The sequence below is a fragment of the Oryza glaberrima genome, chromosome 10 (assembly GCF_000147395.1).
Source record: "Oryza glaberrima chromosome 10, OglaRS2, whole genome shotgun sequence".
NCBI classification, from domain to species: domain Eukaryota; kingdom Viridiplantae; phylum Streptophyta; class Magnoliopsida; order Poales; family Poaceae; genus Oryza; species Oryza glaberrima.
Window position 1 is genome coordinate 6,435,128 of NC_068335.1, and position 72,089 is coordinate 6,507,216.

General features: G+C 43.1%; 2 protein-coding genes and 1 long non-coding RNA gene across 5 annotated transcripts; 1 reads left to right on the forward strand and 2 right to left on the reverse strand.

The window, feature by feature from the left end:
• Positions 1 to 6,947: 6,947 nt before the first annotated feature.
• LOC127753162 (uncharacterized) lies at positions 6,948 to 7,828 on the reverse strand. The gene is made up of 2 exons (XM_052278632.1): positions 7,546 to 7,828; positions 6,948 to 7,313 (listed from the first exon to the last, which is right to left on the reverse strand). Exons 1-2 carry the CDS (start codon positions 7,742 to 7,744, stop codon positions 7,255 to 7,257), a joined length of 258 nt encoding a protein of 85 aa, XP_052134592.1. The 5' UTR covers positions 7,745 to 7,828; the 3' UTR covers positions 6,948 to 7,254.
• Positions 7,829 to 18,288: 10,460 nt separating this feature from the next.
• LOC127785701 (uncharacterized) lies at positions 18,289 to 33,232 on the forward strand. Its single transcript, XM_052313101.1, has 3 exons — positions 18,289 to 18,382; positions 32,406 to 32,531; positions 33,177 to 33,232. Exons 1-3 carry the CDS (start codon positions 18,289 to 18,291, stop codon positions 33,230 to 33,232), a joined length of 276 nt encoding a protein of 91 aa, XP_052169061.1.
• A 352-nt stretch (positions 33,233 to 33,584) lies between these two features.
• Positions 33,585 to 37,554, reverse strand: LOC127753200 (uncharacterized). Of its 3 annotated transcripts, none has more exons than XR_008012512.1 (4): positions 37,078 to 37,554; positions 36,468 to 36,504; positions 34,756 to 35,800; positions 33,585 to 34,110 (listed from the first exon to the last, which is right to left on the reverse strand). It is a non-coding gene; the product is annotated as an uncharacterized LOC127753200 (long non-coding RNA). The 3 variants fall into 3 exon arrangements; XR_008012513.1 differs by having other exon boundaries at positions 36,468 to 36,521; XR_008012511.1 differs by having other exon boundaries at positions 36,468 to 37,554.
• Positions 37,555 to 72,089: the final 34,535 nt, after the last annotated feature.

Sequence of the window (72,089 nt, forward strand, 5' to 3'; positions counted from 1 at the left end):
ACAGCTGGGGACGGTCGGGCGGCGCGGCCTGGCCAGCGGGCACACAAGGCCGGCGGCGGCGGCGGCTGGGACAAAAGCAGCGGCGGCACACGGGCCGGGCGGCCACCGGCGGCGGCGGCACGACGCGCGCAAGCACGGGAGGCTACCGGCGAAGGGGCGGAAGAGGGGAGGGGAGGGGAGGGGAGGGGAGGCGGTTCTCACCGTGGGCTGACGACGGAAGAGGGCAGCCGGCGGCGACTGGAATGACTCCCCGGCGGCAGGCGGCACTTGGGAAATGGCGGACGGGCTTCGCCTCGACCTAAGGAAGTAGAAGGCGGGATTAGGCGAGGAAGGGGAGGCATGAGGCGGTGGGGAAAAGCGGCCGGATGAGGAGGATGAGGTGGGGCTTACCGGCACGCGAGAGGAGTGAGACTCCGACGGATTTCCGGCGAAGAGGGGCGGCGACTAAGGAGCGGCGAAGCTGGGGACAGCCACGGCGCGGCCCGGAGTGGTTAGGAGCGGAGGTGGCAAAACGGCGGCGACCTCGGGTTCGCGGTGGAGAGGTGGTTGCGGCGACGGGTTGGGGAATTGGAGCGGGGGCCGGTGTGTGGCGTGATGCGGCGGAGCTGATGGTGGTGGCGGCGCGGCTTGAGGTGGACGGGAACATCGGCAAGCGGCGGCCGGAGGCGGCAAAACAGTGGCGGCCTCGAGCTTGATGGTTGGATGGTGGTTCGGTGGTGGTTTGGGGGAAACGGAGCGGAGGTCGAGGTAGAGCTTGGCACGGTGTTGCCGATGGTGCAAGTGGCGCGGTGCGGCGGTGACTAGGGCGGCGGCAAGGTGCGGCTGGAGAGCTCCGGTGGGCGGCGGCGCACGGCTCGGCGTGGGGAGAGCGATAGGGTGTGCGGTGAGCTCGAGGATTTGGGGAAAATGGGAGAGGGGAGCCCGGGGATCCCTTTTATAGGCTCGCGAAGGCAGGATCGAGCCCGGGAGAGGCGGCAACCGGCGAGGGAGTGGGCTCCGGCGACGTGAGGTCGTGGGGGTTGGTTTTTGCGAGGATAGAGGGGTGGGAGAGTGGGGCGGTTGCGGCGCGAGGAGGGGGGATGGGCGGCGACGTGGCCTGCGCGAGGGAGGTGCGAGGTCGCCGGAGAAAACAGCGACGTGGGCGGCAATGGCGGCATGGCGGCGGTTTCGCCTCAGGAAACCAGAGGTAGGAGGAGGTCCTGACAAGTGGGTCCGACGGCCCCGCTTGTCGGCCTGAGAGAGAGGGAGGAGACACGCGGGGAGGCAAAGCAGACTTCGCGCGAGAGAGGAGAAACGGGCCGACAGCCCAAAGGAGGGAGGAGGCCGCGTGGAGGGGAAAGGGGGATTGGGCCGGGCCCAAGGGGGAGAGGAGGGGGAGTTTGGGCCGAGCCCAAAAAGGGAGGAAGGGGATTTAGTTTGCTTTTCTTTTTATTTCAATTGATTAAATGAACTTTGTAACTTTAAAATTATTTCTTGAGCTCCGAAAATTCACGGGAAAATCCGGAGAGTATTTTATGGCACCAAGAATATTGCAAAATATTCTCAGCCAATGATTTTTAAGGGAAACTTTTTAGTTTCCCCAATAATTCACTTGATTAAATTTCTTTAACTTTTCTTTATTTTCTGGAAAATACATTGTTTAATGATTTTTAATCCCGACCGAAAATCGGGGCGTTACAACTAATTCATCCCAGCTTCGTTTAAGTCCATTCAAGTCTCAGTAATTTCATACAAATCACTAGAATCCATTAAAAATGGTTTTGTTTCCTGTTTCAGTAGACTTATAGCATGTTTTGCTTGTGTGCTTTGTTTGTCGCATAGATTTTGGCCGTTTCGTCGATCCGCGGTTCCTCGAAGGCGTTGCTGAGGTCTTATCAGTGCGAGAGCAATGCAAATCATGCATTACAATTGATCATATTGTACCCAATTTACAAATGTCCCGTATTTCTATTAAGTGTTGCATTATTTTACAATGTCATGTGGGATGGGTCCTGTTACGCTATATGTTGTTTCCCTTACGCCATTGAACAAGGGAGCATATCCCGGAGTTCATATTTCTTCGGTCTCAATGGGCGATAGCTCAGGAAGAGGGTCTCGAGTCGAATCGGGAGAAGTACAAACTTCAAGCTCGGATTCGAGAACCAGAGGCTCCTCTACTCTAGACACTGATGCCTTGGGGAGGGGCTCATTAAAATGACCCATGAAGGAGGTGTTTTCCAGAATTTGATCTAGAATCACCTTTGCTTCAGGTGGAGTTTTGTGCATGAATGATCCTCTGGCAGTGACGTCTAGATATAATGTAGATTCTTTATCTAAACCCGAATGGAAATGCTGCAATAGCATCTGATCGGGTATAGACAAAGTTGGGCCCGATTGCACTAGATTAGTGTTGACGGTCATTAGCAATCATTTTCGCCCATCAATACTATCCAAATAAAAGAGAACTAGTTATGCTTGCAATGCATATTTATGGTTGAATAATAAATACTTCAGTAGCACTAGGATTACTAACCTCTTGCAGAGAATAAATATAAAATGGAGGAGAATCGACATTAGAACATGCGATCAATCAATCAGACGATGTCGAGAATCAGACTTATCAATGAATGGGCCAAGAACTCAGAAATGACATGACCAATTGGGCCAAAATTCACAAGTCTGCGAAGAGAAGAAGTCTAGGAGGCCACCTGCCAAGTTGTGCGCTGGTTGGGCCGGCCGAACCAGTTCCTGCTCCGTTGGATCTAGGGCTTTGAGGGAACAGTGGAGATTCACTCCCTATGGCGGTTGGAGGGTATTACCAACCTTTCCAACCACCATAACCGTCATTACCTGCCTATTTAAGGCCATAACTCTCTCCATTTTAAGACACACCTCAAGCAAGAAGCTTCATTCATCTCTCAAGTTTAGTATAGTCTTTAGAGTATAGTGGAATAGAAATAGAATAGAATCTTTAGTCCTCGGAGTCTTCGAAAGAATTCAGGTATGGGTCTAGTAGCTTTTTCTTCTTTTGTAAGACTTGTACTTTATTTAGAATATTCTTCTTTATACTACTTTGCTATTGTATTACTTTCCAAGTATCTGAATATCAACTTTATTATATATCCGAGTTATATTTATTATGATGCTAGCTTATGTGGGAGATGCAATGGTGTGGGTATAATGATCGTATTTACGATGACTCTATGTCATGACGATGATATTAGAGTAGTATTTGGTAGTTTAAGCGTGGTGTTTAGATTACTGGATATCATTATTTTGGGTTATATGCTGCGGAAGCAAGGTGGGCCATTGATGGTGACAGCTCAGTACGGGTATTCCTCCGCGCGTGTATATAGTCCTAAGTTACTTTCCTGGGGAGGGTACTCCTCCATATTTAGCCTCGGTTGGATGGTCATGATGGATTGTTGTAAGGAACTCGGCAATCAGGGGTGCCTTCTCGAAGCACAAGGAGGGCATCAGAAAGAGGGTAGGATGCATGTATAACATGGATACTAGAAGTATAGGAATATGATTTTTCTATATTATTTCCACTAGCTCACATAATCATGAATGAGAGTATAAATGCTTCTGCTTAGTGTCACTCTACCCTTTGAATTATATTAACCCCTGCCTGAACTTTGGTTATTACAAGTAATATATAAATTATTAGTACGGTTCTCTCTATTATAATCTTCCCACGGGATTAAACAAATAAGATACCCGTGGAATACTCTCGGGTAAAATGCTACAATGGTATATCCATGCACTTGTGGATGAACTCTGTATCCAAAATATACCGGAAATATTTCTACGCCATTGCTGGGAATTATATTTCTAGTACTGTTGTTAAGAAATACCAACAATTACTGAACCTGGACTAGGCTGCACTGATTGATTCTTTTTCCACCTGCTGGAAACTTAGGATTTCTACCCGCAGAGTGGTGATACGGGTTACCGGAAAGAAGGCAACAATTAGTGAACCTGGACTAGGCTGCACTGATTGATTCTTTTTCCTTCTGCTGGAAACTCAGGATTTCTACCCGCAGAGTGGTGATACGGGTTACCGGAAAGAAGGCAAGACAGAATCTGTGTCGCAAGTTTTCGCAGTCACCGTTCACACATCCGATGTTAGATGTGTACCATTGGTTCGCTCTTTCTTCAAGAGAGTGCGGAAACAATTCCCACCGAACAGTATTTTACTTCATGCCTCGAATCTTAAGGCATGAACAGAGCTGTTCAAATTCTCGCAGATGATGGTAAGGATTTTCTCGGTCAAAACCCGAAAAAGGATTCTCCTTAACCATGATTATTAGTTCGGGACGAATCTCGCAGCCAGTTGTAAAAATTGTCTCCGATGAAGGTGGTGGCTCGTAAGATTCGCCCCGTGGAGCAGATAGTTGGAAAATAGTTTGTGGCTCCATCGCTTGCGAAGGTTTTACTGGAATGCTTCTCGGGGATAGCAGAGGTAGAGGTAGAAGAAAGAAAAATAAAAGGATACGAGGATGAACAAGGTTCGGAGATAACAGCGACTCGTTCCTCGGCAACGGCGCCAGAAATGCTTGTTGGTACTTCTTAACCTTACAGATAAAATCCGCAAACGCACGGAAAATACCGATGTAGGACTTCACCACGGAGTATTCTCATGTATCAATTTCCACAGGGAATGTGTGTGTCAACTCCGGTTCAGATTCGTCCAAGGATACAAAGCTATAGATAGGCAAAGGATAGAGGGAATTCACCGGTGGAGACAATATCTACGGAAAGCTTAACTTTAATCCTAATGAGGTACTTTGGGCACTGGTCAGCTCGCTGGTCCCAGATATTGCTCTATTGCGCACCCGGACAGGGAGGACTTTAGTGTCTTGAGGGCTGTCACCACCTCTACACCCACCTCACAACTATTGTGGGATGCGGAGTAAACACCGGAAATTAACTACCTAGACACCGTGTCTAAGCAGATTAATTACTTACTTTAATGTTAGCTACACACCAAAGTAAATCACTATATTTTTGTTGATTATAGTGAATGATGCTCCCATACTCTGAATAGGAACTAACCAAGAAATAATTCTCACCGAACAAAACTAAATTACTCAAAAGATAATTCTATTATGATCAGAGTAATTAACAGAGTAGAAAAAAAATAGGGATAGGATTACCGACAACTCCAGAATTCCTCCGACTTCTTATACTCTACTCTCTTCCTATTCTTGTATACTCCCTCTGTGCTCGTAAAGGAAGTCGTTTAGGACAATGTTTAAGTCAAACCTTGGGATTATAAATCATAAATAACTCTCAAGTCGTTGAGTTTGAAAATGTAAAAATTATATGAATAAATTTGTCTTGAAAAATACTTCCATAAAAGTATACATATATCACTTTTCAATAAATATTTTTATAGAAACAAGAAGTTAAAGTTGTGTTTTGGAGATCGTGTCCTTGTCCAAAACGACTTCCTTTACGAGTACGGAGGGAGTACAATATAGTACAATAGAGCCTCTATTAATTCAGCTCAAGCTTGGAGTGTGTGAGTGAAGTGAAGAAGTAAAGTCTTTATATAGAGGCAGGTATGACGGTTATAGAACGTGAAAAGTCCGTTTTGCCCTTCATCCGCCATTCAGGAGCTCATCTGGACCGTCCACGCAAAGCCCCAGATCGAACGGCCGTGGGAATGGTTGGCCCAACAGGCCCAGGTTTTGGCCTATTGTCCCTCCTCCTCTTCTATCCATTATTGGGCGGTCGACCAGCTCGTCGTGATTAGTCTCACTTTATTAATAATTTGACCTAATAAACTGGTGTAGTTCAGGTGGATTGGTTGGGCCTGTTGCAACATGGATTTACCATTAGGCAGCGATATTTAATCTTGCTTAATTATATATATATTGTTTTACTTTATTCAAATTATGATTTATAAATGTTGCTTTTATGCAAATATCATATAGCCATTCATTTGTGAAATCTTTGCATCATACCTTTCCCTTGGAATGACATCTTGAGTACGGTGGTTGGTACTCAGTTTTGCTTTATTTTTCCACACCCTAGAAGCAGAGAATTTTTCAGATGGTGAGTTCTACGAGGATTAGGCTTGTTCTGACGTTGAGGATTGTCTGTGGTTATGGAGGATGCTACGCTACCATGAAGATCATAGTTTAGCTTATTTTATCTATTTTTCCGCTGTGTTTGTAAGACTTATTTTATTATTTTTGTAAGACGTGGATCTATGTATCAATTTGTCGTTTGTGTAGTATGGCTGGTCCTAGACATAGGTAATAATACACATTCAGCTTGAAATTTAGGTTGTCGAATTTCTGGGCGTGAGACGGCAGAGACAAGACAATTGACATGACGGATTCAAGGGTAGTTTGGTAATATTGTGAGCCCATCCTTACACTGTAAAAGGAGGGGCTAGTAACTGTTTAAGGGTCTTGAGGTCGATCTTTGAGAAGGCATGGGACATCGCCATACATTGCCTGTAACTCCTCCCTTAGGCTAGAAAATCCATCTTGTACTCCGTCGACCGGCCTTCCCTCCGGTCGTCGGCCTAGGGGAGTTAGTGAAAGCCAAAACACAGGAGTAGGGTATTACACCTCCGGGTGGCCTGCACCTGTATAAACCTCTTTGCCACCCACCGCGAGGCCAACTCGGGCCCTGCGCAAACTCGTGCTCTCGTCCTCCACCACACCTCGTGCCACCTACCATGCCGCCTCGGCACGGCCACCGTCCAGGCGCCAACAAAACACCTGGCCCAATCTCCATTCTCACGGGGAGGGGTCTCCACTCCTTGCTGACCGTGGTGTCGCCCCCACGACAATAGCAGCCGAGAAGTTGACCAAGTTTCCTTCCCCCTTTTGAATTCCTACTAGGATTCGGAATATTGTTCATCATGAAAATCTTAATTATCTCCCATAGTCTAAAACTCACAAAAACATCAGAAATTCGCTGAGAATAAAATATGTAAAGAACATGCATACACAAATAATAATAATCATGTTGCAATCAACTGCTAAGGTCAGAGACCAACAGATGACACAGTGGACAGTGCTATGGCCTTATTAAAAGTAGCAAGAGGAATTACATATGCTTGTGAGTGCACACACGTGCACACATGCACGACATACATATAGTTGAGACCAACAGATGGATTGACTATAGGTCGTCCCATATGGTCAACAATTTATTGGAGACAAACATTAACATAACTTGGCCATAACTTTAAGCAAAACAACATATGCTTATGAATGGCATTCAGGCTGGTAGCAATGCGAGCATGTTGTTTTAGGCTTGTCCTTCTTCCATCTGAGCAAGAACTCCCATTTCGTCCATCTTAGCAACAACTGTCAAATTAAAATATGGAAATCCCATTAACGCATGAGTTAATTTTTTAGTGGAAGTAGAGTATAAGTTGTCTTCAATATGCCTGAAGTTGTGAGATGGGGAGTGAAGTCAACAAAGTACAGTGACGAAAATGCATGGAAGGCCACACATATGTATTAGTCCATGATATGCTGCAAAGTTTGTATGTACATATAAAAAATGGATTGAATAGAGTGAGTTTAGTGAATTTACCAGAATCGGCCAGAATACATGGGAAACAACAAGTGTTCTTGCAGATTGTGTCGGAGCCACCAGCAGCAATACAACCAAAACAGCATGCTTTTGCCCGGGCGGATATGCAGCAGTCACATTCTGCTGCGGAGTTGACAGTGAGGCTCAAGATGACCAGGCACATGATCACCATCAAAGTGGTAGTCCTCTTTCCCTCCATTGCCTCCTGCTACTGCTGCTACCTTCCTTGGTTACCTAGCTATGTTTCTTAGTTTTTTGTGTTGAGAGGTGATTCTTGAATGGAAGTTGTTGCTGCTATTTATAGGCAGATGCGTTATGTTATGATGTGGATAAGGTGCAAATGGGTCGTCCTGGTATGGATAAAGGTCCGAATGGTTGCCTACTTGTATAATATACCTCCATTGTATATATGTATCCTATGCATGTATACAGTAGATGGATGTACATGTTTGTTGCACAATATCTAAAGAAACTCTTGATATCTAGTCTTGCTTACCAAGTAATTTTACATTTGCACATTTTCGCCGATGGGCAGAAGTGAAGAATTTTGGATACACTTGGCTTGTACCCGTCAGATCAAGGTAAAAGGAAACGAGTAACATTGTTTTAAGCGTACTATGGAGTAGTCCTACATAAGATAACTTAGTTGAATTTGTAGCACACTATGGAGTAGTAGACGTGTTAGTACCATGGCTGGCTTGCATGCCATGTGAGTCTATGTTAGTTTAGTTAGTCTCCCAACGTGGGTTAGTGACTGAATAGGTTTAGAAGTAGTATTTTTCTAGGTCTTGCTAGCTTGCCCATCCAGGTTGATGTGTGTATATTATCGCACAAGGTCGGGAGCTTTTTGACAATTTGGTACTGTACTTCCTACAAATACTATCTCTGTTTCTATAATTAACATGCATGCACGTTTTTGACCGAAAGAATTTTGAAAGAAAGAATAAATCTTATATTTAGTAATTGGAGGCAACAATAAAGCTTCCACATTAGTTAATTGATGTCACATAATTTTTCTAGCCCGCGCAAGTGCACGGGTTGATGACTGGTAATACATAATTAGAATTGTTGTATTCGGATTGAAACACACTTTGTAATGATGCTAATTTTCTATGAATTATATTTGTAAATTTAAACTAATTCTTGGTCAAAGATAAATCTTAAAATACATGCGTACCGTATTTATTGGAATGGATGGGGGTATGTTGGTGCCAATGAATCTTATTGTTATCGAACTACCGCTTGATGCCCTTGTTTAACTACAGCTGCAAGAAGCGTGTAGCATGAGAGCCTTTAATGTATTAGTTTTCCACACTACTACAAAGAAGGCCTTCAGTGCCGTTTGGGGAACCCCCTTAGGTGCCGGTTTTCCTAACCGGCACCACCAAGGCGGCACTGATGTGTAAAGATTATAGGTGCCGGTTCCTAAACCAGCACCTTTGAGGTTCACGAATAAAAAAAAAAATCCACGGCACGAGCCGATGCGTCGAGCCAAACAATCCCTCCTCCCACATCCACATCCATCCACACCACAGCAAGAAATGAACAAGAACAACCAAATCATCATCCATCCATCTCATATCATTCATCCAACATTCATCCACAACACAACGCAACATTCATCCCAGATGCAATAAAAAAATTCCACACCTCGCCAGATCATAGGTATGTCGTTGTCCCGCCATCGTCGCCGTTGCACGGTCGCGTAGCTGCCGCCTCCCTTCCGGATCTAGAGGAGGGGAACTCGCTGCCGCTGCTTGTGGGGCGCCACCCGTCGCTGCCGTCTCCCGCTGCCGCAGCCGCCGCCTCCCTCCCGCCGCCGCCTCCCCTCCCGCCGAATCTGGCGGAGGAAAGGGCGCCGCCGCCGCCGCCCATGGGAGACCGCCGCCGCCGCTACCCGCGGGTCACGAGAGAGAAGAGAGAGAGAGAGGCGTGCAAGGGGATGAGACCGAGAGAGAGAGGCACCAATCTTATCTCCTTGGCCAATCTCCTCGGCTCAGGCTCAGTTTTTAAAAGGTGTCGGTTTTTTCTACAAACCATACAGTATAGGTGTTGGTTTTTGTAAAAAAACCAACACCTATAACCACTTAAAGGTGCCGGTTTTTTGTGTTTTCAATCATGGAGGTGGAAAAAAGCCTATAGGTGCTGGTTTTAGCACTTCCGGCACATATAGTGCCAACATCTATTTGATGTTTTGTAGCAGTGCCGGTCCCGATCCTGAGATGATGTCTATTTGGGAGGAGCAATATGTACATATGCATGCATCACACTTCAGCATTTTTGTCTTTTTTTCCTTGGAGTTTTAAGAATGCTTATAATTAGGGCATGCAAGTTGATCCATTGGTATATTCGCAACGCCATGACGAAGGCTATGAAAATGACAATGACACATGGTTGGTAAGAGTCCTTTAGGTGCCGGTCCGGAATTGGCTTTAGGTGCCAGTTCCGAGAGAAGGGGCACAAATGCTCCTTGACTTTTGGTGTGCTGATTATATATCCATGTAGTACTAAAAGAAGTTAATTGCCATGATCCTGATCCCATACAACCGCAGGACATCTATGGAGTATGAACCAATTATTGCTTCTGACGTACTCCTCCGGTTTCATTTTAATTGACGCTTTGGACAATGACACGCTCTACAAGATATACCTTTGACCTTATTTTTCTATTATAATATATACAATAAATAAATGCATGTTTACTTTTATTATAGTGTTTTGAAAGACAAATATATATATATATATATATATTTCTAGTTTCTTTAAACTAAATATTTTTAAAGTTATTGATGGTCAAAGTTATAAAAGTTTAACCTCAACCTTATCCAAAACGTCAATTAATATAGAACCAGAGGGAGTACGCACTACTACAAACGTACGCACTCTTGCTCGTCGTTGTACAGAGAACACTTGCATGCATATAATAGGTCAGGAGGAACTGGCCAATATGCAATTAATCTCTCCTTTGATTAATAGTCTCCATAATTTGATTGATGCTTTTGTACTAATTAACTACCACTAGTAATGCTCTTATACCAATTAAGTATATGTGTATCAACATAGTTAATTAATTCCTAGCAGTCAGGAGTACGAGGACAATGATCGACTGGCCTAGCAGACTCTTGCTTATGGGTGGTTTATATATATATATGTGTCTCATGAGATGATCAAAACTGTGATGGCAGATTAATGTTTATTTATGCTTCTGGCTAATATGTTATGGCTGGTTGAGGGGCACAGTTGGAGAAGATAACCTACCACAATCCTCCCATCTTGCCATTTTTGTCGCTTCTGGTAGGCCAATTAGGGCTGCAATGAACCGTGGACTTAATCTAATTAAATAATGAAATCACAGGACAGTAGTAGACCCTTGCTAATCCCGGCCCTCTGGCCAATTATTCATTGATAATTTTGATAATGACACAATCCCTAAAATTTATTTTGACCTGATCGAATGCCATGATCATATGAGTGTCATGAAATATATAAGTACACACGAAATAATGGTCACCACTATAATGACCCTATCTATATTTTACTAGAATATTTAAATTAATATTTACAACACTTTATCTAGTCACTCATGACATAAAATAAATTGTCATGTAAATAAATTGAGCTTTATATATATAATAGGTTTATGTGAGTGTTTTAGATCAATATTACACCAAGTCTCAAGAATACCTACCCCCACCCAAAAAAAATGTCTCAAGAATACCTACAGGGAATAGAATTAAATAGATTAATCCTATCCTTGTAAATTATACTGCTATACAAATAAACTCGATCATGCCATTGTATTAATAAGGCCACACATTAGAATATTTTAATTAAAATTATAAATATCAAAGCCTCCAAGCTATATAGGAGAATTTTTGGATGATCTAAGGTAAAGTAAATTCATTTGGGGAGTAATGAATAATCAAATAAATAAATATTCAAATAAAATATTTGAATTCTTAAACCCAAAATGTATAGAGCTATATTTCGTTCAATTTCACGAAAGGGCCTGTGGCCTAGTGGTTACAAGAGCCTCAGTAGCACCTAAGGTCCTGGGTTCGACTCCCTATGGGAGCGAATTTTTTAAGATTTAACAGCGTTGTGCTTTCAGTGGTAGGCGACGTACCCGTCGACAGCGAGGCGCCTGTGGTGACTTCGTCAATCTCTCCAGAATTTGCCGGCCCAGTTTTCAAAGATGCTCATAGGGGTAGGGTTTGCGTGCTTGTGTTCATAGGGGTGAGTGCGCGTGCGTTGTGAGTGTCTGCATTGTACTGTGTAATTCTCAAAAAAAAAATATTTCGTTCAATTTCCAATCACAGCCATATTTGCAGATTAACCCCTCCATCGTTCCCTTTTTCCTTTCCTTCTTCTCTTTTCTTTTCCCGGGCCACTATTCCTTGCCCACTACCTGTTCAATCTGGGCCCAAGCTGCGCCTCTCTTCCGTGCACCGCATTGCACCTGTGCCGTGTACACCGCACACGCCCAACCGAGACATCGCACCGGTTCCTCACCCGCGCCCGTGCCCGTACGACGCTCCAAGCCCCGTGCACCGCATCAAGCTCGGCCGTGCGACACATCCGTCCGGCCTGTGCCACGTCCGCATCACGCCACTCCTGTGCGCTGCACCGTGACCTTCTGTGTGCCGCGTCATGCCAAAATCGTGCCATGCAAAGTCCGCCCTTCCACCATGAATCCCGACCTCCAACTGCTCTCCTGTTTCCCTCCAGGAAACACGGTGCCACGCATCTCATCGCGCCGTCACCATCCCATCACCCATTGCCTCGCCATCAATGGATAACGGCCGTTGCCTCGCCCCTCGTCACCCCTAGACGCCCTAGCACCGAGCTGGCAGCCCTACACCCGTGTCTCCGCGCCTAGCCATGAGGCCTACAACCCTAGCGCCACCATTGAAGTATGGTTTGTTGTTTGTTTGATTTAGTACTCATAATGCTGCTTGTATTTAAATGTATGTTTGGTGAACTGAAACGAGATATGGTTAGTGTTGTCGTAGTTTTAATAGCGACTCTTTGTCCTTGTGAGTTAGGTTGTCTTTCCTCAGCTATACTGCCTTTGGTGTGGCTATAAGTCTCCAAAGCCTGAGAAAATAAGGAAAGTGATAGCAGCCGAGAAATTGACAAAGTTTCCTTCCCCCTTTTGCTTTCCTACTAGGATTCGGAATACTATTTGGCATGACAATCTTAGTTATCTCCCATAGTCTAAAACATGCATACACAAATAATAATAATCATGTTGCAATAAATTGCTAAGGTCAGAGACCAACAGATGACATAGTGGATAATGCTATAGCCTTATTAAAAGCAGCAAGAGGAATTAAATATGCGTGTGAGCGCACACACGTGCAGACATGCACGACATAAATATAGTTGAGACCAACAAATGGATAGACTATAGGTCGCCCCATATGATCGACAATTTATTGGAGATAAACATTAACATAACTTGGCCATAACTTGAAACAAAACAACATATGCTTCTGAATGGCATCCACGCTGGTAGCAATGCGAGCATGTTGTTTTAGGCTTGTCCTTCTTCCATCTTAGCAGCAACTGTCAAATTAAAATATGGAAATCCTATTAGCGCATGAGTTAATTTTGTAGTGAACAATGATTGGCCTAGGAGAGTACTCTTGCTTATGGGTGGTTTATATATGTGTGTCTCTTGAGATGATCAAATCTGTGATGGCAGATTAATGTTTATTTATGATTCTGCTAATATGTTATTGCTGCTTGAGGGGCACAGTTGGAGAAGATAACCTATCACAATCCTCCCATCTTGCCATTTTTGTCGCTTCTCGTAGGTCAATTACGGATGCAAGGAACCGTGGACTTAATCTAATGGCAGGACAGTAGTAGAACCTTGTTAATCCTAGCCCTCTGGCCAATTATTCATTGATAATTTTGATAATGATACAATCCCTAAAATTTATCTTTGACCTGATCGAATGCCATGATCATAGTATTATGGAGAAGTGTTTTAGACAAATCTACCAGCACCATTATATTTACACAGATTTCTATGTTTACATGCATGCATGCTCATGTGTGTGTCTATATATATATATATATATATATATATATATATATATATATATATATATATATATATAATTAAAATGACTATTAGCTTGTGGTTAATTAGCACCTCAACTCTCATGTTTCATTTGCTCGCTTGAGATAAAAATCCAGGATAAATTAACCGATATTTTCCATACCAAATTAAGCTAATATCGTCAACAATTTTTAAAATGGAAAAATCATCAAATATTGTGAATATACCAATGGATCAACTTGCATGCCCTAATTATATTATGAGCATTCTTAAAACTCCCATGAAAAAAAAGACAAAAATGCTGAAGTGTGATGCATGCATATGTACATATATATTGCTCCTCCCAAATGGCTGGGAGTCTTAATGAAGAATCAGAAGAAATCATTTTTGTCTGTCTTGCATTTTTCATGTAAATCCAGCGTGTGATTTCAGTTGGTGAATTGAACTTGGTCACCTGGAGCACCTTTCCAAAACGTTTCATCTCTGTACAGACTCTAAAGAAACTAGTTGGCAAGTTATTGTTCTCTACCCCAGAAAATATCAAGACAAGCAGCTAGCAACTTATGAATATTTTTTAACTAATTATCCCCATTGATCAAGAGCCGATTTAAATTAGGAAAAACACGAATTACCCCCAGAACTATCGACGTCGACCGAATTACACCTCCGAACTCGAAAACTAGACATTCTACACCCTCAAGTATTGAAACCGGACAAATAACCCCCCAGCTCAATCCACGGTAGTTTTGGTCCTACGTGGCAGTCAGCAATTCTTTCAATAAAAAATGGTGGGCCCCACAGGTCAGCAATTCTCTCTGTACTCTATTTCTATCCCAATCTCTCCCTCAATCTCTCTTCTCCCTCCCGTCACAAAGTCACCAGCACGTATGGCACGCGGGCGAGGGTGGGCCGCCGACGGAGGAGGCAGAGCTCACCGGGCGGTGGGCAGATGTGGCGGGGGCGCAGCTCGCCCGGCCTCTTGGTCATCCTCATTGACCGACGACGTGGCCACCGCGGGTGGGAGGCGATGCCAACTTCCTCCCCTCCCACCGCAACCGTCGTGCCCCACACACCACCCTCCTACTCATCGTCGTTGTCCATGCCTGGACCACGCCACCACGCTCCAGGCCTAGCGACACCACGCGCGCACGAGGGGACACTCGGCGGCGGCGACAGTGACCGACGACGCCGTGGAGGAGGGCATTGGCGGCGGCGACGTGGAAGCAAGCGTGTGTGGCTGGCGACGGCGATGTGACGACCGTCTGGCTCCGGCCCTCCTCATGCTCCCCCATTGCTCTCTTCCCGCACTCTAGGCCTAGCGGCACCGCGCGCACATGAAGGGGCACTCGATCGGCGGCGGTGACAGCGACCGACGACGCCGTGGAGGAGGCATCGGCGGCGACAATGTGGGAGCAAGCGTGTGTGGCCGGTGGCGGCGAGTTGACGACGGTCCAGCTCTGGCCCTTCCCATGCTCCCCCATCGCTCTCTTCCCGTGCTCCCTTACCTCGGCTCATGCGGCACCGCACGGAGAGGGAGAAGGCTGGGCAGGTGGCCAACGCGCGTCTCCCTTTGATACTGCCCGAGACCGGCGGCCATCGCGTGTCTCGTCCCCAACTTCTGCCGCTTTTCCTTGTCCTCCCTAACCTCGGTGGCCTCCGGTGGCCGGTGTCGGCGAGAGAGAGAGAGGACGGGGAGAGGTAGAGAGAGAGGATGGGAAAGATCTTACAGTGGGTCCCACTGATTTTTTTTAAAAGAATTGCTAATTGGACTGCCACGCGTATGATACTTAGGACCAAAACCACTCCGGATCAAGTCGGGGGGGGGGGGTTATTTGTCCGGTTTCAATTGTTGTGGGTGTAGAATGTCTGGTTTTCGAGTTCGGGGGTGTAATTCGGTCGACCTTGATAGTTCAGGGGGTAACTCCTACTTTTTTTTCCTTTTAATTATAACGTGCCAAAAAGTTTCAGCCGCCAATGACACATGCATAGACAAATTGATGTACTACAAAAATGCATCTACTAATTGATTAACAAGTCGGCAACATCCATATGGACTAACCACATATATTTATATATACATGATCCTAGGTTCCATCCATGAAGAAGTAAACATCATCTCATATAAAATGTGTGCACTTTTCATCATCAATCAAAACACTGCTAGCATAACAAGTGTACAACTAAACAAATAATTTGGAGTCCATGAATGCATGAACAGCCAACATGGGCACAAGATCATATCATCAGCTAACCAGGAAAAAACTAGTTTGATTCCAAGACGGAAATCAATTAACAACCGACTAATCCTGTCAAAGCAACGTTTAATTATTTACTAGTATACTCCAAATGGATCCATTGCTCTTGACCAATACTGAATCCACACAGCATGCACATTATGCATGGACTTTGAAACAAGCTGACATATTGCATCGATTTCTCTCTGACAAAGGCATGCGTGCTAGTAGTTTGGAATAAAAAAAACTAAGGATATACTTTTATAGTATTATAGTAAAAAGAGATACTAGCAAAGTAATTAACATACAAATGCTTAATTAGGTACTAGGTGGTAACGAGTAAAAGTACCCGTCAGATTAAGGTAAAAGGCAATGAGTAACGCTGTTTTAAGCGTATATGGAGTAGTCCTACATTAGATAACTTAGTTGTGTTTGTAGCGTACTATAGAGTAGTAGACGAGTTAGTACCATGGGTGGCTTGCATACCATATGAGTCTATGTTAGTTTAGTTAGTCTCGCCAATGTGAGTTAGTGACCGAATAGGTTTAGAAATGGTAGTCTAGCTAGCTTGCCCATCCAGGACGGGAGCTTTTTGACAATTCAGTACTGTACTTCTTACAAATACTACCTCCGTTTCTATGAGTAACACGCATGCACGTTTTTGACCTAAAGAATTGAGAAACAAAGAATAAATCTTATATTTAGTAATTGATATCACATAATTTTTCTAGCCCGTGCAAGTGCACACACGGGTTGATGACTAGAAATTAATACATAATTAGAATTGTTGTATTTGTATTGAAAAACACTTTGTAATGATGCTAATTTTCTATCAATTATCTTTGTAAATTTAAACTAATTCTTGGTCAAAGATAAATCTTAAAATACATACGCGCCGTATTTATTGGAATTGATGGGGGTATGTTGGTGCCAATGAATCTTATTGTTATGAAACTACCAGTCGATGCCCTTGTTTAACTACAGCTGCAAGAAGCGTTTAGCATGAGAGCCTTTAATGTGTTATTTGCCCAGACCCGATCCTGCATGATGTCCATTTGGGAGGAGCAATATGTACATATGCATGCATCACACTTCAGCATTTTTGACTTTGTTTCCTTGGAGTTTTAAGAATACTCATAATTAGGGTATGCAAGTTGATCCATTGGTATATTCGCAACGCCATGAAGAAGCAATAAAAATGACAATGACACATGATTGGTAGTAGTCCTTTAGGTGCCGGTCCGGAATTGGCTTTAGGTGTTGGTTCCGAGACCGGCACCCCATAGGGGACACAAATGCTCCTCGACTTTTGGTGCCGATTATATATCCATCAGTACTAAGAAGTTTTGGTGCAAGACATAATAGCAGTTTTGCAGTTGTAGTTAAACAAGGGCATCAAGTGGTAGTTCGATAACAATAAGATTCATTGGCACCAACATAACCCCATCCATTCCAATAAATACGGCGCGCATGTATTTTAAGATTTTCTTTGACTGAGAATTAGTATAAATTTACAAACATATTTGATAGAAAATTAGCATCATTACAAAGTGTTTTACAATACAAATATAACAATTCTAATTATGCATTAATTACTAGTCATCAACCCATGCGTGCACTTGCACGGGTTAGAAAAATTATGTGACATCAATTAACTGACAGGGAAGCTTTATTGGAGCCTCCATTTACTAAATATAAGATTTATTCTTTGTTTCTCATTTCTTTCGGTCAAAAACATGCATGTGTGTTATTCATAGAAACGGAGGTAGTATTTGTAAGAAGTACAGTAGCGAATTGTCAAAAAGCTCTCGACCTGGTGCGATAATATACACACATCAACCTGGACACGCAACCTAGCTGGACTACCATTTTTAAACCTATTTGGTCACTAAGTCACATTGGGGAGACTAAGTAAACTAGCATAGACTCACATGGCATGAAAGCCAGCCATGGTACTAACTCGTCCACTTCTCCGTAGTACGCTACAAACACAACTAAGTTATCTTATGTAGGACTACTCCATAGTACGCTCAAAACAGTGTTACTCGTTGCCTTTTGCCTTCATCTGACGGGTACGAGCCAAGTGTATCGGAAAATCTTCTCTTATGCCCATCGGCAGAAATGTTCAAATGTAAAATTTCTTGGGAAGCAACACTAGATATGAAGAGTTTGTTCAGATAGGATGCAACAAACATGTACATCCATCAACTGTATACATGCATAGGATACATATATACAATTGAAGTATACTATACAAGCAGGCAGCCATTCGCACCTTGTCCACACCAGGACGACCCATTTGCATCTTATCCACATCATAACATAATGCGTCTGCCTATAAATAGCAGCAGCAACTTCCATTCAAGAATCACCTCTCAATACAAAACTAAGAAACATAGCTAGGTAACCAAGAAAGGGTAGCAGCAGCAGGAGGAGGCAATGGAGGGAAAGAGGACTACTACTTTGACGGTGATCATGTGCCTGGTCATCTTGAGCCTCACTGTTGACTCCACCACCACGGCTGATAAGGGATGTTAGGTCCCGATTTTCCGATAGGTATTGATAAACAGTCGATTTGGGCGGAGTTGCGACACAACTCGGTCCGGCTTCTAAACGAACACGCTACTGAGTCCCGCAACCGCAGCACCACGTCTCCTGTGGTTATCAACCGTGCCGAAACCCAGTTGATCTCGCCGAGAAGGCTAATCCCTGCATGCGAATCAAAGAACACAAGCAAGAATAAGATAGATTGCAACCAAATTGCATATGAATGATTAAGAGTACGAATTTGGGGTTCCACAAACCGATCTAGCGACGAAACTGTTCTTAACAGAATAATCTAAGCAAAACCCAACTCTAAACGATGACGGCTACTGAATAAATGTGATTAGGGACGTCCTAGGGTTCCCCTTTAAAGATCTATGTAGTAGAGTTGCCTTGTAAGGGGAGATTAGAATATCTATGATCCTAAGAGTGTGATGATTGCTTTGGTGATTAATGACAACCCATTGTTGGAACTAACTATTTCCATGAGTTGGTGAGATTAGGTTAAGTTCCGGCATCAAGTTAAAAGATTGAAACTAGAAGATGGACATTATACCTTGATGAGGAGCAAGTGAAGACATTGATGATGTGGGGTATGGAGTGGCTATCTATGGCAAAATGGTGAAGGGCAAGCAAGGCTTGGCTACAGTGGACCATGGGGGGGTGAAGAGCAAGAAAGAGGCTTGGCGCCGATGGACCAAATCCGGTGGTGAAGGGCGAGTCAAGGCTTTGTCGTCATGGACCGTGCGAGGCCATTTGAAGCTATGAGTAATCCGTATCAATTATTAGAAGACCGCAAGATGGAATGCCGAAGATAAAGAGGATGTGGTTCTCCAATGAACATCAAGTCAAAAGCCAAAGTGGGTATTGATCAAGGCAAAGGTATAATTGATTTGGGACTAATATGCTTAATGAGTGTAGGTTGCTTAGGAGTGGGCTAGGATGCTTGGAGACCCCCCAAAACATCAAAATCAAAGCGGCGAGAAGACTCGGAGCCGAGTTAGACTAGTTTACTTTTTCGCTTTGAGTTTAGGAAAAACCGTACTATTAAGAGGTGTTCCAAGTGTGGTTCTGAGATAACACAAGTGCTTGTAGTGGTGTCCAAGTGTTGAAATATTTTTAGGAGCTGTTTTTGAAAATGGCTCTACTCGGGACAGAGAGTCCCACCCGGAGGTTCTGTCCAGAACTTCCTGGCGCCGAGGTGAGGTTGAAAAATTTCTTAAGTGCTGCTCGGAAGTTCCTGGCACTTTTACCTGGATCCTCCTAGCAGGTTTCCAGTTCAAACTTGTGAGTAACGGCTAGATGACGTCACCTAGCTGTTATATATATGGATCTCGTCCCCAAGTCACCCTTTGGCCATTCCACTTTAGTTCTTGTGTTCCCTAGCTTGTTCTAGCCTCTCCCAATGTGATTTTGTTTCCTCCACCCAAATCTTGTGTATTTCTTGAGTGAGAGAGTGATTTTGAGGGTGGTGGTGAGGATTGGAGAAGGTTTTGAAGGCTAGGATGACTTGAGCACTTGGGGTATCTCGTTGGGCTGTCATTTGGAGCTTGTTACTCTTGGAGGGTGACCTCCTAGACGGTTAGGTGTCGCCCTCGAGTTTCCAACAAGGTTGTGGATTGACCCGGGCAAGTTTGTGAGGGCGTTATTCCACCTCCAAAAGGAAACGAAATACACAGTGAGTGAATTCCGAGCTGAGGTTTAGGAGGTCGTCTTGATAGAGCAAGCCTCACTTGTGGTGTTCTCTTGGTGTTCAAGTTGGGATCTTAGTGGTCACTTGAAACCAAAGAGAAGTACCTAGGGGTGTTAGCTTGAATACTGGAGACCTCTTCCTAGGCCTTTGCTTGGTGAGGCAAGGGGTTAATCAAGACCTGGCTCTTTGGAGCTCCTCAACGGAGACGTAGGATTCTCGGTGGAGAATCCGAACTTCGGGAAACAAATCTTTTGTCTCCTCTCACTCTCTTTATCTTTGTGATTGTGATGCTTATCTCCTTATTTGCCTAGTTGTGCTATCATGTCTCCCATTGTATGATCACTTGTGATATCTTGTGTGTTTTCATATGTATTACTCTTGTTTGAGACATGTTGTACCTCTCTATGGTTTAGGCTTCCTTGTGATTTAATTTACTTGTTGTGAGGTGCTTGAAATAGCAATTCACAACTGCCCGGAAGTTCCTAGGAAGAACTCCGGAAGTTCCGGGCAGCTTTCTCTGCTTGTGAGAAAAAGCTGCAGGAAGTTCCGGACCTTTTGCCAGGAAGTTCCGGGCCTTGATTTTAACCGCTGCGATTTGAAGTAAATTTTAGGAACGCCTATTCACCCCCCCTCTAGGCGACATCACGGCCCTTTCATTTGGTATCAGAGTCTAATCTCCGGATTGGCTTAACCGCTTGGAGAGAAGATGTCGGGGAATGGCGAGAAAAGTGTGAAGGGTAACATGGTTGATACTCAAGATGCTACAATGTCAACAAGAGGTGAAAATTTCCTTGAACTTCGCATGCTAAATGGTTCAAATTATATGTCTTGGAGTACTCGCATGCTTTATGTGTTTAGGGCCATGGGTCCTCAAATAGAGCGAGTTGTAGATGTGAGCATTTCTCCTCCTAGTGATCAAATGCTATCATTTGAAGAGGAAGAGAAATGCATACATCTCAATGCTCAAGCTACTAATGTTTTGTTTAGTGCTTTGAGTGAAGATGTGTTTGAATCCATCATGCCACTTGAGGATGCTCATCTCATTTAGAACACACTCAAGGAGAGATATGACAAGTCCGAGTGTGATGAGGTAAAGCTCGCTATAGAAGAACCACTTGTGGAGTGCTCAAATTCATCGACAATTTATAAAGAGTCTCAAGTGATTCTATCCAATGGTCAAGATTGCCTTACCACATTCACCTCCTCACCGACACATGTCTTCATTGAAGGTAATGAAAAGGTGAGTAGCGTCAATGTGGATACTTCTACCTCCTATAGTGCTTGTGAAACTAATCTTTTGAAGGAAGAAGTATGTGGGAAAAAATGGCCAAGTGAAGAATTTACATCTCCAAGATGCTCATCTCCACGCTCCGATGAATATTCTTGCATAATTGAGAAATCATCTTTGGAGAAAGAAAATCTGGAGGTTAAAGCTCAACTAGTGAAGCTCACTAGCAAGCATGTGGACCTACAAGAAAAGTATGATGAGCTTTTGTGCTCTCATGGAAATCTTGTGGATTCACATGCCATGCTAGAAGTAACTCATGAGGTGATCATAACAATGGTAAAATCCTATGTGTCTCATGTTCAAGTTGACTTTACTTGTGCTAACTCTTGTTGCTCTCAAGCAAATATTTTTCCGAGCACTATATGTGACTTGGATTATGTAGAGAAAAAGGATAAGCGCATCGATCATGGACTTATTGGCAATGCTCAACCTTCTCAAGATAACCGTGAGAGCATGGTGAAGAAGCTTGAGAAGGGAACAACCGTAGCTTGCAACAAGTTCTATCAAGAAGATATCAAGTCCAACAACAAGATCAAGGGGCAAGATCAAAGGAAGAACAAAGCTTCCATTACTTGCTTCAAGTGCAAGAAAATGGGACATCATGTGAGAGATTGTCCTTGGAAGAATGAGAAGAAGTTGAACAAGAATGAGGATCTTGCTCACAAGTTCTTCAAGTCCACCAAAGAGGGATCTTTGCCTCAAAAGATCTTTGCCTCAAGTTGTCCTCGCAAGATTGATGATGAAATCACACTTCCAAGAAAGACATCAAGAATCAACAAAAGGAAGTGCTATGGTTGCAATGAGAAAGGGCATGAAATTGGATTTTGTCCTCACAAGAAGGATGATCATTGCAACCGATCAAGCAAGAGGCAAACCGGCAACAAGCAAGTCAAGAAGCAAGATAAAAGCAAAACTCAACTTTGCTACAATTGCCGGGCAAAGGGACATATTGGTAAAAATTGTCCCATTGGTAACATTCCTAAGCCAAACCTCTCATTTCATCACAATTTGCTTAGGAATGCCAAAAATGGCACTTGTGCTACTAGGGTGATTAGTTCACTACATGCTAGCACAAAGGCCATTTGGGTGGCTAAATCTCTTGTGACTAACATCCATGGACCCAACATGATTTGGGTACCAAAATATGCTTAGATTGTCAATTAGGTACTTGGAGGTGCATTGGAGACTCAACTCATCCTTGAAGAACTAAGTGTGTACAATGAGCCAAAAATATAGTCAAGGATGCGAATAATTGCTCTACATCAAGAACCAATGGCATCTCGGTAACAAGTATTTACATTGAAATATCTATGTCCTAACCTTGTGTAGGTTATCACTTGTGTATAATGTCTATCCTTTAATGGTGCTTAATTGATTGGCAAATTTGATCACGAGTAATGTTTTGGTTATCTCATTTAGGGGGAGTGTTATAACTTCTTATATCATTTGCATCCCTTAAATGTGTTTTGACTAAATTGAAGCTATAATAGTCTTCAAAATTCTATTTTGGTTTAAAAGTAAAAAATCTATAAAATTAGTTGTGAAAACTTGGTTTTTTTGTTCAAAAGGGTTCTTACACCTATTTGAGAAGTATTTAAAAAGTTGATTCAAAAAAAAAAGTTTTGGAAAGAAAATGTTTTAGCCTCTAAATGTAGATGCTAGGATCTTGTTTTTGCTTTTAAAATGTGTTTATGTCAAAATATGTCCTAAAAGGTTTTTGCAAATAATCCTTTTGTCAAGCCACTAGAGTTGGTCATTTCAAATCTTTTTGGTATTTAAATATATTTTATATGATAAATGATTTGAAATTATTTGATCTCAAAATTCACATGAAAACTTATATTGACCATATTTGGTCCTATTATGGCATCGAGTGAGTTTAGCGACTAGAACCATATATTGTGATGTATATTGGTTCATGGAGGTATTTCAAACTCATAAAAATCAAATTGTCTCTAAAACATCTCATTTTACTCAAAATTGCATTTGGGTCATTTTGTTGGAACTTCAACTTTTTATCTTTCTTCGAGCAAGGAATTAAACATAAATCCTTTATAGTGATTTTATTGGTGCTAGGACAGGTGTGAACAAACATATGGTGATACCCAAACAAATCCCTCACACGAGCACCATGGATTTTGATGGTTTCCCAAAAACTCGGTTTTTACCTTTGGTTTTCCAAGTTCTTTAAATTTGGTGATGAAATTTCAAATATTTTGGTTATTTCTTGTTTCATCTGATTTCCCATGTTGTTGTGAGCTTGTGGTTCAAATTTCGTGAAATTCCGTGTTTGTTTGGGTGATTTGGATCAAAATCTTGAAAGTTCTCAGGTGCTGATTTTGTCGGCTAGGAAGTTCCGACCAAAATGCTTGGAAGTTCCGGTTAGCACTCTCTGTTGAGACAAAGAGGGCCGGTAGAAAGTTCTGGACAAATTGGTAGGAAGTTCCGGTCCAACTTGCCTCAAAACATAGTTTAAAAATCTTGGTTTAATCGAAAAGTTTGTTTTGACCCAAATACTTTTAGCTCAAGCTTCCAAAATTCAAAAGTTCAAAAGTTTACATGAAATGTTTTCTAAAAGAGTCCCTTAGGTAAAAATTCAAAATTCTTATTTGACGGTCCAAAGTTTGTGAAAAATGTTTCAAAGCGTTTCATCTTTTATTTCAAATGTTCTAAAAAGCTTTTGGAGTGAAATTTTTGTTTTTGGAACAAAATGTCATTTATCCAGCATGTTGTTTTGATCATATTTGGTCTATATTTGCATATGGTGGGTTTAAACAATTTGATTAATGTTCTTTGTGAACATTGGCTTAATTTGGTATTTCTAACCCATCTAAGTCTTTCCAAATGTCAAACTTCATAAAAAATCTTTTGGTTGAAATTCATTGTTTTAAAAGTCATACTCTTGATAGAAAATTCCTTTAGTGAAATTAATTTTGGAGAAGTTTCTCTCAAGTTTAAAGATCATTTTTGCAAGATTGAAATATTTCGGACTTTTTCTCTCTTTTCTCAACTTATAGAAATTTTCAAAAAAACTTGATTTTGATCTAATTTGTAATCTTTATATCTCAAAATGGGTTGTGTCGTTGTGATTTGGAAAGAGCTTACATTGTAACTTTCGATTCTCTATAGTTGGACTTCATTAACAAATTTTGTCTAAATTATCAAAGGTCATTTGAATGTCATTTCAATGCTCTTTCTAAGTTATTTTTTGAGTTTCCAAAATTTGAACATCTTCAAATTTTCAGCTTTCTTAATTCTTGTGATCCTTGTACATGCATGTTGGTTGAGACATGGGCAATGCTCCCACAATGAAATTTGTGCATTATCATGTAATCTATCTCCAAGGTTTGTTGTAGATTTTTCATCCCATGGATTGGATTACCTTCATGTGTGAACCGAAAGTTTCGGTCTACTAAGGACTTGTATGCTCCAATGGTAAATCTTTTACATCATCTCTACATATACAAGCTTCAAGTGTCATGAATATTCTTTCTTATGGTTGATTGCCATGCATTCATCTATTATCTTGTGGCAATTTACATGCATTATTACTACCCAATGTTTAGCACATGTATATTCTTGCAAATCATTTATGTGCAAATTGTTCAAATTATAGGGTGTACTCCTCATTTCTTTTCATTAGACAAGTGCATGCTTCTATCAAGTAATTCAAATGCTTGCATGCACATATTTAGGGGGAGCATGTCCTATGTTTTGTATTTTTGAGACTAACTTCTTGTTAAGTGTATTTTATGTTTAGTCTCATGGGAAGTGAAACATTCTCAAAGGTATGCTATTCACAAGTGGTAATTCAATTACCTTTTCATCTTATATTTTATCTAGCTACCTTTCATAATATAGATTAAATTCCCTTGCTTGATTTAAATGTTAAATAATGCACATAAATTTGCCTTCCACCATATGTGTGCATTACTTTTGGGAGAATTTAGTCTATATTATGAGGTTTCACGAATAAGTGATCCAATTTTCCTCCACATCAAAAGGATCATTATTTGTGAAACTCATGTGCTTTTGATGCTTTCTCTTTTCTATTGATTCAAATAGAGAAAAGAGATAATGATGGATCAAGGAGAGATTGATTTATGATAACCGAAGGAATGGGTGAAGAAGGATGAGATTGGTTAAGCACCATCATCTTGAGATGTGAGGTTTATGAAAGTGTGCTTTACAATTCTAGTCCTTAAATTTATTTCTTTTGGTGATATTTGCCTCCTTGACCCAAAATATAGTGTAAACTCCTCCCCGATTCTCATTTGAGTAAAGTGCATATGTACGCATTAAATTTATCCTTATATGCACATCTTGAGGGGGAGTTTATTCTATACCTTGGAAGACTAATGGTTTAAATTGAGTTTATCTTTTTAGACTCATGTCGGAAGTGGACGACTCCTAAGGTTAGATTTCATTATTGCTTCTATGAATTTTCTTTGCAACCTTGATTTCATAATATAGGATGGATTCTTGTGTTCCCTCATTTCTTTTGTGAAAGTGCATAAGATTTTTTTTTCACTCTTTGGTATGCACGTATTTAGAAGGAGTTCATCCTATGTTGTGATGTTTCATAAGTCTTGATATGTCTCTTCATCATCACTACTTATTGGGTCTTGGCTTATGAGACATTTCTTTCGGGCATACATGACTTGCCTATAACATTATATGCCCGACATACTTTTTGCCCTCCTTTAAGTGAGTTTTGGGAAAAGTATGTGTTAAAGAGAAAATATTTTTTTTGAATCATGCTTTTGTGTCTTTGCTCCAAATTAAGTGAGTTTATCTAATCAATGTATTTGCTATATGTGCATATGGGTTCTTACCAATTGTGATTATAAACTAGGCCTATCTCTTTTGATTGGTATTCTTCTATCAATTGGTGTGGCTCATATGCACGAGACCAAAAAAAGAGCTTGCTTTGGATTGGTGTTTCTTTGGACTCCAACTCTTTCTATTGGAATTTCGATGAGTTCAATTACTTTATTCGGTGTTGGTGCACATGTTTTTCTTGTATATCTTCTTGTGTGTACCTCGAGGCTATTTGTACTTTGCTATTTTGAAACTAACGCTTTTGATAGAGTTTCATCTTGTTGTAGCCTCTTTGGAACACGAAAGGTATGTTAAACCTTTTTTTCCCTTCAAGTGTATAGGACTTGTGTAGTTCTTATGTACTTGATATGATTTCTTTTTCTTTATGCTCCCACCCAAACATTCAATCTTTTGGTGTTTGATGCCAAAGGGGGAGAAGTATAAAGAGAGAGATATAAAGGGGAAAGTGTATACTCGTTTCATATGTTGATGAAACCAACCCTCTAGTATATGTTTCATGCTCATGGTAACATATACTAGAGTATTCTCTTTAAATTCCTATTTTGTGATAGTGTTGTCATCAATCACCAAAAAGTGGGAGATTGAAAGATCTATGTAGTAGAGTTGCCTTGTAAGGGGAGATTGGAATATCTATGATCCTAAGAGTGCGGTGATTGTTTTGGTGATTAATGACAACCCATTGTTGGAACTAACTATTTCCATGAGTTGGTGAGATTAGGTTAAATTCCGGCATTAAGTTAAAAGATTGAAACTAGAAGATGGACATTATACCTTGATGAGAAGCAAGTGAAGACATTGATGATGCGGAGTATGAAGTGGCTATCTATGGCAAAACGGTGAAGGGCAAGCAAGGCTCGGTTACAGTGGACCATGGGGGGTGAAGAGCAAGAAAGAGGCTTAGCGCTGATGGACCAAATCCGGTGGTGAACGGTGAGTGAAGGCTTTGTCGTGATGGACCGTGCGAGGTCATTTGAAGCTATGAGTAATCCGTATCAATTATTAGAAGACCGCAAGATGGAATGCCGAAGATCAAGAGGATGTGGTTCTCCAATGAACATCAAGTCAAAAGCCAAAGTGGGTATTGATCAAGGCAAAGGTATAATTGATTTGGGACTAATATGTTTAATGAGTGTAGGTCGCTTAGGAGTGGGCTAGGATTCTTGGAGACCCCCCCCCCCCCAAAAACATCAAAATCAAAGCGGCGAGAAGACTCGGAGCCGAGTTAGACTAGTGTTTACACCCAAATTTGGCACCTATGAACGAAATAGGGGAAAATTGCCAAAGTTTGGAAAGTGACGGGTTTCCTTCACAGGGCCGGTCAGACCACAGGTATATGGGCAGTCTGACCGGCTAGTAGGGCCGGTCTGACCGCTGGTATGTGGGCGGTCAGACCGTCAAGGTCCGAGTCCGAGTTTGTTTTCGTCGGGTCCCGGGTTTCCTTGCTCGGGAAGGTAGGTTTCGTGTTTCCTTTGGTTTCTATCCCGAGTTGGACGTGGAGAAGGGCCTATAGAGGGCAAGACCAACCCCTATTTAAGGGACAAGGCCGGTTCATTGTAAAACACCCAAATACAATTTACTTGAATCGTTCTTTTACTATGTTTTTCTATTTTACCCTAGTTTAGTCCATCTTTGTCGGTTTGCGCCTTAAACCGTCCGCCGCCGCTGCGAGAGTGCGACACCTCTTTGTAGGTTTGTCCTGAAAACCTTCCGTTTTGCCCACGAGACGGGTAGTTAAACTCATATCGATCTAAATCGGCCTAGAGGCTGATTTTGATCTCTAAATCGGCTTCGCTAGCCGGTTTAGCTTTTCTTTTTGCAAAACTCATCTTGATTTGGCCCTTTGGCTAGATCGAGGTGGTTGTCGACTCCATATCACCGCAAGGCGTTTAGGTGTTGCGATCGTGCTTGTCGACTTGTCAAAAAAGTTGCCAACAACTAGTTTACTTTTTCGCTTTGAGTTTAGGAAAAACCGTACAATTAAGAGGGGTTCCAAGTGTGGTTCTGAGATAACACAAGTGCTCTTAGTGGTGTCCAAGTGTTGAAATATTTTTAGGAGCTGTTTTTGAAAATGGCTCTACTCGGGACAGAGAGTCCCACCCGGAGGTTCTGTCTGGAACTTCCTGACGCCGAGGTGAGGTTGAAAAATTTCCTAAGTGCTGCCTGGAAGTTCCTGGCACTTTTACCCGGAACCTCCTGGCAGGTTTCCAGTTCAAACTTGTGAGTAACGGCAAGATGACGTCACCTAGCCGTTATATATATGGATTTCGTCCCCAGGTCACCCTTTGGCCATTCCACTTTAGTTCTTGTGTTCCTTAGCTTGTTCTAGCCTCTCCCAATGTGATTTTTCTTCCTCCACCCAAATCTTGTGTATTTCTTGAGTGAGAGAGTGATTTTGAGGGTGGTGGTGAGGTTTGGAGAAGGTTTTGAAGGCTAGGATGACTTGAGCACTTGGGGTATCTCGTTGGGCTGTCATTTGGAGGTTGTTACTCTTGGAGGGTGACCTCCTAGACGGTTAGGTGTCGCCCGCAAGTTTCCAACAAGATTGTGGATTGACCCGGGCAAGTTTGTGAGGGCGTTATTCCACCTGCGAAAGGAAACGGAATACACGGTGAGTGAATTCCGAGCTGAGGTTTAGGAGGTCGTCTTGGTAGAGCAAGCCTCACTTGTGGTGTTCTCTTGGTGTTCAAGTTGGGGATCTTAGTGGTCACTTGAAACCAAAGAGAAGTACCTAGGGGTGTTGGCTTGAATACCGGAGACCTCTTCCTAGGGCTTTGCTTGGTGAGGCAAGGGGTTAATCAAGACCTGGCTCTTTGGAGCTCCTCAATGGAGACGTAGGATTCTCGATGGAGAATCCGAACTTCGGGAAACAAATCTTTCGTCTCCTCTCACTCTCTTTATCTTTGTGATTGTGATGCTTATCTCCTTATTTGCCTAGTTGTGCTATCATGTCTCCCATTGTATGATCACTTGTGATATCCTGTGTGTTTTCATGTGTATTACTCTTGTTTGAGACATGTTGTACCTCTCTATGGTTTAGGCTTCCTTGTGATTTAATTTACTTGTTGTGAGGTGCTTGAAATAGCAATTCACAACTGCCCGGAAGTTCCTAGGAAGAGCTCCGGAAGTACTGGGCAGCTTTCTCTGCTTGTGAGAAAAAGCTGCCAGGAAGTTCCGGACCTTTTGCCAGGAAGTTCCGGGCCCTGATTTTAACCGCTGCAATTTGAAGTAAATTTTAGGAACGCCTATTCACCCCCCCCCTCTAGGCGACATTACGGCCCTTTCACCCCTAGGACGCACACCCCCTTTGGCTAAGCCCACGACACAATTACAAGGCCCAAAACCCAAATCAGATTCGGACTGGATGATGTGGCTTTTTTTGCAGATTCCCGGCAGCTCGGTTGGAATTTTGACATGGGACCAAAACCATCTCAAAGTAGACTCCATAAGCTTTCCAACAAGTACTCATGGGCCCTGAAATTCCTTCTAGATCAGCGGCTAGGTCCGTTTGAAGTTGATGCTGTCAGGAGGCCCGAATCCGAATCCAAAACATGTACAACTTTATCTCTTGTCTTCTATGGACCAAAAGTGACATGGTGAGATGAAAGAAGACTTGGAGAAAGTCTTGATTTGGTCCCCAATCAACTTCTTCAATCATCCATCCATTCCTTATGCTCGGTCTCTTTTCTTTCGCCCAAGCAAGTACCTCGGCAAACGAAAACACACAGAACTCATTGTGTAGCAACATTTGTTCAAATATATAGCAAGTAAATCTAATATAGAACATATGCACCTTTGGTTGATAATACATAAGGTAGTCATGGTTATATCCAAGCTAGTTGTGTCCTCATCATCCTCCCCTTCTTGATTGGAAACCGTCCTCGGTTTCACCTTGACATGGTGCATTTTGAACTTATCATTTTCTATCACAACATCCGGTGAGGAACATTTCTTGACAGCCATATGGTTGGATCCTGAAATCTTTTTAGTCGAATAACCACAACAATCCCCTTCTTGCAAACCAACATGTAACTCATTTGAATGACTAGAGGAACTTGATAGAGAATTACGTATGCACATGAGGTCCTCTAGACAATACATTTCATCATGAAAAGGAGGTATAGTCAAATTCGAACAAATATATACTCGATGCACATTATATTCTCTTTTACTATCATAATTGCCATTAATATGAAAAATCACATCAGAAGGGCATGGAAATTCAAATCTAGCAAATAATTTCTTCTCTAAACAGTTGAGTGGACAAAGATCCTCAAATTGAATATAACCCCAAGTATTTAAAGAAGATAGCGATTTAACCTCTTCATTCTCACTAGCAATGTGAATAACATGTTTAAACTCAACACATGGTGGCTCTACTATAGAACTAACATGTTCATTCACTAGTTGTGGCATGGATATAAGTGAAGCATCGCACAACTCTTCTTTATCACAAGAAACATCAAGAAAATTGTTTTGTGACAAAGGTATTTCAGCAATTGTTTCCACTATGGGTTGCTCTAATGTAGCATAAGTAGTGGACATAGTTGGTACATCATAAATATGCATACCTTGTGTAGCTGTAGCACCATTATCATTACCTTTTTTCTCATCTTCAGAAATTATCGGCGCTTGGTCAATTGAACATTCTTCAAGCATGCATGGAGCTATAGATTAGTCTTTTTCCTCTTTGTCTTTCTTCTCCTTCTCATTACCTTGGTTATTCTCAGATGCCTGCAAAATATTAGTATCCAAAACAATAGGCATAACATTACGTTCATTTTGTAATAACTCAGACTTAGTTGAAGGCATCACAATAGTATCTTTCCTGGTATCTCTGAAAATCTCATCGATTCTATTTTTCGTCCTTTTAATACTATCTTTGAAAATTTCCTCGATTCCATTTTTCATCCTTTCAAGATTATCTTCGAAAATTTCAGTAAAACTCATGGGTACCAATTTCATTTTCTGACCATTATGTCTAAATGTGTATGTATTAGCAACAAAATTATGCGATCCATTATTAGCATATACCCATGGTTGACCAAACAACAAAGAACATGCTTGCATAGGGACAAGATCAAAATTGGCAGTATCTTGCAAATTTCCAATAGAAAAGTTTATTCTCACAATTCTATTTACCTTGAACTTACCACAAGAGCTGAACCATTTGATGTAATATGGATGAGGATACGGTTGTGTAGGCAACTCAAGTTTCTCAACCAAATCTGAACTCACCAAGTTATTTTCAACTCTCACTATCGATTATAGTACGACATGCTCTATCCTTAACCACAAACTTTGTTTCAAATAATTTGTGGTACTGCCATTGCTCTGCTTTCTCCATTTGAGAACTTAGCATTGGTTGCACCAAACTACTGTCATCACGTGCATCTATGGAAGGTGATGTAGCAACTATGGTTTGTCTCCCATCCAGCTTTATCTCATGTCCGTAAGAGATGTAACCTGTCATTGTTAGTAGAAAAGAGAGAACAACAGAACAATATTGTTCCTATTAACTACAGAACATGGATTGTAGTGGAGACAAGGAAATGGAAGCGTCTTACCAAGCTCTTACAAGTGTCTTACCAGCAATGCTAAGGACGGTACAACTAGTGGCTGGTTTGTGACACCTTGCAGGACATGATGTGGCGATTGCAAGGATCAAAGCGGTGCTGACCAGAAGAATATATGTGGATGAGATATGTGGCTTGTTTTGAAGATTCCCGGCAGCTCGGTAGGAATTTATACGTGGTACCAAAACCATCTGAAAGTAGACTCCATAATCTTTCCAACAAGTACTCATGGGCCCCGAAATTCCTTCTAGATCAGCGACTAGGTCCGTTTGAAGTTGATGCTGTCAGGAGACCCGAATCCGAATCCAAAACGTGTACAACTTTATCTCTTGTCTTCTATGGACCAAAAGTGACGTGGTGAGATAAAAGAAGACTTGGAGAAGGTCTTGATTTGGTCCCCAATCAACTTCATCAATCATCCATCCATTCCTTACGCTCCATCTCTTTTCTTTCGCCCAAGCAAGTACCTCTGCAAACGAAAACACACAGAACTCGTTGTGTAGCAACGTTTGTTCAAATATATAGCATGTAAATCTAATATAGAACATATGCACCTTTGGTTGATTAATACATAAGGTAATCATGGTTATATCCGAGCTAGTTGTGTCCTCATCAGCGGCAGAGTGCGACTGCTGCATATCCGCCTGGGCAAAAGCATGTTATTTTGCTTGTATTGCTGCTGGTGGCAGCGTCACAGTCTACAAGAACACTTGTTGTTTCCCATGTACTCTGACCGATTCTGGTAAATTCACTAAAGTCACTCTATTCAATGTATTTGTTATATGTACATACAAACTTTGTAGCATATCATGGACTAATAAATATATGTTGTCGGAACATAAAGGGTCTTTCCCGCCCCAAAAGCTAGCTAATGAGGTGAGGGGTCCACCACTTATATCATAGGTCCTTTGCCCTTCCACAACCAATGTGGGACTATTCAACATTCTCCCCCTTCACACATTGGTGTCCCTTATCTATTCACCGCCCCTTCACCATTTCCCCACGGTCCCTCAGGTATACCGGCCCCACAGGCACCCACGGTCCATTAAGCCTTCACACGCTTTGTCCCTCGGGCAGAGATGTTGATCTAGCCAGGCTCTGATACCACTTGTAGGACCATAAAGGATCTTTCCAACCCCAGAAGCTAGCCAATGAGGTGAGGGGATCCACTATTTATATCTTAGATCCTTTGCCCTTTCACAACCAATGTGGGACTATTCAACATATGTGTGGCCTTCCATTTATTTCCATCAATGTATTTTGTTGACTTCACTTCCCATCTCACAACTTCATGCATATATCCTGCAACATGAAGACAACTTATACTCTACTTCCACTACAAAATTAACTGATGCGCTAATGGGATTTTCATATTTTAATTTGACAGTTATTGCTAAGATGGATGAAATGGGAGTTCTCGCTAGGATGGAAGGACAAGCCTAAAATAACATGCTCGCACACTACAAGAGATCTTATGATAGGTGACGTTTCATTTACGTCACAAACATTGAATTTTTCGTCACGTTCCGTAATCTGTGACGCTTCCGTGACGAAAATCCATTCGTCACCTATCATGCGTCTCTAATGATGTTCTATCACGAAACCTTATTTTTTCGTCATTAATCTAGTGACGATCCTTCTGTCGTCATAAGTCTATGACGTCCGTTTTCGTCACCATCAAGCCCAAAAATCGTCATAAGATGCCATATGGCCTGTTAAGGCCCATGTAGTGAGCAATATGATTATGGGCTTAGCCCAATGACAAGCCCAACTAGATTTTAGCTTGGCCCATCTATGATGTAGGACATTTTCAGACTGTTTATGGGCTGTTTATGGGCTGAGCCCAATTGAGGATGGATTTATACACTATTTCAGCCCAATTTTATTAATCCATTTACAGTAGTATCAAAAAAGATGAGTGGGCCAAACCCAGTTTGAAAGACAAAGGCCCAAGCAATATACCCAATAACAAACATATAGCACAAAGATTGTAGCCCAGTTAATATCCAATAAAATTCAGTTCACATATGATACATTGCAAATACATATGGGCCGACCCATTCACATATTCAAATACAATCACAAGTTTGATAAAAAATATATTACAAGGTAACTTGCCAAAACAAAATACATCAGTACATTGACCATGCATATCCAGCCAGAAGTCACTGACCAAAACAAAGTCACATGTCCACATGGGCCGACCCAACCATGTCCAAATACAATCATAGGTTCACTTACCAAACACAATGTCACGTGTCGAAATCACACCAACCATACTGCCATCTCTTAATGAATCAGCAAGACAACAAACCTTACCTCTGAAATTACATGCAAACAATTTGTAAATGCATGTTTAGTTTCAGCTGCTGAAAGAGAAAATTTACAATATCTAATCTAAACTACTTATTTATTGGCAAAATTGGTTATATAGCATCGAAAGTTCACGTTTTTGGTTTTATAGCACCGAAAGTTACCGGTTCACTTTAATAGCACCCAAAGTTCACCATGTTCCCATTTTTAACACTTCCGTCAATTCTCGATCGTTTCCCGTCCGTCTTGATCCAGCCACACACACGATATGACGTTTCTACCCCTCACAAGTACAAGTATAATGCATGTCAATGAGGGGTAGAAATGTCATATCATGTGTGTGGCTGGATCAATAACGATCAAGACGGACGGAAAAATTGACGGAAGTGCTAAAAATGGGAACAGGGTGAACTTTGGATGCTATTAAAGTGAACCGGTAACTTTCGGTGCTATAAAACCAAAAACGTGAACTTTCGATGCTATATAACCAATTTTGCCTTTATTTATGTACATAACCATGAACAAAGAATTCAAGTACACTGCAAACTACTTGAACAGATCAAAGGTAACTTATGCATAAAGTAGACCATGGAGTTATACTCATTTCTCATATAACAGTAAAAAAGAAGCGAAGCAATTTACTGATATCTTACCATGGCATGTCAATGAGATCCTGTCCTTTGCTGTGTTTCACAGTTAAAAGGAACATGGAACAGTAGAATAGTATGGAACATTCTCATGGTTAAGTTTCTTTCACACTTGTCCTATAGAAAAGCAAACATTAGTAGCACAGTATTTGTAACCACTACCATACAAAACTTTGAACCACCGCATGTGGCCATACAAAGCTTTGAACCCCTGCATTGCAAATTGAGGCACAGGCATAGGCATAGGCATTGCAAATTGAACATATAGTACTAGTAAGTACCTAAATAGAAAGAGAACATAGGCATAGCAAATCAAAACAATAGAGTTATACATGCCAAGACATGTGAGACATATGCATAGTAATGTAAGCCTACTGCAAGCAGAACCCCTCCCCCTTCCCTCTACAACAAAACAAACTGAATTGCAAACTCAATTGGATGTGTACATAGTGCTTTATCGACAGATTTTCAGCCATTGTAACAGTAAAGTGTGGATGATAAAAAAAATCATATATGGTGACCACATATTATGAAGCTACTATTGGGTATGTTTTCGGTTCAGATTACAGGGTAGTTACATGGATCTGATTTCAGTAGAACCCAAACATGAAACCATGGCTAATTTTTTATGCTCTATTATTATATTGGATATGTGCTAGGAAGATTTCTGGGATGTGAGAAAGATTTAACTAATGTTCTGTAGTCATCATTAAGGTCATGATGCTACACAAAGCACTTCCAGCCCTATATATCTGATCACACTAACAAAATGCAGCTACAAGTACCCAACACATAAGTTATTTATATCAGAACTTAAAAGTACCCTTCTATGTAAAAGCTAACATCCCAAAGAGAATAAGAATCACCTTTGTCATACAAGGTGAGCACATGTAATTATACAAGACCAAAAAGTTGTAATTTAAACAGAAGTGCTGAGACTATTGTTTATATAGATAGCTAGATCATTGTGCGTGCTAACCTTGGAAAAAAAGGAATAGTTTTCACCACCCAGTTACTACCTTCTTCAGATCACCACCCAGTTACTAAAACCCTGCAACAAACAGAACCCAGTTAGTTGAAAAAAAAATAGCTAGTTGATGAAATTTGCTATATAACAAAATGTTCTTTTCCTACACTGTCAAATTGCTTCTGAAAAGATGGGTGCAAATTTTAGTTTGTCATAAGGCTGAAAATTTGCTTACAAAACAACTCATGGTCAATGCTAAATAAATGAAAGTCATCTGTACTGACTGATGTTTTGGTAACATAAGAAAGCTTTTTTTTACTGAAATTTGAGAATTGAACTAACCTATATTGACTGAAACATACAAACAAAACTATTTCGATAAACTAACCTATATTGACTGAAATTTGATAAGGACCTCTACTTGCTGAATTTGCTAAAATATAAAACCTAACTACTATGCAGAGTTTTGTTTCTCCCTGAACTAGTGCTCTATATGCCCTACAGTATCTACTCCTACTTTGTCCAAGACAATTCTACTGCATTTACAAAACTAATATATACTTTCTGAAATTTGTTAACAGAACTAATATGTACTTGCTGAAATTTACAAACTACAAAAATAACTGCTGACAAAACCAATACCCATTTTGCATACAAAACAAAAGACTGAACATGGGTATATAATTTAGTTTGTAAGTACACTTGATTGCTCTAGACCATAATTAAAAAATAAACTGATAGGAAACCTAACCTAACATAATTTGTCATATTCCTCTGATTATCTCCACCTGCACATCGCACATTTCTGAAATTTTCAGTTCAGCTCGGTTCAGCATTTTGTAACAAAGAAACTAAGCATGCTCAGAGATCAGGGAAAACGATATATATATACTTTCTTCTGAAAGATGGATGGTTTCTGAATTCTGATGAGATTAACAAACAAAGCTTCAATTTGATTACAAGTCAAGAATTATGTTACTGTGAGGTTAGGTGAGGTGAGGAATTCAAAAAATGCAAATTGCTTCTGGTGGAGAGTTAGACAGTGATAGATGTGAAGGACTTTCTCCTTTTCGGCAACAACAAACAACATATATTGCAGATCTTCAGAGCAGTACACTGCTGCTGTGGCTGTGTCTAAATGCCTCCTATAAAGTTATACTAGTACCCATATATGCATGCACAAAAGATGCACACACACACACACGCAGACAAATCCAAGTGATGACTGATGCTGATGCCTGATTCCTTGTGGTGGTTTGCAGTGATGGCATTTCACTAGCTATAGCTACCTTCTCCTCCTCTCACATGACAGATCGATGCCCCAACCAACCAAACCTATATATTAGTAAAGCTATAGCTACCTTATCGTCGGCGGCACCGGATCCGCGCGGGGCGGCCGAGCCGCCCCGCCTCCGCGGTGTTGAGGAGGGGGGAGGGTCGCCTTATCGTCGTCGTTGTCAGCAACGGTGAGGAGGGGATGGTGGGCCGCCGAGCCGAGGTCGCCGAGCCGCCGCCCGCCGCCGCCGTAGCCGCTCCCTATGGCGGCGGATCCGGCCCTCCCGAGGGCGGCGCCGCCGGATCCGCCGCCCGCCGACGCCATCGCCGCTCCTGCCCGAGGTCGCCATCCGCCGCCGGCACCACCCGCGTCGTCGTCGTCGTCGCCCACTCGTCGTCGCCGTCGTCGGGGTCGGCGTCGTCGTCGTCGGGGTCGCCGCCGCCGCCGCCACCACCACCGGGGAGGAGCGGCCGCGCGCGGAGGGCAGCCCGAGCGACGAGGGCGCCGAGAGAGGAAGAGAAAGAGTGAGAGAGAGAGGAAGAGAACGTGTGAGGACTGAGGAGAAGGGGAAAATATCAGGGGGAGAGAGAAGAGAGATGAAATTTTTGAAGTGGTGTGGAGGGAAAATTTTCATTGAAATTTTGAATCGATTTTTATAGTACTAAATCAACTTAAATGAAAAGGTTGTAAAAAATAAAGTTGTACAACTCATTGAGATCTATCAATTTCGTTTTGGTCATTTCTCCATCCGAGTTTGATTGAGGTATATAAAATTTGAATTTTAAAATATATGAAATTCAAATAACTTTTGGGTAGTAAATGATTTCAAATGAGAAAGTTGTCAACAACAAAGTTGTATAACTTATCAAGATCTACAACTTCTGTTTTGGTAAATGACTTTGTTTGAACAGTATGAATTTGAATTTCAAATTATGACAACTTCAAACAATATTTCAACTGAAAAAGACATCAATAACAAAGTGGTATAACTCATCAAGATCTATAAATTTTATTTTAGTTATTTCTTCATCCGATAAAGTGATTTGTAATATTTTTCACAAAATGTAGATATCTCTTATATAGTGTATAAACTATAAGAGAGATATGCAAATTTTATGAACAATATTACTATTACTTTGTCGGATGAAGAAATGACCAAAATAAAAGTTATAGATATTGACGAGTTATACAACTTTGTTGTTGATGATTTTTTTAGTTGAAATCATTTAATATTTGAAAATGCTGTTTGAAGTTGTCATAATTTGAAAATCAAATTTAAATTATTGAAAACAAAGTCATATAGCAAAATGACCAAAATAAAAGTTATAGATATTGATGAGTTATACAACTTTGTTGTTGATGAATTTTTCAGTTGAAATCATTTAGTATTTAAAAATATTATTTGAAGTTGTCATAATTTGAAATTCAAATTCAAATTATTGAAACAAAGTCATATAGCAAAATAACCAAAATAAAAGTTTTAGATCTTGATAAGTTATACAACTTTGTTGTTGAGAATTGTTTCATTTGAAATTATTTACTACCCGAAAGTTTATTTGAATTGAGAGGAGGGAGTCAAAATGGACTTCTTGGTAAGGGAGGAGCAAAAGGGCTGGGCCGGCGGCCCAAAGAGGGAGGAGGGGAAGGGGAAGCCAGCCCAAGGAGGGTGAGGGAGGCTGAGGGCTGAGGAGGGAGAAAGTAACACTTGGGCCCAAAAAGGCCCAAGGAGAGAGAGGGAATTTAATTTGTTTTCCATTTATTTTACTAGGTTAAATGAAATTTGTGGTATTAAAATTAGTTATTGAGCTCCGAAAATTCACAGAAAATTTCAGAGAATAATTTAGAACATGTAGAATATTAAAAAAATATTTCCGGCCATGATTTTTAAAGGAAAATTTTAGTTTCCTCATTAATTCACTTGATTAAATTGCTTTAACTTTTAATATATTTTTCTAGAAATGCATTATATAAATCTGTGACGTTTGCTATTTGGCGCTTATGACAAATTAATATTCGTCACAATGTCCCATTGAAATACTTTATGACGATTTCTAGTTGGTATTAACGACGAACACCTTTTTTTCGTCACTAAGCCACCCCATCTCATACTAATCGTCATAAAATGGAATATGCTAATGACGAATAGCTCAGACGTCATGAGAAATTCGTCACAGAAGGTCATATTTCTTGTAGTGGCATTGCTACCAGCCTGAATGCCATTCATAAGCATATGTTGTTTTGCTTCAAGTTATGGCCAAGTTATGTTAATGTTTATTTACAATAAATTGTTGACCATATGGGACGACCTATAGTCGATCCATCTGTTGGTCTCAACTCTATGTATGTCGTGCACGTGTGCGCGTGTGTGCACTCACAAGCATATGTAATTCCTCTTGCTACATTTAATATGGCCATAGCACTATCCACTGTGTCATCTGTTGGTCTCTGACCTTAGCAGTTGATTGCAACATGATTATTATTATTTGTGTGTGCATGTTCTTTACTTAATTTATTCTCAGCGGATTTCTGATGTTTTTGTGAGTTTTAGACTATGGGAGATAATTCACGGAGGGTCTTGTCAGCCATAGTCTTGAAGGTTGGTGGCACTGGTATGGCTGGTTTCTTTGTCGGGAGAGTTTTCTGCGGAGCGATGACTCGCGGCTTGACGCTTCGAAAGTAAGCTTCTGGATTTTCCTTAAAGTTTTCCGGCAAGTTGAAACCAGTCATGCACTACTCTGTTTCCACAACAACAACGAAAACAATCAAGGTTAGCCTGCAAAGGACAGTGATTATACAGAGGTAAATATAAAGTATTAGTATTGGTAATCTCTATTATAAATATTCCCCGGCAACGGCGCCAGAAATACTTGTTGGTATTTCTTAATGACATTACTAGAAATATAATTCACAACAATGGCGTAGAAATACTCCTGATATATGGCTACAGAGTTTATCCGCAAGCGCACGTATATACCATTGTAGCATTTCACCTGAGAGTATTCCAAGGGTATCGTATTTATTTAATCCCGTGGGAAGATTATAGTAGAGAGAACCGTACTAATAACATATATTACTTGTAATAATCATAGTCTAAATAGGGGTTAATATAATCCATAGGGTAGAATGACACACAAGCATAGAACTACTCATTCTCATACTGAATTATCTAAGCTAAGTGGAAAGAAAGTAGAAAAGAATCTATTCCTATACTTCTAGTATACATAGTATACACACATTCTAGTTATATGATTAACTAGCTAATACCCTCTTTCCGATGCCCTCCTAGTACTTCGAGAAGCCAACCCTGACTACCGAGTTCCTTACGACAGCCCGTCATGACCATACAACCGGGGCTAAATACGGAGGAGTACCCTCCCCAGGAAATTAACTTAGGACTATATACACACGTGGAGGAATACCTGTACTGAGCTGTCACCATCCGCGGCCCACCTCTCATCCATAGCATATAACCCCAAATAATGATACCCAATAATCTATACACCACGCCTAAACTACCAGATACTACTCTAATATCATCGTCATGACATAGAGTAATTGCATAAGCAAACATCTCTTGCGGAGCTGGCGGCGGCGATGGAGGAGATCCCCTCCAAGCATGCGGCCAGGATCGGGGAGGAGACATCGAACGGGATCTACACCGGGGCGTGCCACGACCTTGCGTGTGTAAAGCTGGCGCATCCTGAACTCGATCTGCGCGAGATCTTGGATCAGGGGGCGGCTAGCAACACGCGTAAGGAGGTGATGGAAGAAGTCGGTGACCTGGGGGAATCTGTTCTCCCGCTTTTTGAAGAGTAGGGCCTCTTGTACTTCCTAGATATGTTATGTAAGACTGGATCTTAACCGTCTTTGTGCGAGCAGTTATTATTCTAGCTTACTCTTGCATGTTGATCTTGAAAGCTTTTTGTCCCTTGTAGAGATGTTGATGACGAGGATGTCTAGCAGCGCGGGCAACCCGAGTCACCGGCGATTATTCCGGCTCTCACGTTTGAACCACAAGTGTCGCCTGACAATGTAGACCAAACTCTTGCCTCGGGGATGGAGATGGCGACCACTTCCTTAGGTTAGTGATCCATTCATCCCTTTTTGCGCCTCTGACTAGATCACCTATGTTCTCGGAAGAGGCGTGTAGCCTGACTTAGTCGTTCCCACACTGAGCAGATCTCGAGAGTGCTCTTGCTGGCCAAGATCGTCGTATCCAATATTGGAAGACAAAATTTGAAGTAGCGGAACTCGAGAGAACTATGCTTGCAGTGAAGAAAAAGCAGGCTGTGGAAACGCTCCGAGGTCGCGAGGTGTGAAACTCGTACTTGAAGAGTTGCTGCACATCCATGGCCAAGGTTTGTAGAGAGCTTCGAGTACCTCGTGGGGATCCCGAGGAGTCCGCGGCTGGGTACATCTCGTGGCTGAACGGAGCCTGTGCTCAACTTGATGGCGTCGGCAAGCGTATCGACGAGGCCTTGAAGCAGGAATATCGTCGATCGAGCCGATATGCCGGAGGGCACGTGTTGGCTTGTCTACGAGATCATCGCCCGCGCCTGGACCTCGATTTTCTCCGTGAGGGTTTTGCTCGTTCTCGGAGGACTCCGGCGGAGATAGACCACCTGGCGAGGTCGATGGCACCGTTGGCGGAGAAGATATTCCAGTCTATGGATTGGCATTGGCCTTCTTGGTAGTCTTCGTACCCTGTGATAGATATCTCAGGAAAAAGGTGTAATATAGCTTTGGATTTGTGTAAAAACTGTAAGAAGTATTTTGTAAAATAGAAAAGAAATCTATCTTTAACAAATCTTTCTTACTCCGGATGTCGTGTGTAAGAGTGTGTTCTCAGTTCACGACTTTAGTCAGCCGTTTGAGTCGTATACTCTCCCTAGCCCCTAGCCTTGTCGTCGGAGGAATTTTCTCGGAGGATAAGGCTTTTGGACCTTTGACCTGCCTTTGGTTGAATAAGCTCTGATCCTAGTCCCTAGCCGTGAAGTTGGAAAGTTAATTTCCGATTTCGCGGCTTGGTTAATACGCACGGCAAGAACTCTTACACGACCAAATCTTACATGGTCTTTCGTCTCTATAGGATCTAACAAGGCCTTATCGGCTCTGGGCGTCCCCAGCCGAAGATCCCTTGGGTTCCTCGGAGGCCTTGTCGAGACGGCGTAAAGAGACATGAGGATATGTTTCAACGCTAGGTGTCATCAGGGTAAGGGATCATTGGGCGGGAACACTTTGATTGTAATATGGGCCTAAGAATAGGCTTTATTGATACTGTAAGGTATCTTACAGGTACGGATGGTATTGACTCATACATAGAATTTACGTAGTTAGTCAATGTTCCAAGAATTTGCTAACTCGCGACCCTCGCCGTCTGCAATTTTGAATGCGCCTGGCCGCAAGACTTGTGTGATCGTGTAAGGTCCTTCCCATTTGGGTGAGAGTTTGTTTCGCCCTGCTTGGCTTTGAACCCGTCGGAGGGCGTAGTCGCCGATCGAAAGTATGCGTGCTCAGATGCGCTTCTCGTGGTAACGGCGGAGGGCCTGTTGATAGCTGGCTGCTCGAATGGCAACTCGTTCGCGATGTTCCTCGAGTAGATTTACATCGACGTTTCGCTGTTCCTCCTGGTCCTCGTCGGAATGCATCTGTACTCGTGTACTCTGATGTCGTAGCTTGCTAGGGAGCATGGCCTCCGAGCCGTACACGAGGAAGAAGGGTGTTTCCTGGTTGGATGTCGTCGGTGTGGTGCGTACGGCCCATAGTACTGATGGGAGTTCTTCGACCCATTTTTTGTCATGTGACATGAGCCTGTCGTAGACGCGAGTTTTGATCCCTTGTAGTACTATACCGTTTGCCCTCTCGAGTTGTCCGTTGCTTTGAGGGTGAGAGACCGAGGCGAAGCATATCTTGACTCCCAGCCCGATGCAGTAATCCTGGAAGTCAGTGCTGATGAACTGGGAGCCGTTGTCGGTTATGATGCGGTGCGGTAGTCCGTATTTGCAAAATATCCCCTTGATGAATTTGATGGCGTTGTCGGCCTTGATTTCCCCCGTGGGTACTGCTTCGATCCATTTGGTGAATTTGTCGATCGCCACGAATAGGAACCTGTAGCCACCCTGTCCTCGTGGGAATGGTCCGAGTATATCTAGCCTCCAGCACGAGAACGGCCAAGTAAGAGGGATAGTCTGGAGCGCTTGCGCGGGTAGCTTTGTGTGTTTACTGTGGAATTGACAGGCTTCACATCGCTGGACCATGTCGCATGCATCTTTAAGGGTGGTTGGCTAGAAAAACCCTTGTCGAAAAGCTTTCCCAACCAATGTCCGACCGGCGGCGTGTGACCCACAAATGCCTTCATGTATATCAAGGAGGAGGTGTCTGCCGTCGTCGGACGAGACGTATTTGAGATGTACCCCGTTTGGCGCTTTCTTGTATAGATCGTCGCCGACCATATAGTAGATCTTTGCTTTATGGGTTATTTTCTCAGCCTCTGTATCGTCCTCGGGCAGCTCCTCGCTGTTGATGAATTTGATTAGTGGGATGCGCCAGTTGTCTGTGGTCTCGATATCGGCAACGGCGCGTTCTGCTTTTGTGGCCTCCGAGCTAATGTCGGGGGTGTCCGGGCTAACTTCACCGCTAACCTCTTTCACTGATGGCTTCGTCAGGATGTCCAGAAAAGTGCCGGGCTCGAGCGGTTCTCGTCTGGACGCACGTCGTGCTAGGTCATCTGGCTCGATGTTGTCTTTGCGGTAGACGTGTCGGACTTCAATCCCATCGAACCTTTTCTCTAGCTTCCTGACTTATGCGAGATACTTGGATAACTCGGGGTTAAAGCATTTATAATCTTTGTGCACCTGGTTCGCGACTAGCTCGGAGTCCCCTTTCACGATTAGTCGCTTGACCCCAAGTGCGGCTGCAGCTCTTATCCCAGCGAGTAGTCCCTCGTATTCGGCTGTGTTATTGGTCGCCCTGAAGTTGAGGTGGATTGCGTGCTTGAATTGATCTCCGGAAGGAGACGTCAAGATAAATCCTGCCCCTGCTCCTTGGCTGTTGAGTGCACCATCGAACGCTATTGTCCACATTTCATTGTCGACTTGGTTGTCTGATTTGTTATCAGGCATAGTCCAATCGGCTACAAAGTCGGCGAGTACCTGGGACTTGATGGTTGTTCGTGGTGCAAAGTGGACATCAAACTGGCTCAGCTCGACTACCCATATCGCAATGCGGCTGACAACGTCTTTGTTTCTAACGACTTCACCGAGAGGGAAGGAGGAGACAACTGTGACTCTGTGGGCTTGAAAGTAGTGGCGTAGCTTCCTTGATGTCATGATGACCGCGTAAAGTAGCTTTTGGATCTGTGGATATCTTGTCTTTGCGTCGTGGAGAACTTCGCTGATGTAGTAAACTGGTCATTGTACTTTCTCTCTCTCGACAATGATAACGGTGCTAACGGAATATGGCATGGCGGGAATATAGAGGAATAATTCTTCATTAGGTTGGGGGGCAACAAGTACAGGGGGGTTTGATAGGTAGCGCTAGAGTGCAACGAATGCCTCTTCGGCTTCCTGTGTCCATACAAATTAGTCTTGCTTCTTCAGCAGAGCGAATAAAGGTTGCCCTCGTTCTCCCATCCTAGAGACGAACCTGCTCAATGCTGCCATGCATCCGGTTAGCTTCTGTACTTCCTTGAGTCTTGTGGGTGACTTCATGTTCTCGATTGCCTTGATCTTCTCGGGATTTGCTTCTATTCCTCTGCTAGAGACGAGGAAACCGAGCAACTTTCCCAACGGTACTCCGAATGTGCACTTCTCTGGATTGAGCATGAGGCGATATCGTCGGAGGTTGTCGAACGTTTCCCGCAGATCGTCAATCAATGAGTCGCATGTCTTGGTCTTGACGTCGATGTCGTCGACGTATGCCTCGACATTGCTGCCGAGCTGGTCGCTAGGTGCGCCCTGGACCGTGCGCTGGAAGGTATTTCCTGCGGTTATCAGTCCGAATGGCATCTGAACATAGCAAAATACCTCGAACGACGTGATGAATGCTGTCTTCTCTTCGTCCTCTTTTGCCATGCTGATTTGGTGGTAGCCAGAGTAAGCGTCGAGAAAGCTCAACAGCTCACAGCCGGCTGTTGAGTCCACCAGTTGATCTATTCGAGGAAGAGGGAAGTGATCCTTGGGGCACGCCTTATTGAGGTCGGTGAAGTCGACGCACATTCTCCATTTTCCGTTGGCCTTCCGCACCATGACTGGATTGGCTAGCTACTCTGGATGAAGTACTTCTCTAATGAAGCCAGCTTTGAGAAGTTTGTCGAGCTCTTCTCGTATGGCTTGGCATCGGGTCGCACTATGAGTTTGTGCTCAATTACCTCCCTGGGGATCCCCGGCATGTCGGACGGCTGCCAAGCGAACACGTCAGCATTGTCGCGGAGCAAGGTGATGAGCGCGAGTTCCTATTTCTCGGTTAGTGTCGCCCCGATCTTGACGGTCTTGTCGGGGTTGGCACTGGAGAGTGGAACGATCTTGATTGCGCCGTCCGGTTTCGGCGTCTTGTTTGTTTTGCTCACTTTCTTGGGTGGCTCGGTCGTGGCGGGTGGGCTGGGCGTTTGCTCGACCATGTCGAGGCTCCGTTTGTCGCATTGCACCGCCAGCTTTGCATTCCCTTGAATAGTGATTGTTCCCTTCGGTCCCGGCATCTTGAGCACTTGATACGCGTAGTGAGATGCGGCCATAAACTTTGCAAGTGCAGTTCTCCCGATGATGGCGTTGTAAGCTGTATCGAATTCAGCGACATCAAAGGTGATCTGCTCTATTCAGAAGTTGTTGGCTTGGCCAAAAGTCACAGGCAACGTAATCTTGCCCAATGGTCTGGACGAGGATTGGGGAGTAATTCCATGAAAGGGTTGATCGGTTGGTGTCAACTCGCTTTGTGGAATTCCCATCGTGTCCAGAGCGCTGGCGAAAAGAAGGTTGATTGAGCTGCCACCGTCGATGAGGACCCGTGCGACCTTGATGTTCCGAATAGTGGGTTCGACCACGATCGAATATCGTCCTGGAATGACGGCGGTCTTGGGGTGGTCCTCTTCCGAGAACTCTATCTTCTGTTCAGACCACTTCATCTTGGGTGCGGCCCCCAGCCATGTCGAACAGACTTCGTGTTCCACTTTCTTGTACTCTCGCTTCGAGGAGTATGTTGTGGAACCTCCGAAGATGTGTGAAACGTGGAGGTCAGGGTCTGGATATGCTGAGTCTGATTCCTGGGGAGCCGCCTCCGTGTCCTTTTCGACCACGCATACTCGTTTGCCTTTTTCAGATGCAATGTGCTTCTCGAGCGATTTTTTGAAAACAAGGCAATCTTCCAAAGAATGTCTGTCCGTCTTGTGTATGGGGCACCATGCTTTCTTTGTGTCGCTACTTTGTGGGTCTGGGCGCTTGGGAGGGTTCGCGTATTCTGCTGCGAGGACTTCCGCTCGAGCTTTCCTTTTCCCATTTTTGCAATTCTTCTTCTTGCTTGACTCAGGTGCGTCCGTGGTTGATTTCTTCTCTCCTCCGGTCTTGGGCCTATCGTTCTTGCGTCTTAGCGCATCATCTACGTGGGCGCAGCGCTCAACAATCTCGAACAATCTCCGAGTGGTTGTGATGCGTCTTGTTGCCAACTCCTGGGTAGTATAGCGATCTCTGACACCGGATTTGAAGGCGTGAATTACAGAAGCGTCGGTGATTTCGGGGATTGTATTTCTGCACTCGTTGAAGCGCCGAACATATTCCCTCAAGGATTCACCTGGGTTCTGTGTCAACGCATGTAGGTCGTCTTCGATCGCGTGGCGCTTGTAGGTTCCTTGGAAGTTGGTGACGAACTGCTGCCATAGGTCTGCCCACGAAGAGATTGAGTAGGGCGGAAGATGCATCAGCCATGAACGTGCGGAGCCTTTTAACGCAGTTGGCAAATAATTCGCCAATGCGTTGTCGTCTGCTTCGGCAGCGTAGAGTACTGTGGAGTAGACTTGAAGGAACTCTTCTGGGTCGGTGCTCCCATCGTATTTTTCTATTGCTCCGGGTCAGAATCTCTCAGGCCATCGGACATCACGTAGGGAACGATTGAAAGCCCTACACCCAGCGCTAGGGGCGGTGGGTTGTCGGCGATCGTGTGTCCTTCGTGGATGTCTGTCTGATGATGAGGAAGACGAGGATGATGACGATGACGATGGGTCGCTTGGTTCTGGCGTACGATTACGAGGATGTCGGCCTGAATCTCGAGAATCCTGTCGTCGTCTCCCGCTGTTGTCTCGGTGCCGGTCTCCATCATCGTCGTCGTTATGGCGACGTCCTCGACCAGTATCGTTTGGCACCCGCCGTTTGCGATCGTTGTGATTATGGTGGTTGTGGCGGTTATCACGGTCTCGGTCCTCGCTTGAGCGGTCTCCTCGATCTTAGTTATCATGGCGCCGTGAAGAGACATGACGTCGGGAACGATTCTCATTGTCTCGTGTGCATCGTGCCTCTCAGCGGCCGTTGATGTGATCTCGGAGATCGCCAGTGCCACGAGGTGGAGGGGTAGCTCGCTGAGACGATTCCCTCCGTTCAGGGTTTTCACCGTTGGCATCGCCAGTTGGTGGCTGCTCTGGGTGCGCTGCGGCAGCGGCCTCTTCGAACACGTTGCTGAGGTTGGTCACTGATTCCCGTAGTCGTTCTGTCCAACGCGTGAGATCGTCGTTCAGAACGGGATCGTAGGGGGTTTCCCTCAGTATAGCGTTGATAGCTCTGTTGTGCTGAGCTGGAGTGGTCAATTGATTCTCCGCTTCTGCATTGGTGCGCGTTGATATACCGACATCATCGATAGCCAATACCTCCCGCAGCGCGCTTGTTGTCGATGACCCATAGTCTTCGAGAAGGTGCAAGACTGATGGTTCGTGAGGATCGATATCGATTACCCCAACAAATCGATCTAAAGTTGGCGTCGCTCCTCGTTCCTTGTCTTTATCCAAGATGGGGATTTGTGACTGTTGGATCTTAGGGGGTGGCGCTTCCATGGCACTGGAAAAGACCTTGCAGCTTGAAAGGTTGTGATTCTTTGTCTTGTGAATAGGACAATAGACAGTACGAGTTGGAGAAATACGCTGAATTCCACGCTCTTTGCAGGCGCGAATTTCAGCGCGGACGTTGAGGAAAACCCTGCAAGCTTGCAAAGTGTGTTTCCTGGTTTTGTGGATAGGACACCAGGACCTTGTCGCTTCGGAAGTCATCTTCGTCGGCTCGCGGTTCATATCGGAACGACAAGGTTTGGCCGCATTAGAATCCTTCTTAAGCTCGGATGTCGTCGATACTCCGTTCTCCGCCTCGGCGGTAGGATTTTTTGACATAGAGTCGCCTTGGTTTGTAGCCACTGCGTTCTCGTTTCCAGTCATTGGCGGACCGGTTGAGATCGGCGTCGTGGTGTAAACCGGGAAGACGATTTCGCCGACTTGAGTCCACACCAGCATCGTTGAAGTAGGGAATACTTGGCTGAGGTTGGTGTTGACGCTGTTGTCGACGAGGCTGGATGACATAGTAGTAGAACCTTGAGTACCAAGGTCCCCTACCTGGCGCGCCACTGTCGACGGGTGGTACCCGTAGACCGGATATAGAGGGTATTGGGGTACGTTGGTACAAGGATCTACGTAATATGACATCAAGCAGACAAAAGACGAGGATTATACTGGTTCAGGCCCCTTGGTAGGTAATAGCCCTAATCCAGATGATGTGGGATTATATAGTGGAAAACACAGGTTACAAAGGGAACAATGGAACTTGATGGATCCGGCTAGATCGTGGTCGAGTTGGTTCGACTAGATCCCTGGTGACTTGGCTCGTTGCGGGCTCCGACTTCGTAGGCTGTGAGGGTTGTGTTGGCTCTAAGATTCGATGCCCCAGGTCCTCCCCGGGGGGTCCCTTTTATATCGCAGGTCAGGTGGTTTCCAAGTAGAACTTGGAGATAACAGACCCTATACGATACATTGATGACCTAGTCTTGTCCGAGTAAGACTCTTCCCATCCGTAGACTTCGTGAAGGATTTCCTTAGTGTACGCGGGAAGTATTCGTATGCGCGTGGGTATGCCATGCCAATATGTAACGTATATCGAAGGGTAAAGGGTATGCCTAACCCATAACCCTGACATCAACCATTATGAACAACCATACCCGGCTGTATAGATCTAACTCCATACCAGGAGCTAAGCAAGTTATTACCAATTATAGCATCAATTATTACAAATTATAGCATCAATAATTATTGTGAGAGGTATGAGACTAATCACGAAAAACATTGCTCAACTCGCCCATAACCGCGGTCACGGCTATTTGAATAGTTTTACTCTGACCAGAGATGTACCACTGTACCCACAAGACACAGCTCCCCGACATGTTACCATGCGCCTCAATACCACCATGGTATCTCGGAAAGGAACTGTGACAGTACCCCTCGCACAACACAACTCACCACAGTGCACCATTCCTGGATCATAATCACCCCCTCAAAAAAAATAGAGGCATGGACTCCCCAACGACCCCCACGGACTTCTCGCCGTTTCTTAGTCTGGTGCCCCGCAATGAACCATGCTATACAAAAGAAAAAGCCGTTGCCCACGCTGGCTTGTGGTTGGCACGGTTAATGTCTCACAACAGTAGCTCACAAACCTGTCCTTAATTGTCATGAGCACGACCTTCAAAACCATGTGCTCACAACCCACCATTATAAAGTTTTAATTATCAATTAATTATCATAACACGATTAACCATCGTGAGCTACCATTAAATATAACCATAAATAATAATGTAGTATGATTCATCCCATTAATGAACTAATGTTTCTAGGCATGGCTAAGCAATTATATATATAGCATTTAGCTGAACCAAACCAATATATAAGGTTCAAGCTAATCAATTTATTACCCAAGGTATCAAGGAATAGGGCATTCAATGCAAATTGGCCATAACAAAGGAATAGGTTCACACCACCCAGTGACATTCGAAAATAAATGCACAGTTGAAATAAATAGAGATTTTAAATATAGGATCAACATGCTCAAAGGAATCGTGTTTGGGATCTGTGTGACTTGCCTTGCAATAATCAGTCTTCAATTAGTCTTCAGAACCACTTCCAACGCACTCGCGAACCTTCGCAACAACGGAAACGACAAGCTAACACGTAAAACGGAGAAAAAGACTAATAAAAATCAAGTAAACAGTACATAAAAAGTAAACAAACATGTAGATCATGATTTTAAATGAATTTAGAGACTTGAACGGCCTCATTCCGACTTCATATGAACTAGATATGAATTTTACAAGATTTAATTCCAATTAAACCTATTAAAGAAAAAACTATTCCAAATTAATTAAACTATTTATAAATGATTTATAACTAAGAGAAAAGATTAATACAACCTCCGGAAAAGATTAGATTATATTTGGTAGATGCCATATATTAAAAAGAAATAATATGCCATTGAAAAGAGAGAACGGATAGAAGTCTCACCGAACCAAAGTGATCGGAGAGGAAGGGATGATGACAACGCTAGACCAACCACGGATTAGATTATATTGAATTAAGACCCTAGGGATAAAGTACACCGGTGAACGACATAGGAGCGGCGGTTGCCGGCGAACCACGACACAACAATGCAAACGGAGGGCACCAGGAGGTAGAGAAGGCGACGGCGATTCTTACCAACACTTACGTGACGACAGACAACGACGGAAGATGGCCGGCGACGAGATCGAGATGGCGGCGAGGTACTGTCCACGGCGGCGATGGTGTTTCGGCGACAATGGAGGGGTGGACGGGCTTCGGCTTGGCGCTGCGATGCTGACACGGCCTCGGGGTGAACGGGTGACGACCGCAACAGCGAGGAGGCTCGGCCGGAGATCAAACAGGGGTGGCGAACTCGGCCTTCACGGTGACAGTGGCTTCCGGCGGGATTTGGCGGAGGGGAACCAGTGGACGGGGTAGAGCTCGACCTTGTGGAGCCAAGGGAGGTAGCGGCGCAGGAGGGCGACGGCCGAGGCGGCGGCAAACGGTGGCGGGAGCGGCTGCCGGCGGCGGAGAGAGAAAACGAACGCGGCGACGGTGCTACAAGCGACGGCGGAGAGAGGGAGAGGTGGCGGCCGAAAGAGGAGAGGGAGGGGACTCTATTTATAGCCATGGGAGAGAGAGATCGGGCTTGGAACGCAAGGAATCGCGCCGGGAAAACCTAGGGTTTGGTGGAGAGATAAACACGAATCGAGCTCGATTCCGCGTTGATTTCTTCGGGATAAAGTCCGATTCTTGGGGGAAAAGATAGAGGAGGATAAGAGGAATATTTCCCCTCAACTAATTTTGAAATAACACGAGAGAGGAGACCGGATTTGGAGGAAAAAACGGCGCTGCACAATCTCGGGACGGCTGGCTCGGGCTCTGTCTGGAGCTGGAAGATGAACAGTACTGGGGAGGTAAAGTAGACTTTGGCTGGGCTTCCTTTTTCTCCAGCCCGACTGAAGGAGGGACCTGAAATGGACTTCAGCCAAGAGAAAGAGGGAGAGTGGGCTGCTGCGGCTAAGGAAAGGAGAGCGGAGAGGGAATGGGCTGAAAAGGGCCGAAGCTGAGGAGGAGGATTTTTATTACCTTTCCAATTAAATTAATCACTGAAATGATATTTGAATTGTTAAAAATACTTCCTATGCTCAAATAATTCCAAGAAAAATCTTGAACATACTTGGACACTCAAAGTATTTAACAATATTAAAACCAGACCATTTAATGATTAATTTAATATGTGGATAATTACTGACATGTTGTTTGTATGATTAAAACTAAGAGTTGAGCTCAAAAAATCCGAGAAAATTGCAGAGAGTATAATTAACCATGGAGAAATTAATAAAAATTAAATCCATCCATGCTTTATATTTAGGAAATTTTATTTCCCACATTTAACTTCACTTGTAAATTAATGAACATTTAATATAAATTCTAATAATAATTTATTAGATAATTTATAAATCCTAAAACGAAAATCAGGATGTGACAGATCTACCCCCCTTATAAAGAATCTCGTCCCGAGATTCGGAACGGCTAGAAAGAAAAAGGAAATAGGTAAACTGTAGTCTATTTTATTCTCTAACTCCGATAATTATTCTAAGGCTTTAAAAAAACTACTGCTGCTTTGAAACTGGTGGCTGAGCTGTTTCACTTGAAGACGCAACCGGCACTGCATTTGCTCTTGTGAGGACGATGTTGTTGACTTGACCTTGTGGTTGTTGACACTTCGGCTTCAGACACTCTCTTACAAAGTGACCTGGCTCATAACAGTTGAAACACACCCGCTGCTCCCTTCCATTACTATTACCTTCTTGAGACTGATCCTGCTGAACTGGCACTAATTGAGTAGCTTGCTCCATGTTAACTTCATTTCTTGTATTAGTCTCTGAGTTGATCTCACCACTGATGTCCAACTGTTGTAATTGTTCTTGAGATGTCAGAGTCGATTCAACATCTTAGAGTGGCTTGATACGCTGCCTCTGACTACTACCCTGTGCCTCCTTGAAAACAATCATTCCTCTCTTACGATTGTCCATCCTGTTCTTCTTATCTTCCAGTCGAATTGCTTTGTCAACGAGCTCCTGAAATCCGCATAGTCATGAGGGATCAACATAATTAACAGCTCATCCTTTAGACCTTCCAAGAACTTATCTTGCCTTTCTTCTTTAGTACGCACAACTTCTGGAGCATAGCGAGCTAGGCTGTTGAACTCATGAAGATACTCTGTCACGGTACAATTCTTTTGCTTAAGTGTCCTGAACTCACGCTTCTTCAAAGCAACAACTCGTGCAGCTATGTGTGTCTTCTTGAATGCTTTAGTGAACTCTGCCCAAGTGATTGTCCTAAACTGATCCATTGGTCCAACTTCCTGATCCACAAGCATTGTTGTTGTTTCCACTATAGCTTGCACCTTTTTTTTTTTGATCCGTTGCAGAGTTGGAAAAGTTGGAGGGGAGAGGTTGCACTAAAGACAAGACCTTAACCAAGTTACCACTAATTTGGTGTGTGTAGACCATTATATTGTTTAAGTTGATTAAGCAAGCAACCTAGTATAGTTACACGCTCATCATTGAACTACAACAATGATGGGAATGCAACCATACCTACACACAAGCAAGCAAACAAACATTCTACCCTACTAACTATTCTTCAAAGTCACTTTGGTGGTTTAGGTTCTAGGGTAGGATCCAAAATTCACTCCATCACCAAAGCTCAGCACTTCAGCTTGACCATCATCTTATTATTCCTCAATACTTGGCTTCCATAAGTAGACCACATCGACGTCTTCGAGGTTCTCCAATTAGTTTAACCACTACTCAAGTTGAAAGAGGGAGGGGAGAGAATGACAAAATGCTTTGCAATGAATTCTGGAGAAGGAAGAGAGGAAAATTTTTCACAAATCATGTTTTTGGAAAATTTGTCCTTAAGGTTTGACCATCTGGCTTATCCTACAGTCGAGATGGCTTTGATACCAACTTGTCACGCCCGAAAATTACTAGTGAATTTCCGGGCGTGACAAGGGGTCAATACATCCAACATCCAAAGTAGAAGTAATTAACACCAGAAATATAACTGCTAGTTCAACTATATAAACTACGATGTACTTGCATTTTTTCTGCTTCTTCCTCGGTGGCAGGTCTCCAGATGAACCGTCGTCCTAGTCCTCGTCTTCGTCGTCGTCATCATCATCATCATATGATGCGAGTAGAGGATCCTTCTCGTCGGCGTTCCAATCGTCCGATACGTTTACAAAAATCATTCCACAGTAGACAAATCAATACGTTAACGTCCAATAGACCCAATTATCCATAGGAGTAGGCTCGATCTGTTACGAGTATATGGTTTTTATATATGGTGAATAGGTGAGAAATCACTTCTTTTAGTATTCTTTTTATAAATAATAAAACAATTTCCTATGCATTTGAGCGGGCTTCCCATGCGATCTTCGCGTACGCGTAGAGCGTGCACGACTCGCGAAATAGCATATCAGCCATCAAGTACGCCTAAACCATGTTGTAGGCAGTACGCTCTATGAATGTGTTTACGTCCGAAATCCCGACTTTGGCATAATGCACACACCTCGGTCGGGCACAGCGCTGGTGTACGCGTGAGACGTGCGTGAAGGTTTACGCGTATGTGGGGGATCGCGAGTTGCCTACATATGGTTCACTCCTGCCCGTGGATCGTGGACGTAAACTCATCCTTCGTGCGCATAAATTAGCCTTTCGAGCGTAGCATTGATGTGTTTACGTTCGAGATCCACACGAGGGCGTGAACCATGTTGGGCACCTGATCTCGCGATCATCTGCGTACGTGTAAACCATGTCCTCGTGTGGATCTCCGTGTCAAGTGTTGGAGTTGTTATCGTTAGATGTTGCTTCAGAGTTTTTTTCTTTCGCATCTCAGTGTTCTTCGTCGTATATGTAGTATACTCATTGCATAGTTGCAAGTCCTTCGATTAGTGACAACGGAGTGCTGCGACACCTTAGGCACATACGTCATGTCTCGCGTGTAATGACACCATGAGCGTAGGATGGATATGGTTTCCCCACATAGGCGTAATTGGTGGTGCGTAACCCACTCACCTGTACGCGTACACCTTTCGACCGTTTTTATGGGGATTTTTGACGTGAACCTTTAGAGCGTAAATGGTGTACTAGTAACCCACTCACGTCTACCCTCGCGCCCTTGCTCAACAAAAGAAAAAGAAAAAGCATCCTACGCTCCAAATGTTTACGCGCATGCACAGTGCCCGTTGTAACCAAGATGTGCGTGATGCCATCCACCGGTTGTCGAAACAATATTTCAGCAATACTAAAAGGGGGTGGGTATCAAGCAAAGAAAAGTGGGTGGGTTTGGAGACACGAGGTTTATACAGGTTCAGGCCTTCTCGATGAGAAGTGTCACGCCCGGAAATTCACTAGTAATTTCCAAACTTATTTGTGCATAAAACCCTCATCCAGGAATCAGCCGAGGTACACAAACTGACAATTTAATATACAAATCCATCATAATAATAATGTTATATACTTACAAAAGAAAAAGAAAAACAACAGCGGAATAACGGTCTAGCGATGGCCTCAGCTCCACTCCCACAGGCAGCTCAACTGGGGTATAAGCCAAACGTCTTCTCCTTCTGGATCCTTTCTCTTCAACTGAGGTGATTGATTATTACAAGAATGAGCATATGACATACTCAACAAGCCACACAGCAAATATGCAAGTGCACAAGGATACCAAAGGATGTCATAATATAGGCTCATTTGCAAAAGCAGCATTTAGCAAACATTTAAGAGTAGTAAAACAGTAGAGTAACTAATCATCAATTTTAACCAACACTGCACAGCACCCCAATGCTGCACAGGCCCAACCATCCTGAACAACCATACCCGGCTGTACAGATCTAACTCCAAACCAGGAGCTAAGCAAATTATTACCAGTTATAGCATCAATAATTATTGTGAGAGGTGTGAGACTAATCACGAAAAACATTGCTCAACCCGCCCATGACCGCGGGCACGGCTATTCGAATAGTTTTACTCTGGCCAGAGGTGTACAAATTTACCCACAAGACACAACTCCACAATATGTCACCATATCACCATGTGCCCATGCTGAACATGTCACCATTTGTGTAGTTGTGACAAGACCCCTCATATAGCTCAACTCAAAGCAGCGCACCTTTCCTGGATCATAATCACCCCCTCAAAAATCAGAGGCATGGACTCCCCAACGACCCCCACGGACTTCTCGCCGCTTCTCAGTCTGACGCACCACAATGAGCCTTGCTATACAAAGTGTCCATCCGTTGCCCATTCTGGCTTGTGGTTAGTACGGTTAATGTCTCACAACAGTAGCTCGCGAACCGGTCCTTAATTATCATGAGCACGACCTTCAAAACCATATGCTCACAATCCACCATTATCAAGTTTTAATTATCAATTAATTATCATAACACGATTAACCATCGTGAAGTACCATTAAATATAATCATGAATAATAATGTAGTATATATGATTCATCCCAATAATGAGCTAATGTTTCTATGCATGGCTAAGCAATTAACCAAACCAATATATAAGGTCCTAGCTAATCAAGTTATAACCCATAGGAAAATAAAGTCATCTTCGGCCATTAATTAATTGGGAAAGGCTCACCACCCGATGACATTCGAAAATAATGCATAAGTTGAAATAAAACCATAGCTTTAAAAAGGTTCAACATGCTCAAAGGGTTGTTTGGGATCTGTGTGACTTGCCTTGCAATAATCGGTCTTCAATTAGTCTTCTTGAACACTTCCGACGCACTCACGAACCTTCGCAACGACGGAAACGGCAAGCTAACACGCAAAACAAAGAAAAAGACTAATAAAAACCAAATAAATAGTACATATAAAGTAAACAAACATGTAGATCATGATTTTAGATGAATTTAGAGACTTGAACGGCCTCATTCCGACTTTATATGAATTAATTATGAATTTTCTAAGATTAATCTGATTTTAAGATTTATTTTTAGAAGGGAAAAGGGCTCTATGACATCATCGATCACGTCATCACCGGCGAGAGGCTTGGGACATCACGGTCACCGGCGATCTAGGTCACGGCGGCGAGAACGGAGGGCACCAACGCGATGAGCACAACGCGGGGAACTCACTGAGGGGCGGCACGACGACGAACGACGACGGGAGACGGCCGGGACGAGCTCCGAACGGCGGCGAAGTACTGTCCACGGCGGCGACGGTGTTTCGGCGACGAGCAGCGGAAACGGAGGGGTGGCCGGGCTTTACTTCGCAACTGCTAATCCAATGGAGGCGGTGGCGAAGCTTGGTGATGACGAGAGGAGCAGCAGAGCCTCGCCGGAGATCAAAACACAACGGCAAGCTTCGGGTTGATGGCGACGACGGGCTTCCCGGGGTCTTCGGCGCAAGGGAACCGGCTGCCGGGCTTGCTCTTGACATTGCGGAGCCGAGAGAGGTGGCGGCACAGGAGGGAGACGGCCGAGGCGGCTGCTAGGGGTGGCTGGAGCGGCTGCCGGCGACGGAGAGAGATGGCTAGCGCGGGGAGAGGCGGCTAGGGCACGGGAACTCGAGCTAGGGGATGTAAACGAAAGAGGAGGGCTTGGGGGTTCTATTTATAGCCACGGGAGAGAGATCCGGCTTGGAACGCAAGGAATCGCGCCGGGAAAACCTAGGGTTTGGTGGAGAGATAAACTCGAAAACGAATCCAAATTCGCGTCGAATTCGAAGGGATAAAACCAGATTTTTGGGGGAAGAGATAGAGGAGGATAAGGGAAACAAATCCCCTCAACTAATTTTCGGAATACACGAGAGGTAAGGCCGGATTTGGTGGAGAAAAACCGAGCCAACTCGGTCTCAGTTCGGCAGCCAGAGGTTGGAGATGAACAGTACCAGAGAGATAAAGTAGACTTTCTCTGTGAGCTTCCTTTACTAGACCGGATTGAAGGAGGGACCTGAATTAGACTTCGGGAAGGAGAGGGAAAGGACTGCAGGCTGAGACAGAGAGAGATTGGGCCAAGCAAGAGAGAGGACTTTTCCTATTTCGGCCCGAAAAGGAAAAGAGGAATTTTAATTAATTTTCCAATTAAATTAATCACTGAAATGATCTTTGAATTGTTAAAAATACTTCTAATGCTCAAATAATTTCAAGAAAAATCCTGAAAATACTTGGACACCCAAAATACTTAAAAAGATTATAATCAGACCATTTAATGATCAATTTAATACGTGGATAATTACTGAAATGTTTTTTGTATTATTAAAATTAGGAATTGAGCTCCGAAAAATCCGAGAAAATTTCAGAGAGTATAATTAACCATGGAGAATTTAATAAAAATTAAATCCAGCAATGCTTTATATTTAGGAAATTTGATTTCCCACATTTAACTTCACTAGTAAATTAATGAACATTTAATATAAATTCTAATAATAATTTATTAAATATTTTATAAATCCTAAAACGAAAATCAGGATGTGACAAGAAGTAATACCCTATTCTTGTCCGGGGATCGATCCGCCGAGTGTGTTTTTGATCGTATGATCAGAGGGAAAAGTTATGCCCCTAGAGGCACCCGAACCCCTCCTTATATAGGGGGAGAAGTCGGTATTTCAAGATGCAGCCCATGTTCCTAACGGACTAGGCATGTAAAGATAAATTACAATCGTAACCGACTAGGACTATCGGTAATTTCCTTGATACACAAGTTAGCATAACAACCAAATCCTTTACTAAATATATTCTATATGTATATGGTACCCCTATACCTAACCGGATATACATGCCGTGTGGGTATCGGGTATCCATAATCTCCACATTAGCCCCTGAGACCTTCACAGTCGACGAAATAATCTTCTCCCGAGTGATTAAACAAAAAATCCCGAGTGCTTCAATTATCTCTGCCTTGGCCTCCCGAGTGCTTGAATCAAAGCCTGTGAAGGGCTAAAAAATATAAAATCATCTAATTAGATGCACCTAGTTAGGTGTAGCCCCCGACTGTGTGATTAGTTAGACAAAACTAAACATATAGTCAAGGTTAAACCAGCCGAGTGGTTTTATAAATAATGTTACCGAAGTAATTAAATATTAAAGCATATGCAACTTCTGTCCGAAGAGTTTGCCGACTGCTTTAATGAAATTATTAAGCTCAATATGAAACACAGAGGATATATAAAGATCCGAGTGATAAAAGCACTCTAAAGATCTATCATCTATTCCTGAGCTAAAAACAGCATTTGTGATAAAAAATCCTAGTAAAAACTCATATGGGATTTATCAACTGCCGAATAAATAACGACTAACAAGTTTAACAAGCCTAAGCCGTAACTTTAGTCTGTTATTAAAAGAATGAAGCATATCAATGCTCACAAGGAACAACAGTTTTAAAAACCAGTAGTCCTGATTAGACCCTAACAGCTTTATGACCTTATAGAAAAACCAACAAAATCAACATGATGTTTTTAACTGTTGGGCACCTTTTTGTATGCATCGTAGTAATTCCAAGGAATTTACTAACTGCGGAAAAAGGATTTTAACGGTATTGGGCTTTATATATTATGGGCAATTCTGCCGAAGGGAAAATATGGCTAAGTCCCAAGAGACCACAATCAGCCACACCGAAGGTATAATTGGGCTGAAAACACCATATGGGCCTAAATCCGTTAGCACTTTCCGATACCTAGCAATAAAAATTGCGCCGAAGGACACCCCTTCGTCTTCCTCACCGCAACAGCCGCACGTTCCCCATTTCTGGCTACAGTGATAGACTTGCGCCGCCGAAAGCTAGGGTTTGCAACTGCACCGCGGTCCACCTCCTCCAAATCAGCTTCTTACGGGAGAATTCCTCCGCACAACCTCCGCCCTCAATTTCCCTGTCCATCTTCGCAGCCCACACTCTAAATCTCTCCACCCCATTTTCATCCATGGTGGAAGAAAGAGAAAATTTCCAGAGTCAATGGGCGCCCTCCGACGTCACAGAGGAAACCCTCAAGGCGATGGTGGCACACGGGGTGCTACCAACCAAGGAGATCATCGGGTGGCGTCCAGCATTTGGTGAGGCTTTTCCAACCCCCGATACTCACGAGATTGTCGTCTTCACCCATTTCTTCTATGGCGGCTTTGCTCTTCCAACCTTTAAATTCTTTAGGGGGATCCTTGAGTCTTATGGAATTAATATCTATCATCTCAACCCCAACTCCATTGTTCATATCGCAAATTTCATCCATCTTTGTGAAGCTTTTTTTGGCATTCAGCCACACTTCGCCTTGTTTCGCCAAATCTTTTTTCTGAAACCTCAACCGAATAAAAACAAACCCTGCAATGTTGGGGGATCTGGCTTTCAGCTTCGTGGCACACTATGCCAGAAGTATTTCACTCTTCCCTTCAAAACCTCCAATTTGGGCTGGCATGCTAGCTGGTTTTACATCCAGAACCCAGATCCTGCGCTGCCCGAGTATTCATGCTGCCCTCTGAAATATCAGGATATCTGGAACTCACTTCCTATGGGCGATGAAGCTTCTCAAGCCCTTGAATTGCTGAACCGACTGCTGAAGTTGAAAGAACAAGGTCTTCAAGGGGAGCAGATCACTCGACACTTCATAAAGTGCCGACTAGCTCCAATTAAAGAGAGATCTCGCACAACCTTTGAATATGATGGGAAGACTAACCCCAACCCAGAAGACCCCGTCTCCCTCGAATTCAAGATTATGAAGGAGAGGATGTATAAAGTCTTCTCATCTGGTATTGTGGTTAGCTTCTCGCATCTGCTGCCAGTTGTGCCATATAATGCCTTCAATCCTCCTCAAGCGGTAATTATCTGAATGTTTAAATTTCTATCATGCTTGCTATTCTTGAAAATAAACTCGAAATTGCTTATCCATAGGGAAATGCTTTGATGAAGTCTGATCCTCCAACTGCCCAACATCGCTCTACGCGGTGTCAACAAAGCCAAGCTGTAGGGGGCCCAAAAATTCAACCCGATGTTCATAGAAGCGGCGTTGGCCCGACTGGACAAGCGAGTTCCCGAAAGAGAAAAATGATATGCGATGATGACGACGAAAGCGATAATCAGTCGACTGGCAAGTAGCCTAAGAAGGCTACTTCTCCAAAGAAGAAAACAACCAGTCGCCCAATGCCAAAAATCCGAAGGTCTTCTAGGTATGAACTTTTCATAACATTCACAACTGTGTTTACTGAAATCAATCTGTAATATCTTCTTATATTTTAGGAAACGATTGGACATTGATCCGACTGGTAAGAGCTCGGACCCAGCTACTAGCTCTGAAGTGGCTGAGGAAGAAAAGACTGGCTCTGCAGCGGCTACTTGGGCCGAGACCTCCAAAGAAAAACCTCCGACTGGTAGTCCGCCGGCAACTGGTGAAGCTGAAGCCGACAACAAGCCCCCAACTAGAAACCAGTCGGCATCTGCCGAGGCGAGCACAAACCAGGAGCCCCCGTGATGAGAGAGTTAGGTCCCGATCTTCTGATAGGTATTGATACACAGTCGATTTGGGCGGAGTCGCGACACAACTCGATCCGGCTTCTAAACGAACATGCTACTGAGCCCCGCAATCGCAGCACCACGTCTCCTGTGGTTATCAACCGTGCCGAAACCCAGTTGACCTCGCCGAGAAGGCTAATCCCTGCATGCGAATCGAAGAACACAAGCAAGAACAAGATAGATTGCAACCAAATTGCATATGAATGATTAAGAGCATGAATTTGGAGTTCCACAAACCGATCTAGCGGCTAAACTGTTCTTGACAGAATAATCTAAGCAAAACCCCACTCTAAATGATGACGGCTATTGAATAAATATGATTAAGGACATCCTAGGGTTGCCCTAGGGCGCACACCCCATTGGGCTAGGGCCACGACACAATTACAAGGCCCAAAACTCAAAATCAGATTCGGACTAGATGAGGTACATGGCTTATTTTGCAGATTCCCGGCAGCTCGGTAGGAATTTTGATGTGGGACCAAACCATCTGAAAGTAGACTCCATAAGCTTTCCATCAAGTACTCATGGGCCCTAAAATTCCTTCTAGATCAGCGGCTAGGTCCGTTTGAAGTTGATGCTATCAGGAGGCCTGAATCCGAATCCAAAACATGTAGAACTTTATCTCTTGTCTTCTATGGACCAAAAGTGACGTTGTGAGATGAAAGAAGACTTGGAGAAAGTCTTGATTTGGTCCCCAATCAACTTCTTCAATCATCCATGAATTCGTTACGCTTGGTATCTTTTCTTTCACCCAATCAAGTACCTCTGCAAAGAAAAACACACGAAACTCATTGTGTAGCAATGTTTGTTCAAATATATAACATGTAAATCTAATGTAGAACATATGCACCTTTGGTTGATTAATACATAAGGTTGTCATGGTTATATCCGAGCTAGTTTTGTCCTCATCATCCTCCCCTTCTTGATTGGAAACCGTCCTCGGTTTCACCTTGTCATAGAGCGTATTAAACTTATCTTTATGTATCACAACATCTGGTGAGGAACATTTTTTGATGGCCATATGGTTGGATCCTGAAATCTTGGTAGTTGACAAACCACCACACTCCTCTTCTTGCAAACCAACATGTAACTGATTTAAACAACTAGAGGAACTAGATAGACAATTACTTATACGCATGCGGTCCTCTAGACAACACATTTCATCATGAAAAGGAGGTATAGTCAAATTCGAACAAATATATACTCGATGCACATTATATTCTCCTTTACTATCATAATTACCAATAATATGAAAAATCACATCAGAAGGGCATGGCAATTGAAATCTAGCAAATAATTTCTTCTCTAAACAGTTGAGTGGACATAGATCATCAAATTGAATATAACCCCAAGTATTTAAAGAAGATAGCAATTTAAACTCTTTATTATCGCTAGCAATGTGAATAACATGTTCAAACTCAACACATGGCAGCTCTACTGTAGAACTAACATGTTCATTCACTAGTTGTGGCATGGATATAAGTGAAGCATCACACAACTCTTCTTTATCACAAGAAACATCATGCAAATTATTTTGTGACAAAGGTATTTCAACAATTGTTTCCATTATGGGTTGCTCTAACGTAGCATAAGGAGTGGACATAGTTGGCACATCATAAATATGCATACCTTGAGTAGCTTAGCACCATTATCATTACCTTTTTTCTCATCTTCAGAAATTATCAGCGCTTGGTCAATTGAAACATTCTTCAAGCATGCATGGAGCTATAGATAAGTCTTTTTCCTCTTCGTATTTCTTCTCTTTCTCATTACCTTGGTTATTCTCAGATGCCTGCAAAATATTAGTATCCAAAACAATAGGCACAACATTACGTTCGTTTTGTAACTCAGACTTAGTTGAAGGCATCACAATATTAGTATTATTCTTGGTATCTCTGAAAATCTCATCGATTCTATTCTTCGTCCTTTCAATACTATCTTTCAAAATTTCTTCGATTCCATTCTTCATCCTTTCAAGATCATCTTTGAAAATTTCAGAAAAACTCATTGGTTCCAATTTTATTTTTCGACCATTATGTCTAAATGTGTATGTATTAGTAACAAAATTAAGCAAACCATTATTATCATATACCCATGGTTAGCCAAGCAACAAAGAACATGCTTGCATAGGGACAAGATCAAAATTGGCAGTATCATGGTAATTTCCAATCGAAAATTTTATTCTCACAATTCTATTTACCTTGAACTTACCACACGAGTTGAACCATTTAATGTAATATGGATGAGGATGCGGCTGCGTAGGCAACTCAAGCTTCTCAACCAAATCTGAACTCACAAGGTTAATGCAACTCCCTCCATCTATTATGACACGACATGCTCTATCCTTAACCACAAACATTGTTTCAAATAATTCGTGGTACTGCCTTTGCTCCGCTTTCTCCATTTCAGAACTTAGCACTTGTTGCACCAAAGTACTGTCATCACGTGCATCTATGGAAGGTGATGTAGCAACTACCGTTTGTCTCCCATCCAACTTTATCTCATGTCCATAAGAGATGTAACCTGCCATTGTTAGTAGAAAAGAGAGAACAACAGAACAATATTGTTCCTACTAACTACAGGACATGGATTGTAGTGTTGACAAGCAAATGGAAGCGTCTTACCAAGCTCTTACAAATGTCTTACCAGCAATGCTAAGGACGGTACAACTGGTGGCTAGTTCGTGACACCTTAAAGGACGTGATGTGGCGATTGCAGGGATCAAAGCGGTGCTGACCAGAAGTATATATGTGGAGTTTGGGAGGCACAATCAAAGAAAAATCAATCTGAACTCTTGTTATTATCAAGTTAAATAATAATCCAAACTAGAAACAATTGCCTAGTTGCTGATCTTAAAATCTAAGTGAAGAACCAAGCAACTCACACGCAACGATGATGGCACTTAATGCAACCAAAGGACTATAAGCCGCGAAGTAAGCAAGCTCGTGTTGCACAAGTGATAGAGAGACGCTAGCTATGCTCAAATGTAAATAGGGCTACAAGACTTGCACCGAAATAACCAAAGGAGCAGCAAGTAAAAAATTTTGATTTTTTTTAACCAACCGTAGCACCTTTTTTTTTCTTTTCTTTCTTTCTTTCTTTCTTTCTTTTTTTTTTTCAATTTTCTTTTTAACCACGATTAGCCAAAAGTAAGGTGTATATATACTGCTCAAAATACTTAGTAACAAGTGCAAAGCCCAAGAGCAAACCTATAGCTAGTCTCAAATAGGATCAAGATTCACAAAGGAGGAAATTGGCTCGCTAACAATATAACTTAAGCCCTGATTTTTGTTATGGCCGAGCTTGGTATAAGCACACTCTGCTTGCTATATATGCAACGGCAACAGCAAGCTGTATATATTGATGTCTCAGCAGTTAAACAGCACAACACGGCTAATGATTGAAGATTTAACTACGTGCACTTTTTTTTGAAGCAGCAAACATGACTCAACGAAATCAACTAGCAGCAGATTAATTCGGTCGGCTCCAGCGCAATATCAGGATATTTAATTAGCACTTGCGCAAACAAATTTTGAATGAAGATTGAAAAGCCTACTGATTATCACGAGAAAATTAGAGCAACGCGAAGGAGTTAATATATTGACCAGCAACTAAAACAAAAGTAACTAATGGATCAAAAATTAACAAGACTCACAAGAGAACAGATTGAAACAAGAGGCTAGGTTAGATTGAAACAAGAGGCTAGGTTAGGGATGATTATTTTGTGTGGTAATTTTCTGGTTATAGTTATAGGGAAAAAATTAATCTAAAAGATACAAGGTATACCAAACGGGCAACCGTGCTCTGATACCAACTGATGAGGGAGTTAGGTCCCGATCTTCCGATAGGTATTGATAAACAGTCGATTTGGGCGGAGTCGCGACACAACTCGGTCCGGCTTCTGAACGAACACGTTACTGAGCCCCATAATCGCAGCACCACGTCTCCTCTGGTTATCAACCATGCCGAAACCCGGTTGACCTCGCCGAGAAGGCTAATCCCTGTATGCGAATTGAAGAACACAAGCAAGAACAAGATAGATTGCAACCAAATTGCATATGAATGATTAAGCACTCGAATTTGGGGTTCCACAAACCAATCTAGCGGCGAAACTGTTCTTGATAGAATAATCTAAGCAAAACCACACTCTAAACGATGATGGCTACTGAATAAATATGATTAAGGACGTCCTAGGGTTGCCCTAGGGCGCACACCCCATTGGGCTAAGCCCACGGCACAATTACAAGGCCCAAAACTCAAAATCAGATTCGGACTAGATGAGGTACATGGCTTATTTTGCAGATTCCCGGCAGCTCGGTAGGAATTTTGATGTGGGACCAAACCCATCTGAAATTAGACTCCATAAGCTTTCCAACAAGTACTCATGGGCCCTGAAATTCTTTCTAGATAAGCGGCTAGGTCCGTTTGAAGTTGATGCTGTCAGGAGGCCCGAATCCGAATCCAAAACGTGTAGAACTTTATCTCTTGTCTTCTATGGACCAAAAGTGACATGATGAGATGGAAGTGGACTTGGAGAAGGTCTTGATATAGTCCCCAATCAACTTCTTTGATCATCCATGAATTCGTTACGCTCGGTCTCTTTTCCTTCGCCCAAGCAAGTACCTCTGCAAACAAAAACACACGAAACTCATTGTGTAGCAATGTTTGTTCAAATATATAACATATAAATCCAATGTAGAACATATGCACCTTTGGTTGATTAATACATAGGGTAGTCATAGTTATATCCGAGCTAGTTGTGTCCTCATCACCCCGACTGGAAATCAGCTGGGTGAGGACACGGAGGACCCCCAGCTGCCAAATATAGATGGGGGTAAAGATATCCTTGAAATAGAGGAGCAGGCAAGCTGTCCTCCTCTAAACCAAGATATGGATGCTGGACCTGAAGCCACTACCTTTGACAAGGTGGAAGGACCTGCTCGGCCACCGCTGACAATTATCATAGGTAGTATTCTCTCCAGTATTTGTGTTAAGAAAAAACATCCCTTGCTATTTCATTGCTTCTTATATAAATGAAGGCACAATGATTGGTGATGAAGAAGAAATTCTTCGGATTAAGTCAACTGAAGATTCTCGGCCACCTATTTTAGTTAAATGGTGGGACGACGAGATGCAGCCACAGGGTATTGTGATAAACAAGCAAAAAGAAGACGATGAAGTAGCTCTACTGACAAAGACTCTCAATTAAGCTACTCGTGTTGTAAATGTAAGTGATGTGGACTAGGGTTCCCGATCTTCAGAAAGGTTCTGATAAACAACAATTTGGGCGGAGTCGCGACACAAATCGATCCGACTTCTTGAACGCACACGCTCTTGAGCCTCGCAATCGCAGCACTGCGTCTCCTCTGGTTATCACCCGTGCCGAAACGTGGATGACCTCACCGAGAAGGCTAATCCTTGTTTGCCAATCGAAGAACACAAACAAGAACAAGGTAGAATACAACCAAAATTGCAGATGAATGGTTAAGCTCACAAAGTTGGGGTCTTGCAAACCGATCTAGCGGCAAAACCCAAACCGTAAAGATGATGGCGGGTACTGATATATATAGTTTAGGGTCGTCCAACCCCCTCTTGATGCAACCATAATGGGTTCCAATACGATACACGGCCCAAAGGCCCAAATACGGTGACGCAGTACCGAGACATATTCTGGACGTCAACTTGTTCGGTTGATTCCTGTTGATTCGAAAAGAATTTTTACATGGGACCAAACCCATTAGAAATTTTATCTTCTTAGCTTTCCATCCATATAAAGAACGCCCCAATCCAAGCACGTATGCGACCTGGTGTTAACAGTGAAATTTGGTAATCGGCAAAGACGTCATCGGCTTATAATCATTGTCGGCTGCAGCATCTCGGAATTAGCCAATGGGAGTTATCAAGTCGCCAATAGTAGGATTCCTGCTATATTCGGTTAAGGAAATCAATTTACTAAAGGAAGCTTATCCCTAAGTGACCGAGTTTAAAGAGGATGCGGCATGGCAGTTTATCTATTAATTAGGAATAGTTTGTTAGTTTCCTTTTATCTTTAGGAAAGTGTGTTTAGTGTCCGATAAGGACTTTATATTTTCCTTTTATCTTTAGGTTAGTTTCTTTCTTGTCCGACAAGGACTTGTATCAACCCATGGGTATAAATATGTACACCCGGAGTCTATGTAATCTATCCTCACGATCAATACAACTCGGCGCATCGCCACCTTTTACCTTTTCTACTTTATTTTATCGTCCGGCGGGACTTGGCACCTGACGCAGGGCTGCATCGTCTTCGATCTCCGGCGAAGGGATAAGTCCAATGTTCCGTCGGCCCAGGCAATTGTCTCATCTACATCGGCATCGTTCAAGGCTGCATCAGTACATTCAACCTCTTGGATTGCTCTAGTTTGGATGATATATTTGCCTACCTATTTATCATATGTCTCTGTTAATCTAGTCTTAGCATATCAATTTAGCTCTATCGGCTGCTTCTCGTTTTAGGGTTTCTGCTGGTATCGGCTAAATCGTGTTGCTAGATTAGATTAGCTTAGACATCTACCACCCTGAAAATCAGTCATCGGCTTGATTGTCTAGATATTATGTTTCTTTTCATACTTAGTGCTGCATCAGTTAAGTTTGATCTACTAAGTCGTGCTTAGAACCATAATCTCTAGCCTGCTTATTGATTGCCAATAAGGGTTTCATCGGGGTTTCAGCCGGTGAGTTATCTGGACGTTGCATCGGCTCATAAGGATCGCATATACATATAAGTTGGATTTAGCCGATGACAACAAAGGTTTCACTGTTTAATCTAATCTTGTGGATTTCATGACATCGGACCTCCAGCCGATGTGTGCTTTAACCTTCGGATCAATATTTGTTCTACTATTTTATATTGTTAGCCGATTGGTTTCTACTGGATTATATTGCTATATTAAATTATCATCAGCCGATTGCCTTTATATCATTATCTACATTTGACATATAGCCGATTGCTTAAACCCTATCGCTATCGGGTGGTATCGGCATCGGCTATTATCGGCTGGAACTACTCCATCGGCTTGTCAGCCGATCGGCTGTTTTGATCTACTATTTGTATATCTTGTCAGTTGCAGGATCAAACTGACTGGCACGCTCGCATCTCACCAATCTTTGGACCTGCACTAGAGTTAAGCAGATCTCCTAGGCCGGTGTGTTCGATTTTCTCATCAACACCTGGGCGCCTGTTTTAGTGCAGACTGGTCCTGGCCTCCGAATTGCACTGAAAGTCGACTTGGTTTCGGCCCCCACCTTGACTTGGACGTCCTCGATGATCCTCCATGGCTCTAAGTCCTTCTCCAAGTGTCTCCTTGTCCTCTCCATTGTTCCTAATCACAATACAATCATTAGGTCACAATCTATTCTCAAATTCGTACAAAGAAGAACATCGGAACGAGCTCACCTCTAAATTCAATTGTCATGCACGAGCTCTTGTTATCGGTCCTTGAATGAACGTTGGAGGATTGTTGTGTGTATCTGAAGGAGTGATGTCCGCATCATACTCCCCCTCTTGAATTGAAGTCATCCTCGACTCAAGCTCATTTTCTTCTCCCAAGTATGTCTTCAAATCTGAAATATTAAATGTGGGACTGACCCCAAACTCGGGATGGAACTCAAGTTTATATGCATTATCATTATTCTTCTCAACAAATTTATAAGGACCATGAGCGTGAGGCATCAACTTAGACTTTCTCAATTCTGGAAATCTATCCTTTCTCAAGTGCAACTGATGCGGACATCACTACCTCGGATACACACAACAATCCTCCAACGGTCATTCAAGGACCAATAACAAGAGCTCGTGCACGGCAATTGAATTTAGAGGTGAGCTCGTTCCTATGTTCTTCTTTGTATGAATTCGAGAATAGATTGCTACCTAATGATTATATTGTGATTAGCAACAATGGAGGGGACAAGGAGACACTTGGAGAAGGACATAGAGCTATGGACGATCATCGAGGATGTCCAAGTCAAGGTGGAGGCCCAAACTAGGTCGACCTCGGGTGCAATTCGGAGTCTAGGACCAGTTTGCACTAAAACGGGCGCCCAGGTTGCATACGTGCTCGGATTGGGGCGTTCTTTATATGGATGGAATGCCAAGAATATAAACTTTCCAATGGTTTTGGTCCCACTTCCAAATTCTTTCTGAGTCAATGGGAATCGACCAAACAAGTTGACGAGTCAATGGGAATCGACCGAACAAGTTGACGTCCAGAATCTGTCTCGGTGCTGCGTCACCGTATTTGGGCCTTTGGGCCATGTATCATGTTGGAACCTATTAGGGTTGCGTCGAGAGGGGGTTGCCGACCCTAAACTCTATATATCAGTACCGCCACCATCTTTAGGTTTTTGGGTTTTGCTTAGATTATTCTGTCGAGAACAGTTTCGCCGCTAGATCAGTTTGTAAGACCCCAACTCGTGGGCTTAATCATTCATCTGCAATTTTGGTTGTTTTCTATCTCGTTCTTGTTTGTGTTCTTCGATTGGAAAACATGGATGAGCCTTCTCGGCGAGGTCATCCGCGTTTCGACACGGGTGATAACCAGAGGAGACGTGATGCTACGATTGCGGGGCTCAAGAGCGTGCGCGTTCAACAAGCCGGATTGATTTGTGTCGCGACTCTGCCCAAATCGTTGTTTATCAGAACCTTTCAAAAGATCGGGAACCTTAGTGCACATCAAGTGGTATCAGAGCTCTAGGTTCACCGTCAGGTTCGCTTAGTTTCTTTGCCCTATTTTAGTTTTTGTTTTTCGCAATTATCGTAGAGCCTGCAGAAAAGCCAAAAAAAAATTAGTCGTTAGTTACCTTAAACTAGACCGTGTTTAGCCTTTGCATGATTCTTTTTCAGAGTCCGTAGTGTTGAGTTTGAGTCCTAGTTTAAGTTCTTGTTGCCGGTCTAGTGCGTGTTTTAGTCTAGTCGTGTGTTTTCCTTTGTAACCCTAGCCGCCACCTTTCACCGTGTGTTAGGGTTCATCCTTTGAGAGCCGTTTCCGCCATCATAAACACCCATCTAGATCACCACGCATCACCAGAACACCCTACAAACGCCGCTGCCACCATATCCTAATTCCACCGCAAAATAGACTAGGTTATATCCCCTTTGGAGAACCTAGCCGGAAGACAAAACTTCAAACAGCCATAACTTTTGCATACGGACTCGGAATCAGGCAAATTTTAACTTTTCGGATAAGAGAAAAAAATTTTACATCCATTTCTCCCCCCTTTTGGCGGGTTTGGTGAATCAGAAATTCCGAAATTTGGCTTGCAAAATTGTTTGTTCGAGCTCACAAGTTCCTGCACCTTGTTTATAGTGGTTTCAGAAAAATCCATAGGCCACATATCAATTCCGATTGAGCTTTAACTTGGAGGTGTGCCTATTTTCATGTTCTGGAAAAAGAAAAAAAATCAAAAAAATAAAAGAAAAAAAAAGAAAAGTTGATTTCCACTAGTGCATTGAACTCACGACGCGCTCCGTTGAGCTTATCTGCCAGTTCAGTTTTGTTATTTTTGCTAAAACTCACCGAAGCTTGCCTGCAAGTCCTTTGCTATTTACTAGTGTCATTTTCCTTGAGCCATTATTGTTACCACTACTGTCTAGGACACGAGTAGACCAGCAACTAAGGGCAAGTGACTTGGGATTTTTATTCAGCATTACTATCTGTCATTGGATTGTGTACCACTCATATACATATATTTCGCCTTCCTAGCTCCACATATTACTTCTGGACAGCACAGGTTCTTGATCCCTGCAATCGCTGACTACGCCTTCAAGGTATCCTTTGCTTTGTTGGTAAGAACCTTATAAGAGCTTGGTTAGGTACTCCATATTGCTGAGAATCATTGAGAGGCACCACTACACCTGCGTAGTAGATTATTAGGGATAACCTTCATCGTTTTTTGCTATTTTGGTGTTTCAATGGTAGGTAACAAAGGTGAGAAGAGTCCCTAGGATTTTGCTGACCGTGTCAGTCAAGAGCAACTATGAACTCTCCAAGAAAATACTCAAAAGGACATCACGGAGGCCGTTGCAAAGTCTGTCCAAGATGCCTTCACTAAAATCGGCTTCCTGAACCACATGGAGAGATTGGACAAGCGGATATCCACGCTAACTGATCAGGTTGCCGTGTGGGAGACACCTTCCAATGAGGAAGTGAGTGGTGACGACGATGCTCATCCTGAAGACACGGTGTATGATTCCAGTGGCTATATTGACGCACCAGCTACAAGGCAAGCACGGCTACGACGTCGCGTACGCACAAACCGCACAGGTATGGGTGGCACTCGCCACCAACAAGGTAATAATAATCGTGTGCCCGATGATCCTTATGCTAAGGTTAAGTTTAAAATACCATCTTTTTGGGGATATTATGATGCTGAGAAATATCTTGATTGGGAGATGACAGTAGAACAAAAGTTTAATGCCCACCTTATACCTGAGCAACATAGAGTTAGACAAGCCAGTAGCGAGTTCAAGGATTTTGCTATCATGTGGTGGGCTGGGTTATCTGATGAGGGGGTACTACCTACTACTTGGGAAGAACTTAAGGTAGCTATGCGCGATAGGTTTGTTCCTCCATCTTATCATAGAGATTTACGCAAGAAACTGATGCGTTTGGAACAAGGGGATAAATATGTACATGATTACTAAGGTGAGCTACAAAAGGGTGTGAGACGCTGTGGCGTAGTGGAGGGGGTCGAGGATGCTATTTGTCATTTTTATTCTGGTTTGAGGGAGGAAATTCAGAACATTGTTGATTATAAGGAATTTAACTCTGTCAACCAGTTGTTTCAGTTTGCTATGCTTGCAGAGAAGGAATTGCAGGGGCGTGAGTATCAGGGCAAGAACAAGGCGAGCACCTTTTGCGGGACTTGCCACGACGCCATCTGCGGGACTGCCCAAGGCCGTCCCTTTTCGGGCGCCTTCCCAGCCAGCGAGCAAGCGACCACCTGCATCCGGAGCTTCTGCGGCACCAAAACCATCTCCACCACGACCAGCA

Bases quoted from the DNA above. Each gene is read 5' to 3' on its own strand.
- LOC127785701 (XM_052313101.1), top strand. From the start codon at position 18,289: ATGGAGGGAAAGAGGACTACTACTTTGACGGTGATCATGTGCCTGGTC. The intron at 18,383-32,405 runs GTTAGGTCCCGA...TGTCCTCATCAG, and splicing joins CACCACGGCTGATAAGGGAT to CGGCAGAGTGCGACTGCTGC. The intron at 32,532-33,176 runs GTAAATTCACTA...TTAATTTGACAG, and splicing joins ATGTACTCTGACCGATTCTG to TTATTGCTAAGATGGATGAA.
- LOC127753162 (XM_052278632.1), bottom strand. From the start codon at position 7,744: ATGGAGGGAAAGAGGACTACCACTTTGATGGTGATCATGTGCCTGGTC. The intron at 7,314-7,545 runs GTAAATTCACTA...TTAATTTGACAG, and splicing joins ATGTATTCTGGCCGATTCTG to TTGTTGCTAAGATGGACGAA.